The sequence below is a fragment of the Pteropus vampyrus genome, unplaced genomic scaffold (genome assembly GCF_000151845.1).
Source record: "Pteropus vampyrus isolate Shadow unplaced genomic scaffold, Pvam_2.0 Scaffold216, whole genome shotgun sequence".
NCBI classification, from domain to species: domain Eukaryota; kingdom Metazoa; phylum Chordata; class Mammalia; order Chiroptera; family Pteropodidae; genus Pteropus; species Pteropus vampyrus.
Window position 1 is genome coordinate 2,825,940 of NW_011888997.1, and position 72,089 is coordinate 2,898,028.

The 72,089-nt window shown below is 35.6% G+C and overlaps 1 protein-coding gene across 1 annotated transcript; it reads right to left on the minus strand.

Moving 5' to 3' along the window:
- Window positions 1-29,129: 29,129 nt before the first annotated feature.
- MGST1 (microsomal glutathione S-transferase 1) lies at window positions 29,130-45,086 on the minus strand. The gene is made up of 4 exons (XM_011372943.2): window positions 44,886-45,086; window positions 39,537-39,684; window positions 37,278-37,375; window positions 29,130-29,738 (listed from the first exon to the last, which is right to left on the minus strand). Exons 2-4 carry the CDS (start codon window positions 39,660-39,662, stop codon window positions 29,492-29,494), a joined length of 471 nt encoding a protein of 156 aa, XP_011371245.1. The 5' UTR covers window positions 39,663-39,684; window positions 44,886-45,086; the 3' UTR covers window positions 29,130-29,491.
- Between the last annotated feature and the right edge of the window lie 27,003 nt (window positions 45,087-72,089).

Genomic DNA, 72,089 nt, shown 5'->3' on the forward strand with positions numbered 1-72,089 from the left:
ATGTCACTCAGGCAGGAGCAGATGTAAAACTGGAGCACAGCTGAGAAATTATGCCCTTGAATAAAGATTTGGAAACCATTTTCATACATGTGGTAAAAGCAAGGATGTAGAGAAGTAACAGAACACAGATTTCAATCCTGGGCCTCAAACAAAGAAACAATGAACCAGAAGAAAAGATAAAAATAACAACTCAATGCCCAGGCATGAAAAGATGGTCAGGAGTTAGGTGTTATTAATGATAGCTTACAGATTTGGGAGGTTGTAGACCAGTAGATTTTGCAAAGAAGGTTGGAGACTTTTGTAAAGAAGGTTGAAAACTTTTGTAAAGTGGTACATAAAGGGCTTTACTCCTTTCCCATATACTTTGGATAGGAAATACTGTCTATTTCAAAAGTTCTCTCAGGAAGACTTAGGTCAATGTGAAGTTGATTCTATGACTGCTCTGTTGAACTTAAAGACTTTGGTATGTTTCTATAAGGAAACAATATATCCTTCACAAGGCAGGTGTAAAAAATATTTGATGATTGATTGAAATGAATGCAGCATCTATTTAATACCTACATTTCTTCTTGGTCCTGTAGAAGACAAGATGAATAAACAACGGTTCTTGCTTTCTACTGGTTCACAGTCTATTGCAGAAAGAAATATTCATAACCATAATGTAAAGTTAGATAGTCATTTTATTGAGTGTAAATAGAATTGTCCTCTGAATATGTTACGGTAAAGGAAATATGTTGGATGGATTCGGGAGGATCAGAATTAATGGGAAGTTAGAGAATCAGACTATAGCCCTGAGAGCCACAATGGCCAAGCAGGAGGCTAAGATACAGAACCACCACAGAAGAGTTATAGCAGGAAGGTTCTGGTGAGGCTGTGCCTGCTCAAGTGGAATGGCCATTTCTATTGTCTGGAGAAGGAACACATGATTAGTCTACCATGGAGCAGGTGCCCTTGAATAGAGGAGTGAAATGGAAAAGCCATAATTCCAATAATAGAATTAGGAAACCATTAGGAGAGAACAATGGATTGTGGGTAGCAAAATAATAAGTCCCCAGGCAATTACAATCCTAATGAATACGCAAACAAAATGCTATAAGAAGAAAGAAGATGGGTAAAATAATTCAAGGGATAAATAATCAGTTACAACATGGATTTTTGCACATAGGCTGTAGGCATAAGGGACAACGAATCTGAGAATTATTTTTTCTTTCATATTAAAGTGAAAATATTTGCTGTGATATACCTTATGCCCATTCCCATATACTGGAAAAGGAAATATCAAGATGATATTAGAATTGTTAAATATCATGTCTGAGCTGACATTGATATTCAGGAATATGGGCCAAGGTGGGGATTAAATTTATAAGGCTACATAAAATAACCAAATAAGTGGAGGGAATACATAAAACAGTGATTTTTAACATATTAGACATTAGACTGTGAAAGCCACTGATCCCTGAAAAGATGAAAAAATGAGGTAAACTATGCAATTACTCCAGATTACAGTAGAGAGCTTACAAGTTGTAATTCAAAGAAAGGAAATTTAGCAGAGCTCAATAGACTTCCTTAGTTGACGAAATAAATTGAGAGTCTAGGGACAACAAGGCAGCTAGAGACAGTAGAGTAGAGTGCTCCAGATCAGAGAGTGGTACAGAAAGGTAGCTCAAAAGATTTGCAGAGACTCCCTTAGAATATTCATCTGAGTACTGTTTAGCATATGCATGTGAGAAAAACCACCACCTGAGATCCAGGAAAAAACCATGCAGAGAGATTAGAAACATTATCTAGAGTTCATACATAGGAAAGGGGCCTTGTTCTCTCTACCCAGACTAGAAAACTTCATAATTCATGAAGCATTGGGTAGGATACTCGAAATAATTTTGTCTCAGGAATCACTCTAGGGTAAGCTCTGTTCCTATACCTATTAACAAATCTTAAAAGCAAGGACCAAAAGAATAAGGCTGTTTTTAAGTAACTTAATTAGAAAATCAAGCGACTGTGTGCCCATAAATCTAAGGATTGTGATATATTTGGATCAGACACTTGCAAGGCCAGAGGCAAAAATGCAAGTACATTATAAACAGACAGCCCAGACTTCCACGTCAGCTACCACTGTTGCACCTCAACTCACTACTGTGGATTCATGTGGGTTCCTTTATGACCTGACAATGCAGAAGGAAAAGTTTGGTCATGGTATATATGGCCCAGGTTAACAATAGGTCATTTTGGCATGCATGGTACCAGCTGAAAATGCACTATTTCTTAGAGGTAGCTTGAAAGACAGCAGTGCGTAGAAATCCTCATATTGGGCAGAGATTTGGTTGGTAAACCTGATGACCTGTATTGTGTAAAAAGATAGGTGGTCAAGATAAATACATATATGAATACATTTAAAGGTAGTAAAAAGTGGATTGGCTGGTTGGTCAGAGGCCTACAGAAGAAGGACTCAAATACTGTTAAGACAGAATGACCCAGCCAATTGATGTTAGCTCGCCTCAGCCAATGGCCACTCCAGTTTGAAGATGATAGATATGGGAGTGGAATAGTTAAGATGGTGGAATGATGATTATGCTGGTCCCAGCTTGGACACTCACTCATTAAGGTTGATCTAGTCCAACCAACCAGCCACAGAGATCTAGAGTGATTGTAAGAGATGAATATTAGGTCCAGATATGGGACCATGCCTTAAGGAGACCAAGATAGCTACTTAGTTTCAAGTTAATTCTACTGGACCTTTCTATCCTGGTAGGGACAGTTATTCATCTTGACCAAATGGACACTCATTCCAGGTATGGGTATGCTTTACTTACTATGCTGGAGCTTAAACAGTGTTCAATCCATCAGCATGATATTCTGTCTAACATTGTTCTGGACCAAGAAACCCACTTAACAGGAGAGGAAGCATAGCAATCAGTATATGACTATGGATGTGTCAGATTCAATACCATCTAGAAACTGTTGATTTGATAGAGTGATATAAGAGACTTTGAAGGTACAAGTGAAATAATAATTAGGAGATGATTTCATGCCTGGATAGGAGGGTATTCTTTACATTAAATATGTATCTTAAATGTGCAACCCTTATATTTTTCTGTGCCTTCAATAAGTAGAATCATGGATCTGGAAACAATGAACTAGAAAGAGAAGTGGCCCCACTTGGGATTCTCATTCTTAAAACTCTTAAAACTCTGGGCTTCATTGGTTTAGTGGTCTAGTTCCCAAAAGGGGAATGCTTTCACCAGGGAACAAAAGTCTCATTAAACTTTAAGCTAAGACTATTATTACCTGATCATATCAGAGTTCTCATGCAAAGAGAACAGCAGAGAAGGAATGGAGCAGCCCTAGTGTTAGAAGTAATAAATCAATAGGAAGTGATAAAGCTACTTTTAAACAGAGGAGGTATATGTTTGGTACTCAGGTGATCCATAGGTGTGTCCCTTGTTATTCCCTTGCCCAATTTTATTGATAAATGAACATAGGCAGCCACCATGGGTATAGCGATCAGAGATTCAGACTCCTCTGGATTAAAGCCTGCATCATCCTATCAGGCCAAGTAATATAGACCAAGAGAGATGGTAGCCAAGGGTGAGGGAAATGGGTAACAGAAGGTTGTCAAAATAGGAGACAATGAGTATCAGTTGAAGTCTTGAGACCAATGCAGAAATGGGATGGTAACATACCCCACTAACCTTTCTCAGTCAAGTTTCCAGCACCCCCTCCCCCCAAAATAGACCATTCAGTATCCTGAAGTAATTGTTCCCAGAAATTATCATGCAAAGCAAATGGAGCTGAGAAACCCAATAGGTAGAGTATAATGGTTACTGAGCACCTTCAGCTGCTGGAAGTCTCAGCTAATGTTTGAAGGTGCTCGGCTGAGTCCTTCTCTGGCAATTGCCTTCAGCAGAAGAGAGCAGTCTCACCCAAGGTCACCTCTCCTTTCCATGGACACCTCAAATCCAATCACTATTTGATAAATAAGAATAAAGATCCAGCTCTCAAGAGCCATCCCTGTTACAGAGCTCCCTTTATGATCTAATGAGGCTTCTTGCGATTGCATCACAATTCAACTCCTTCTGCCATTTTCTTCTTTCGCTCCATCACAGGTGTTCTGAGGGCACTACTCAATAAACGTCCTGCATGGAAACCTCCAACTCAAGATTTATTTCCCAAGAAAACTGATTTCAGATAGTTTTCTATTTAGATTTAAAAACAAGTAAAATATTAGATATAGTTTGGAAAAATTATTTATGAAAGTACGTTTAGTGTCTTCCAATGAGAAGTGGTGTAAATTTTCCTTAGATTATGAATGTAGTCAAGGTTGCAGAATCAAGATGTAATTGACTTCCTCAACCAAAAAAACCTGAATCTACAGTTAGGGTATTTTGCCCCAATGGTAGTGGGCATATTGATGAGGTGGTCTGAGCTACCAAAATGCTTCTGAGGGTGATTATTTATATGATGAATATTTTAAACCACTCATGAAAGAAATAAGGAAAACTATATTTTCCATGATAGTTAAAGACAAACTTTCATCATACATAAAGACAAACTTTAAAGAAAATCGTCAAAATAAAAATAAATTCTTAGCATAAACATTTCCTTCTAAATCACCCTTAATCCTTACACTAGAATCAAACAGCTTTCAGCATTAATACACTTTAGTTTTTCACCAAAATCCCTTCTGACAGCCTTCATCAGCTGCCAATATGTCTCCATCATTGACCCAAGTAGTCTGTTCACTCTGATTAGACTGTTGGAGCTAATTTAAACCATGGCTTTTGTTATGTCTATAGCAGCCTAATCAGCTAGGAAGATTCTCTGACACCCTGACATCCAATCCATCTCTCTGTCACTGAAGCAGAAAGACAAAGATTATGGCCATCAAACTATATCTTCAGGCAGAGATATAACTCTCCAAACTAGTACTTACTTAAAAGTATCATATTTTAAAATCACTGTAAGCATATTTAGATTTTTGATAGAAATTCTAGAAAGCTCAGAAGTATCTCAGTTGTCTTATCATGACTAGGTCCTATTTCCTTAACTAGAGGATAAGCTCTTTCAAGGGATAGCTCATCTTATTCCCAATATTCCCCACAGTATTTTACAGATAGCATGATTTTATACATATTTATATAACAAGGTAATTTATTGAGTAACTTTGTAACTTTGAGTATTATGTGTGTGTGATACAATCTAACCAGAAAATAATGAAGACATTCCTCTTCCATCAGCAAGGGTAGACAAGAATTGTGTTTCTTAGTTTCTGGATTCAGTCTTTCCGCCACTCCCTGCTGAAGAAAGAACACTTTTTTTTTCAGAGCCAGAGAAGAGAATATGCCAGACAGGCTTTTGTTGTGTTGAAGATAATATTATAGAGTTTTGTGTGTTAAGATGTAGGCTGGAGATATCTGAGAAGAGGCAGGGACAGAGGATTTTAAAGGGGAAATAGTCCAAACTCAAAACGCATGATTAGATCTCTAAGATTGGGAAACGGAATCTTTGAATTTGGGCTTCTGGAATTGGTGGTGACCTGACCCCAATCAAATGAGTGGCAGAAACTTGGGTAGAAACGGTGGCAATTTGGGAAGTGCTGGAATGCCTTGGGAAAGAGGCCCAGTTTGGGGAGTAAAGCCACCATCTCTACATAGGCCACATGAGCCTGGACATCAACAAGGATCCTTCTCCAATTTAGGACTTTTAGATTCTACACATCTATGCTCCAAAGGGTTGGAATGAAATCTTCAAATTAATCAGTAGACATTTTACCAATCCTTGAAATGGATCAAGCTTCATTTAAAATATGTATCATTTCTTGATTCTGATTACAGGAAAGCAATCTATACCTACCATAGTTGTTTTAAAATAATAATAGAAAAACTAACATTTGTTGAACATTCACTTTGGACTAGACACCACGTTAAGTTCTTTACATATATCATCTTATTTATTCCCCAAGCTTAGGAGTAAGGCATTATTATGATTATTCCCATTGAGACAACCAGGGCACAAGAAGGTTGTAGAATCTGTCTATATATATCTAGTTGGCAGCAAAGGTAGTATTTAAACATATGCTGTGTGCCTCTAGAGACCAGGATTTTATCTTCCTACTTCTCAACGGATGCAGAATCTTTCAGAAGTTTCTCTATGAGTATTAGGGTTTGCTCCTGGGTCTAGCACAAGTAATTGAGGAAATCGAACTTGATTCCCAGTATCATTTGATCAAAAAAAGTGATTTTTGATCAGAGAATAATGATTACAAGCCCAGCCTTCCTGTTGATATATTTGTTAATTCAACAAAAACCTAAGTGTTTTCAACTTCCTGCTTCAACTTCAGCTGCTTTTTTTTTTTTTCCTCTCTCTTTCTCTCATTTAAATCTTGCTCTAATCCCTGAGGTGGCATGCTGCAAAAACCATGAGCCTTAGAATTAGACCTGCCTTGTTCCATTTCTGCCTTTACCACTTACGAACTGTATGTCCTTCAGCATAGTATTAAAAATATTCAAATTTAGTTTTCAGTAAAATGAAAACAATAATCCTTACCACATAAGGTTGTTTTAATGATTCAACAACATGACACTCATAAAGTTCAGGGCCCACGGATGATACTCAGTAATTGTGAGTTTCTTTTGCCCTATTTTGATTGCTTTACTTTCCTGGTGAAGGAATGTATGTGCAATCATCCACCAAGTCTTAAAAGTCTCTCCCTACAGTAAGGAGCAAGGCAGGGTTGTTCAAGCTAGAAATTGAAATTTTCCTATTTCCTACATGTAGGATTGCTTTAATTGAGTAATTAAGAAAGGACCTCAATTACATTTAAATACTTGTCTTGATACTTTAACTACTTGCTTTAGTGATTTTGTATTTTAAAACCAATACCTTTGATGTTTTAGTATTTGTGTTTGGAGATGTTCCTTAGGTTGAGAATTTGATTCCTATCATAGGGATATTAGGGCCCATTACCTCAGATTCTATAGATTTGTTTAATAGTTTCAAAATACTTAGGGCCTTATTAACCTGCCATGAGTTAGAGGTACTAGTTTGCTTACATCACTGTTTAACATTCCCTGTTTGGGATATTGGTCAGACTTTTAAACTTCAGAAGCAATGTGTCTTCAATGAAAGAGCACTAAACCAGAAATCATGACATATAGATTATCACCTTTATGATTCTTCATCATCAAGACCTTGGACAAATAGCTTTCTGAGCACCTCCAGGAAGGCACCATTTCTCATTCATTTTTATATTCAGAGTCCAGCAGAGTATCTAGAATAAAGTAAAAACTACAAAAAAAGTTTGTTGAATTAAGAAATATTTTAGTCAATTAGACAACCAATCAATATTGGGATTATAGGCGAAAAACATTGGTGCATTTTCAGCTGGCTACCTTGTGGTCATGCATTTGATCTGGACATGTTGTAGCAAATGAGATGAGGAATGCTAATTCTTCAAATTTCTAACTTCGGTTTTCGACAATAAACTTTCAAATTTTTAACCAAATCTCTCCAGTCTTTGAGAATTCTCACTCAAAAGTTTCTTTTCACCTATATCTATCCAGTCTGTAACAGTTCTTTCTACATCTACACCTTCATCTCTTTGTTTATTTTCTTGTGAAAGAAATTTCTCCAAGTTTTTAATTCTATACAATAACACTTCATTCTAGTTCAATATTTAGTTATACATTTTTGTGGAGTTTTTTAGGCTGAGTTTGACCTTTACTCAGTTCAAACTTTTACAAACTATCTTCATTTATATTGTTAAAACCACAAGCTTATAGCAGAACATTTATAAACAATAGTTTTAAGCAGACATATGTAACAAATGTTTAAATAGGGGTGTAAATTGACTTCATAATCGGTGAAGCCTATGACTACAAAGCTCTTTCTTTTTCACATAGTCTCATTTTCTACCTTGTTCCCAGATTGAAAATTTAAATTCTCAAGTGAAAACAAATAGGCACAGTTGACCTTATGTTAAAGGCAACTATTTAATTATTATAAACAAACACATATGGAAAGGACTTCTAATCACATGTTCTTTTTGTTAAAATCTCTTCATATATAAAACAAATTTAAAAGTGGTTTCTAGAATATAGATACAAACATTTACAAAGGAAAATTTATAGAATCGTATCTGTGAGTTTTTGCCTACTGATGCTTGAAGCAAATCATTCCTGTCATTGAGAATTTTGGCTTCCTCTCACTTGTGTGGTTAGGTATATTTCACTCATGGCCAAGGTTATCTGGTGAGTAAATAGGAAGGTGTTCTCAAATCAGTATATTTTGCAATGCGCCATTTCTTAATATGGAAATTAATAAGCTGTGAAATAAACAATATAAATTCTAAATATTAGTGAGCAAAGTCACTACACTTGTATTCAAACTAGAAAAATGGCAAGAAATATGTGAAGAGTAAAATATCTAAAATCTTAATGATGTACATGCAAGGGAGCAGAACATGCCTTTCCAAAATAAATTGCTTTGATATATTGATTAATTTGAGCTGTAGGTACTTGGAAATTAGCAAATTCAGGAATAAGCTTTCTCTGAATTCCCCTCATCTGCTTAAAGACAGATCCTCCAAAAGGAATTCAACTGTCAAAAGTTTCCTCCCTTGAAGTTTCATTAACAAAGGAAGATTAACTTTTGTCACAAGAGAGAAGATTAGAAGTCAAGGCCACACCCAAATTTTGTCACAACTATTACACCTCCCATCTACTCTTGTAAGGGCCCTTTCATCTTTCCTAAAAATTAATACTCTGCAGTGAGTGGCCTACATCTCCCCTTTCCTTTGTCCATTAAGATGGTATTTAAAGTGTGAATTGTAAGCCATATTGGGTGTTACTCATTTTTCTCTGGATATTTTCTATGTGTATATAAGTTATACATGTTAATAAACTTCTTTCTCTTATTTACCTGTCTTTTATTATAAGGGTCTCAGCTAAGAACTCAAAAGTATAGGGGGGGAATTATTTTTCCTCCCCTATATGTAATTCAGAAAATGTATATATCAACTATGAAATACCAATTTCGCATTTAATGTTTGGTTCCTGATACAAATGTTTTAACTTACCATAAATGCTAAAACACTTAGTAATTATCAGAAAATATTTGGGGCACAAATATTACTTCTCTTGGTAGAATTAACAGCACATTTTCCCTTTCTTGAAACACTATTCCCAAGTTAACGAACACGTTCTTTTTTATTTTTTATTTGGATAAGAAAAGTTTAATAATATGTAGTTTTCAGAGTTTGAAATCTAGATAAGGAAGATAGAAGAAACATAACAGCGAACAATACAAGGTAAAATTACAAATACAACATTTGCATCATAATTTGCAATTTGCAAAGTCCTCATCATTCCATTTAATAAAGATAAATATTTAAATGTTGAATTGCATACTGTTGGCTTTATTGATGTAAAAGTTTGGAGAATAAAAAGATTAGTATGAGTAGCAATAGTTTGAAAAGTCTTTATTCACGGCAGGTTTTTAAGAGGTCCTTGAAAAATGACAAGAGAATACTTAGTAGTGGCCTAGAATGTTTGCAGCCTCTGAAATGCCTTAACACTGGCAGAAACATGATCTGAAATATTTATTTAGATTTACATTATATATTGTTGGAACATTTATTTCCACCACTCACATTGTCCCTTGGTTGTGTAATACAGCTTCTGTGAAATGAGAGACATAATATACACATGCAATTCTTGAGTATTAAACTTGGATCGGGATAGAATATCAGAATCAATTGGGGAACTTTTTAAAATACAGGTAACTCCTCAGACCTACTAAAACAAAATCTTCAAAAATGTGAAAATTTGTATTTTTTACAGGCCCCAGGTAATTCTGGTGGTTAGCTAGATTTGAGAATTACTAGATTTGAGTTTACCATATATTATTAAACTATTTGTCAAGAAGATTTCCTTATAACTGACAGCAATGTAGTGAATGTTAGACAGCAATTGTAGGGCTTGCTGAACATGGTAGCAGCATTCTCACAATTAAACTCACCCTGGGTCTCTCTTTGCAAGGCTCCATGCTTTCGGACTCTGGGCCTCTTTGCAGACCTTCATTAATGTCCAAGATGAAGGCAAATTCCAGAATTAATTCAACCAAAAAGATGGAGTTTAAAGTGTTTAAAATTATATTAATGAGGACCATTGGAAAAGTTATATTTGTTTCTAAGAAGAAATATATAAATATATAAATAATAGAGAAATAAATAAGCACTGTTTCTACTTCAATATAATAATTCTCAGTCTTAAAAAAAATCATTTTTTTTTTTAATAAAAGAATTACAAAATGGAATGACTTTGAAGGAATAATCTAAGCACTGTTAACTACTTCTACTCTAAACAAAATATTTGTATACTACTTGACTGAGCTTGCAACTCATTCAGAATTAATGTTGAAACTTGTGGTTATCTCACATTTTCTCTACCATTTCCCTCACACTCAGGCTACCAATTGTGACTTTCATAAATTTGAATCCTGGTGTTCTTTAATATATGAAATACTGGTATAATAGAATTTCAGATGTCTTAAAGGTTAGAGTGAAGAGTATTTGGTCAAAAAGAGGTTCCCAGAAGCACAACAAAAATTACACCACGTAGGAAATATCTTATACTGTTTATATTAAACAATATGGTCACAACTCTTACCTGGCAAATATCATAACACTTAGCTATTGATCTTATACTTTCCAGAAAACTTAAATTCACTCTGATTTTTAAAAAATGCTACACAGAATAAGCCTTAATATGATTTTTACAAGAAAGGAATAATATATTCATTTATTCATTTGGCAATTCCTAAGTCCTTTATGTGTCAGAAATTATATGTTGAAGATGCTAAGACTAAATAACACTAATAACTGGGTAGTCTAGAAGTGGAAACAAATGTAAACAAATATTGGCAACCTACTATAACAAGTGCTAGGAACACAAGATACAGTGGTTTACCAGAAGAAGGATGGTAATCAACATTTCCTTGGGAAATGTATAAAAAGAAGAGTAGGTGAGACATTTGAGATATACCTATAAGGATAAATAGAATTTACTTTAACGACGTGGGGAGGGGATAAAAGAGGATTCCAATGGAATGGGTATTTTACCACCATTCCTTTTCATCCAGATGCTGGTGCTGGGAGACTTCTCTCTCATCGAACTCTGCACAACCACTTACCTGCTGTTCCTAGGGTTCATAACATACCTGAGCCATGAAAAATTGGTATTCTGTTCACAATGCAGCTGCTAGGATGAGAGAAAAATCTTAGGCAATAGACTGATGTCTTTTCTGCTGAAAAAAATCCATAGACAGCATGCAAGCAGCTATGTATATAAAACTCTGCCTTGACAGCTACATGAGCAACAATCAACATGGCTCCTTAATACAAGTGACATGTAGTGGTCACTAAAATGGCAACAGAGCATCTACAAGCATCAGCTTAGCTTTTTCACAGCAGTGGTCCACAAAGGACAGTGATAGTGGCTCTCTCATTCGTTGATGCTCTCTCATTCGTTGACTTTACCTACCCTTCCATCCCCTTCTCCCCAAATGGCACTTATCAAGTAGCCATAGCACTCACTCCAGATTAAAGACCATTATTACCACCATCAAAGGTGGTGTGCTGAGGAGTTTGCTACTCTCTTTCCAGTTTATTATTATGGCATTTACTCTATGTTATACTTCCCTCAGAGGCCTTCTTGAATCTTAAGAGTCTTTTCTTCTCTCCATATAAAGCTGATTTTTCTAAATAAAAAAATATTGTCTTCAGAATTATTTGCTTTTGACAAGGGCTCCAAACACCTCTTCTGGAAATCAAAAATGAAATTTTTGTTTTTTTCTCCAAATGCTTGTTATCCACAATTCTAATTTTCTTCAAAACAATGGTCATCACCAATCACTTTCCAACTGAGCAGAGATTAGGACAAAATAATATTTCTAACTAATATCCCACTACATTTGTCAGTGGGAAAAAAAATGCTAAAATGAGAACTTAAGAAATATGAGTAGAGCACTTACAGTATCTGGTGCCTATACCCTTTCCTTTCTGTAGCTCTTTTCTTGGGCCAGCACTCTAGTATAATGGATATAGGTCCTCAAATATGTTTGCATGCTGCCTTATAAAATGAATTTCATATGCTTGCATTTTTAAATTATATAAATTTATATATAATAAAAAATAATATAATAAAAAATATTTATAACATTTTAATTGAATGCTAACAAAATCTAGTATGCCAAAGCTTCTAGGGTACAGCTAAAGCTGTACTTTTAGGAAAATTATAGCCTTAAATATTTATATTAGAATGCTGAAAAGATAAAAATTATTGCCTCAAGCATCCACCTAAAAAATAGAATATTTTTAAATAAGCCTAAAAAAATACAATATAAAGTCTAAAATAAATCCAAAGTAAATAGAAGAAACTAGAATAACAAATAGCAGAAACTAATAAAATGGAAACACACATAAATTGGAGAAGATCAACAAAAGATAAAGCTGGTCCTTTAAAAGACTGAATAAGAAAAATATACAAAATCTGTCTGGACTAATCAAGAAAAACCTTAGAAGACACAAGTAAATGGAGAATCCAAAAGAATCTATTATTTTAAAAGATTTAAGCAAGTTTACCGGGTTCAAAATGATATGTAAAACTGAACTGCATTTCTATACCTCAGCAGCAAACAGGGAAAAGAATTAGAAAAAGATAGTTTATGATAGAATAAAAAATATTAAGTAAGGAGCTATAAAACTAACCAAAGAGGCACGAAAATTGTCCAAAGAAATTAAAATGTGTGAAAGATCTCATAGTGCCCATAAACAAATTCAGAGATGACTGTGATCATGAGTTAGAAGATTCAATGTGTAAGGATGAGAAGTCTTTCAATAGCTTTTCTATTGACCTATAGATTTAATATAATTCTATTCAAAATTTTTATGAGAATGTGTGTTTGTGTGCATGTGTGTGTGGTTTTAAAACTTAATAAGTTAACACTAAAATATATACAGCAATGACATAAAAAAAGACAACATGACCTTGATGAAAAAGTTCGGAGGAAGAGGTACATGCTCATATATATAATATATGGCTATTATAATTACTGTGTTGCTGATCATGGAATAGACACATAGATCAACGGAATTGAATATAGAGAGGCCAGAAAAAGACACACGCATATCTGGACACTTCATATATGACAAAAGTTTATTTCATTTAAGTGGGAATGATCAACTTTTCAATAAATGGTGATAAAATTGGATTTGCAAATGCACACTATATTTTAAAAGGTAATTTCCCCAGTGAATATTGGACTATATGTAAAAAAATATTAGAAATAAATATAGAAGAATATTGTTATAAACTTGGAGCATTATCATAAATTTTATCCAGAAACACCAAAAGCCAAAAGTGAAATGATGTTTAAATTCAATTCCGTTAAAATGAAGAACTTCTGTTTGATCAAAAGAAACCTTAGAGTGAAAGACAAGCTGTAGATTGAGAGGAAATATTTGCTATATATAAAATTGTATCTATCTTTTTCATATTGATTCATAGAGGTACCAGTTTTCAGAAGATATGAAGTACTTCTCTGAATCAATTTTATATATAGCGAATGTTTCCTCTCAGTCTATAAATTCCTAAATCAATAAGAAAATGGCCAAGAGATATGAATGAGCACTTCTAAGAAAAAAAACTCCAAGGGCCAAAAAAGTTACATAGGCCAATAAATAAATTAAAACCACAATGAGATAACACTAACCATTCACAAATTTGAGAGATACTAAGAAGTCTAACACTTACTTGTGTTGATAAAAATATAGAGTAACAGGAACTCTTATATACTGCTAGTGGAAGTATTTCTTAATGCCATGTTTTTAGAAAATTGAAATTACCTACGAAATTGGAAATGTGTGCATTCTATGGTCCCATAATTTGTCTCCTAGGTATATACTCCAAAGCTCATATTGTATGTTAGCACAAGGACACATGTATCTGGCTGTTAACGGCTGCATTTATAATAACAAAAAGTGGAAGCAACCTAAATATGTATAAACTGGATAAATTGTGATCTATTAATATAGTAGATTACTAAGCAAAATTGACAGTAAAGGAACTATACCATTAGGTTGGGACTGGGTTTGAGTAGAGTGCTAACTAATACAATATTCTAGTGGTTTAAGTGCATTAGTAATGTTTAAGCATGGCAGAAAATTTTGGGGTCACCGATCTAAGGACAGAAAAAACATGAGGATGTGGGTAACAATAATACAACGAACTGGGAAGTAACCAGCATAATATCTGGAATCTTGTCTCCTTTCTTTCCTCAGGCCATATTCCTTAAACACCGGTGGATGTCAAAAGTTTACAAACTTTTTGATTATAAGCATCACCCTGTTATCTGCTGTTCCTCCAGGCCTTAGGTTTGATGAAACTATGCCCCAGATCTGTTGTTTTCTCTTGCACCTTGGTCACCACTGCTGCTGCCTTCACCACAATGGTGGCAGTTTCAGACTCACTGCTCTTGCGTGAGCAGCCTCTCACTACAGTTTCCTTGCCCTGACAGGGAAAATATTGTTATTTTTATGTACTTTCATAGTACTTATTAGCTTTTAAAAATGGATATTTTGTTTTTATTTTCTCATCTAAATATTTATTTTTATACCTAATTTTATTCTTTTATGTTTGCTTTTTTTTTTTTTTTTAATTTTGATGTATCCACAAGTTGTATAAGCTTCAGGCTCCATAAAACCTGCATCTCCCCCTGCCTCTATTATAGTTCCCAAGGAAGACACTGCAGATGTCAACCCTCACTAGAGTCAATGTTTTGGGAAGACACATTTAGGGCCTCTCCTCTGGAATCCTTGCCCCCAAAATGTGAACGTATAAAAATCAGCCTTAACCTGTGGAATTTCAATCTCTGACTCATAGAGCTATATATATTGCCCTTAACTCCCTTCTCACACCAGCATTTCTCTTACTTTCCCATTTGTGCAGCCCAATTCCACTCTTCACAATCACTTCTGCTTGGTAACATCTGACCCAGTGCTTCTGGCACTCGTCGCTCTGTTTTTCTTTCTGCAAGGGATCTAATGCCTCTCAGGCACTCCTGGGAGTGTTGATCACAAAAGCCCCAACACTGCTCATCAAACCTGGTTTTATACTTCAAACTCTAAAGAAACAGCTACTGAAACCCTTCTTCCACATCCCTCTTCATCTGGAATCCTGCCTTTCTGCTGGTTACTGCTATGAGAGACTTCCAGAGCAAGGAAGTTCAGAGAAATCAATTTCTCCACTGGCTATCCTGAGAAAGAAAGGGGAAATCCCTTCTACCAAAATTTAGAACTGGAATTTCAAGAGTTTGGAACAGAGAAAGTAATGTTCTTTGCAGCTTGACTTGATATGACCCATGGAATAATAAAAAAGAGAAAAATATTGCTTAGTTATTTCAATTCCATTGCTGTCTAGTTTAAATGGTTTTCTGTAAGTAAGCAAGAAACTTAACCACTACTCTCAACCTTTTGTTTTAGATAAAGTGTGCTCTTGCTTTACAAATAACTGACTTAATAAATGATTGTTGGGACACTAACTGTTGGTGCACTGAGTAAACAAACTATTCTTCAGTTTGTGAAGCTGAAACTCCCTTCTACAATTTCTGTAATTGGAACTGGTTGCTAGGTAAGTCATCACACAATCACCTCGCTGTCACTATGGGTAATTATTAAAATGAATCCAAGTACATGGTATTTTCCATTCCCGGGACACCTTTATTTCTCTTCTAAAGTACAAAGTGGCCTTTTATAAGATTCGATTAATTTCTACAAAAAGATTCAAAAGCTGTGAGAACTCACGTTCTCTCTCCACTGCTATTGCTGATGGGGATCACCCATTGTCTTCTGTTTAAAGTAGCCTTAATCTGAGATCCAGTACATTTGCTCCATGGAAGGTTCAGGCCTAGCCTAGAACAGGAGCACTGGAAAGACAGGGCACAACCTTCTGAACATTACATGAGTCTCCACTCAAGTCCACTAAAGCGGCTCTGCAATTCCTCATAGTCTTAGTTTTAATTTAGGGATGTAGTACTAAGCCTAATGGTAACATCTATGCCATTGCCTCTCAAAATGTGGTCTTTAGACCAGTGTGGTCTGCAGGCTGCTGCCAGTCAATGACAAAGCAGATATAAGAATTGAAAGCATACATTAAAAAACTTTTATAGTCAGCTGACATTGCTGCATACTGTCACATCCAAGCACATAATCAGAGAATTTATTTCATTAAACCCGGAATATCCAGTTTCAGTGTTATCAAACTCACATAGTGTGTTACATGTGATGTAAGCTGAAAATTGGTCATGTGCAGTAAGACCACATATTGATCTACAAAAGAACAGAAGTGCAAAAACTATTTTTTAAAAGCTAGTTCTTCATGAGACAGTTTTACAAGCTTTGGTCTTGGCTATTGAGAGTGGGCTGAGAGGCAGGGAAGTTTAATGAATGCAAGTTAGAAAGAACCCAGGGACCTCTATAGAGATAGTTCTGATTTCTGCACAGTCTCAGAGTCATTTTCAGCTTTGCCATGACCTTCTACTTGAAATCAGTGTATTAGGGCTAAGGTGTGTCAGGTTTCAGCTTGGATGACATTCCACTGTCAACTGCCACTTCAGAGACTGCAGAGACTTCCTTCTATTTAGCAGATCAGAAATAACTTGTACAGCACTGATGTCCTAAAGAAAAGCCACACAGGGACATCTAGTGGCAATGGAAAATCACCAACCTGCTCAAAGGAGTCCAAGAATTTCCAAACTGTGAGCTACTTGAGGATTTAGATTCATTTATTGAATGTTACCTCACACCCTAGCAAATTAGTCACTGCATTTGAAGGCAAACAGAGATTAGAGTGATTTGCAGCACCTGAAATGCAGCTGGACACCCTGGTCACTTGTTAGGCCATACCTATCAAGTCACTGAATGAAGCAAAGAGTGAAAGCAATAGATAAATTCTTCAGGCCAGTGTGCTAAGGAGTGAATACAGATAGGAGACCCGCATTTTATGGGCAATAACTTCAATACTCTCTTTCTAGTTGCCTGTAAAACAGACCTGACCCTAGAGAGATAGAAAAGACACAAAGCTCTGAAACAAACTGAATACATTAAAAACAGTCCTCCAAATTTGCTGATCTAAAAATTAACATCAGCAGAACTCTTAATGAGAGTTACTTGTGAGCCTCACAGCAAGAAGACAAAGCCAAATCAAAGCTAGCCACCCAGACTGATAAAACAAAGCCCCCAGAAGAGACAAGCTTTTCCTGGCCTTTGATGGTCAGAGTGAAGCTAAAATAGATAAAGTTGCTTTATATTTTCATTGACAAAAGCTGACTCTTTCACAGTCAGATGGATGTGCAAATAAATTAAATTAGGTCTAAATTAGCTGGTAAAATCATAGTGGATTTTATTATGAGAAGAATATTGAAAGTCTATTACGACTGATGTTTGCCTCTTCTATGTTTAGCAAGGTCAAATTTTACATACTACAATCTATGTACTCTAAAGTAGCCTTTAAAAAATTATCCAATTGATTTAATCTCAAAGTCCTCAATCAATCCACCTATCCCCACCCATCAAACGACAAGTAAGCTCTTAAACTTGTCCATTCATGCTCATTAAACCTCCTCTCGATTACAACTGTCCATTGCAGTTGAACCCATATTTCAGTTCAAACTATTTATTCGAACGATTTCTCTCTCCCAGTTTCGCCTCCTTTTCCAAATAAAATTTAGGCAAAAGATTATACTGGGGAGGTGGTCTCTACACATTGTGTTGTATTTCTGTCCTGGGTTCTGCTTCTCCGAGCTGTAACTTGTTTCTCCCGCTTTCTGAACTCAGACTATCCTATCTAAATCCACTCTAACAAGTCCACGCTGGTGAAATCCATGGTCTGTTCTCTCTGCATATTTAGTGTCCAGTATTATCTCCCATTTCCCAACCAATCTCTGATCCTTCTTGGGTCTCTACCTCTACCATCCGCCTCTACCCACAGCCTCTACTGTAGCCCTCACTATAGGAATCTCTGTGGTTAGTCCACAGTTCTCAGCTATCCCACTGAGAGCAGAGCATGTTAGAACTCCCACAGTCTACAACTGAGCCATGAGAGGCTTCGGGGTCTTATTGCTGGACCTCTCCCTTTCAAACCATGTGACATGAATATTACTACCCTTTTGGCCATCTCATCTGGCACTGGGGCACTCTATGAGATTCATTTTTCCCAGAGTTCACTATGAGAAGTGGGGTATATTTGTTTCCTAGGGCTGCTGTATCAAACTATCACAAACTAAGTGGCTTAAAACAACAAAAATGTATTCTCTCCAATTTGGTGGACCAGAAGTCTGAAATCCAGTTGTCAGTAGGGTTCCTTCTCTCTGGAGACTCTGTTTCATGCCTCTCTTCTACCTTCTGATGGCTGCCCACAACCCATGACCTTCTCTCTGTATATCTGTATCTGTTTCGCCTCTCTCTTATAAAGATTTGCCATTGAATTTAGGGCCAATCCTAATTCAGAATAATCTTATCTCTAGATCTTTAATTCAATTACATCAGCAAAGACCTTTTTTCCATATAAGGTTACATTTATAGATTCTGGGTGTTGTGATTTGTATCCATCTTTGAGGGAGGCACTATTAAACCAACTACATGGAGCATAGTCTACATTGAAGTCTCTATCTTTTCATAAAGGCCAGGAATGTGTCCCTCAAGGGACCCCAGTAGCACCCCAACCCTATATCCATTCTCTTTGAAACCCCTCTCTTTTGCACAAGAAGTGTTTCTTGTTTCTTTTCAGTGAGAAATTCACCCATGTCATATCTGTACTACATATCTTTTCTACTTCATGGCCTCTTGGTTCTAGAAGGTACCTATTCTCCTCTTCTGTGATATGATAAAGTCTCAGGGCATGCATTAAGGGCAAAAAAAGGACTGCATGGTTTAAGAAAGACATTATTATTTGTGAACATATTTCAAAAATATTATCTCCATTATATATGGACAGTCACACACAGAGTTTGTCATATTAAGATACTGGCCCCAAATGGCATCATCTTAACAAAAACTTTAAAGGAGAATCTAGATTTGGAAAATAATATAAAGTTTTACTATTATAAAAATACTAATCACAGATATTCACTAATATGCTTCAGCTTATATGTAATCTTCTACAGAGTACAAAATATTTTAAAAGCATTAGTTCAACAGGCAACATCTAATTCATTAGGTTTTGATAAGCCATAGCTTATGTTTTAACATTTCATTTTAGAGCATTTCAAACATAAATAAAAGTAAAGAGAATAGTGTAATAATTCTCCACATACCTTTCACTTAGCTTCAACAGTTCCCAACTCATGACCAATTTTGCTTCCTTTAGACTGACACCTTCTTGTCCCTCTCTATCCCATCTCTGAATTTTGTAGCTATATCAGACATCACATCTCCTGTAAACATTCCAAAGATGTGTCTACAAGTTATTCTTTTTTGTATATTCAATAACATTTTCACACTTGAAAATATTGAAACAATTCTTTAATATCAAATATTCAATCATGTTCACATTCCCCCAATTGCTTAATGTTTTTCCCTTTTTCTGAATTAGAATCCAAATAACATCCATATATTGACAGATAACAAATCTCTCAAATTTCTTTAATCTATAGGTTCTCCCTCTGTATCTGCCTCTTTTTCACTTTGTCTCTTTCTCTCTTCAAGTTTTTGTTAAAGAAATGGGTTGTTTGTCCTCTAAAGCTTTCCTCAGTCTGAATATTTCTTACAACGTCCTCACGATGATATTTGTGCTTTGCATTTCCTATAAATTTGTATTCAAAATTAGAGGCTTGTGAAGATTTATGTTGTCTTGTCTAGGCAACGTCATAGATCATGTTGTATACTACCTTAAGAAATAAAAAACTCCATTTATCTTCTTTCTGTGATGTTAGCAGCCATCAACAGTCATTACTTAGATCCATTAATTCATTAGGTACTAAAAAGATAAAGTATTACTTCAATTTTTAGCTGATGTTCTTCTACAAAAAGGTATTTCCCCCTCAACAGTGATTGGTTATGCTGAGGCAGTTTGCACAGGAGAGGCAAGATAAATACTTGGTTCTTTTTTAACAATTTTCAAAAAGAATAAGATCCCTAACATCCTTCAAAAAAAAACTATGTATGTGGCCTTCTAAATATATTATGTATATCATGTGTGTATATACACATACGTATGTGTACATATTTGTGTGTATACCTATGTATTTTATGAACTCATGGATTCAAACTCATTTGTCTTACAATTTATTGCAACTATTGTACTTACTGATACTCAAGTACATGAGAGTTATTCATTTTGGCCCCTGAGTCCTTTTGAGATAAAACTAGCATTCTTATTTTCTGATATGACAAGTTATATACCATGTTCTTACATTTTCTGCATCTGATCACTAGTTCTTTTTAGTGGACATAGACAGAAAATATGGTAATCTTTGTTTTGTTTTAAATAAGACACATCATAAGTTCAAACTAATACTTCCAATTCAAAGTTAGAAGGACAAGGTTTTCATTTAACCTGACTTCCTATCTGTATCTCTCCTGCCATGCCCCAAATACTAGTTTTCAATGACACCAACATAATTACTCATTTGCTGTATCCCATACTACATACACAATGGTCTCAGAATAATATTGACACTACTACCAATTATATCATTACTGAAAAGATGTTTTTACAATTCTTTTGTCCCCACCAGGGATATACAATCAAACTGTTATGTTTTAAAGTCACTTGGGATCATTCCTCTGTGGGAGGTTGTGTCATCAACAGGACTCACTTTGAGGTTTCTTTTTACTTTCAATTAGAAATTGCTCTTTGGGTTTTATTTTTTTATTATTATGTAAATATTTAAATTTCCAAAGCCACATCTTAAAATGAGATATTAAATAAATAGTTTCTATCCCTCTCTTTTACTCTATTCCCAGTTTCTTGTTACTGATTGGTAAAATATAAGCACAAATACATACACACACGCGTGTGTCTGTGTGTGTGTGTGTGTGTAGTCATATTTTGAAGATTATTCCATAGTAACATGGAGATTTATTTTATTTTCAATTACAGTTGACATTGAATATCATTTTATGTCAGTTTCAGGTGTGCAGCATAGTGGTTAGACATTTATATAATTTATGAAGTGATCCCCCACAATTAGTCTAGTGCCCATTTGGCACTGTACATGATTATTACAATATTATTGACTATATTGCCTATGCTGTACTTTACATCCCATGACTATTTTGTAGCTACCAATCTGTAATTCTTAATCCCTTCACTTTTTTCATCCAGACCCCTAAACCCCCTTGCATCTGGCAACCATCAGTTTGTTCTCCGTATCTATGAGTCAGTTTCTGTTTTCATTATTTATTTTGTTCTTTAGATTTCATATACAGGTGAGATCATATGATATTTGTCTTTCTCTGACTTATTTCACTTAGCATAATACCCTCTGAGTTTATCTATGTTGCCGCAAATGGTAATTTTTTTTTTATAGCCGAGTAATATTTCATTATACATAAGTACAACCACTTCTCTATCCAATCGTCTATTGATGGGCTCTTAGGTTGCTTCCATATCTTGGCTATTGTAAATAGTGCTTCAGTAAACATAGAGGTGCACATATCTTTTCAAATTAGTGTTTTGAATTTCTTTGGATAGAGATTTTTTTAAATTTCTTTTATATTGCTACATAATAATCCATTGTATAAATACATTATTATTTGTTCAACCATTTCCTACTGATAAAAATTTAAATTGCAGTATTTTGCTATTACATGTGGTGCTTCAATGAATAGCCTTGTTCACAAGTACTTTCATATTTTTGACTGGTGTAATTTGGCATAGATTCCTAAAAATGGGAATACGTGAAAGTTTTCTAGTTCATATTTTGAAACATTTTGAAATAAACTCAGAATTCTAAGCATAATGGTTATTCTTTTTGTTTTTGGTAAAGAGTTTAGGGTGATTTTTAAATTAGTGGATTTAAAATTTGTTTGTGGGGCAGAGCAATGGAAAATCATGATTTTCCTAGTGGAACAATACACTATTTCTCCATAAAATAGTAATAAATTTAAATCCATCAAAGAAATAGGAGCAATTTTAAGGCAATAACCATAACTATATTATATGCACGCAATATAAAATCACCACCATGAGCACAAATGTCCCAGGAAAAAACAAAGATGTTAAATTAGACCTCATCAGCTGTTTCTGAGTTTTTCATTCAGTTTCATTTGGCCATAGCTTATTCTGCTCTCTGTTAGTGTGAACTACTTGGCATTGGGTTTAATGTGATTAAATATTAATGGTTTTAACTACCATTTCTGAGAAGTGAGTGATTTAACAGTGTTACACTGGAAGTGTCATGATTTCTATATATCTACTCCAAGCAAAAAGAGACTTTTCCAGCCAAAAGGGCTTTCAGACTTCAATATTCATCATTGTAATATCAAGAGTACTGATCTCGGGGAAAAAATTCTGCTACAAGGGAGGGTACACACAGGCTCAATGCGCACTGATGAGAAGTTGTATTTTCGTATAAGTCAGTTAACAATATCTCAATTTTTTAACAGCTGTGCAAATACTTAAAAGACTACCAAATATTCCAGTATATACCAACCATATGGTACATAATAATTTAAAAATAAAATAGATAATTTGGGTCAAATACAAGAGGATCAGTGTTGAAATAAAATTGTTTTCTTGGTCACTTTGATTAAATTCTGGTAACAGTTATTTAGTGAGAAAGAACTAGAAAAATTTCTATATTCCTTTATATCCTTTTTTATTCAGTTGTACAGAACAAGGATTCACAAACTTTTCTGTAAAAGGCCAGATGTAAATATTTAGACTTTGTGAGCTAAGAAGCAAAATCAAGTTGTGAGCTAAGAGGCAAAATTAAATATGTTATGTAGGTACTTATATAACAAAAGAGAAAACTAACTTCCACATTTTTATTGATCAAATTCAAAGGCTAACAATAATAATGGAACACTATTTTGTTTTTGTGATTCAGATCTACTGATGAAAAGAATGGAATTTTATTCAAAAGATAGCATTGTATTTAATTGGAGTTCAAGGGTAGTGTTCCCAATCACCAAATTTATTGCAAATGATCATTAGTAAAAATCATTTTTAGCTTGTAGGCCAAACAAAAATAGGTGGCAGATTGTATTTGATCCATCAGCCATAGTGGACTGACCTCTGACATAGTTGATTTCTATTATAGTATGGGTTCAGTTAGTTCAACAAATCCTTTGCTTTCTTTACAAGCCCTAAATCAAAAAATCCCCACTAGAATGTAAACCCTACAAGGTAAGGGTCTTTATTTATCTATTCATGGATGTATACCAAGTTCCTGGAAGAGTATCTGACACATAGGAGGCCTTTGTAAATATTTTTTTTTTTTTATGAAGCAACGAATAAAACATTTTCTGCTATTTTATGATTAGATATTTGGACTGATTGGAACCTAACTTACTCTTAGAGTCAAGATTCTGGGAGCCCAGAATGAAAAAGACCAAGGTACACTATTTCACTTACTTCTGAGCATCTAGTTGTTTGGCCCATGCACAGTTATGACTACTAGTGTCTGGTGCACTTAAGTGAGAGCTTGTTCAATGTCTGAAGAAAATTTAATAGAAGGAAATCTTAAAATGGGGTAACTCAATGCATTTTTGCCCTGAACAATTAACAAATGACCATTTGGTTTTGGTGACATCACATTGGTGATTCAGAGAAAATTGATTTAAAGATTATTATCCTAAAACACTAGCTCCAAAATGCTCCTAAGCTCACAAATTTAACTTTGACCTTATTAATAGAGGTTATAAGCTTTCTACTATAACTATTCCCACATCTTGCTATTCATATTTTATCTCTGGAAAAAGAGAAGACCAAACCTGCCTCCAGAACAAATAAAATTTTTAGAGTCAGGAGATTTGAATATTTTTCTAATTCAATCTATTTAAATGTAAAGAAATGGAGAGAGCAAGAGTAGATGATTTGCCTGTGTGTCTCATGTTAGTGGCAAAGCTATCATCAGACCACTTTTTGGTTCTCAATTCCAAATATATTGCCATGAAAAATGAGTTATAAACAAAAAGTAAACTACATTCCATTAGTTATCAAGTTATAGATTTAGTAGCTCAAACAAGGATTTAGCACAGCCTTTATTTTCATGATTTATACAACACATATCAAGATAATATACAATTATTTCAACAAGTACTAACACAAAAATTTTATATTCAGGCCAATAATGTTGTCTGTTTTGTATTCAATATGCCAATAGTCAGAAATTGATTAATTTTGATGAAACACTTGGTTGGGAGCAGGGTGCAGATGATAATTTCAAGCGAACAGACTGGGCACAGTTTGGGAACCAACTTGATTATAGAGGCAATAAGGCTATTCAAATATTTGTTCCTTGTCCCATCTGTTTCCCTAAGGCAGCACATTGCAAATGAGAAGGAGAAGGCCAAGTTCACACACCCAGTATCACATTTTTTATTTACTTATAACTATTGCTATCATACTGAGTGTATAACATGTCACCACGAATCTGATAAAATTATGACACATTTGAATGAATGCTTTTTTAATTACATAATGTTGTAGAATTTATAAGATTCTTTACATGTGTCTGAATTAAACCTCATAATAACATCATAAAGTGTGCAGGTACTGTCGTTTGATTGCATGAAAAGTTTAAATTCTTCATCTCTCCATGCATGCGTGCTCTCGTGCCATGTCACTGCAGTTCTTCTCACTAATAAGATTAAGTCCATTTCCTAGCACTTTAATTCTGCAGTCATAAATATGACTTTCTTTGGCCAATAGCATCTTATGGGATGTGATACATGCAGAAGCTTCAAAGGGTGCTTATGCTTTTCCATTTCCTCTTACTGTGCCATGGCCACGATAACATGGGGTTATCACGATAGCAGGCTACAGTCAGCAAGCTTTTTCTGTATAAGACCACGTAGCAAATCTTTTTGGCTTTGAGACCACGTGCTCTCTATTGCAACTATTCAACTACTCAAGTCTGCCATCGTGACACAAAAATAACCATATAAGATGAGAAAACGAATGAGCACAACTGTGTTCCAAAAAAAAATTATTTATAAAAACAGCCCACAGTCTGGATTTGGCTGATGAGCCAAAGTTTTCTGACCCCTGTACTAGAGAATGAGACACATGGAATAGAGTTGAGTTGTCCCAGTAATACTAGTTGAGGTCATTTGGAATTAGCCAAGCCACAGCCAATTCCCAAATATGTGAGACAGCCAGACAGATTCACATCCAGCAAAACCACGTGGCCACCCTGTAGCTTAACACAGCAGACACACGAGCAAACCCAGGCAACGTCAGCTCGACCTTGCAGAATTATTTGTAAAACCACTGAGTCATGAGTGATTGTTACACAGTATTATTGTGGCAAAAGATTATTAATACAGTGGGTAAAGTATTAATTTTGCAATTTTAGAATTAAAGATGGGGCTTAAGGAGGTTAAATACCTTGATCATTATCTCGGGCAGCCAGAAAGTGTCAGAGCCAAGACTCAGAAATCCAGTGTTTTACTATACAAAACTGCTTTAATCTTTTACTTTCCTCTTTATTTTAGGTGGTTTTATTTATATAGAAATATAGAGATAGATATATAATTTAGGTTAAAAGATGAAGAATTTTAAGCAGCTACTTCTAACTCTCCACTCTTAGATTTTAACTATCACTTTGGCTTTAAGTTAGAATTATTTTCTTTAAATTGTTAATGCAGATTTCCTTGTAGTGTTTCATAGTCTATATTGTCCTGGTTCATATTTTCCAAAACTCCAGTAAAAGGAAATAACTTAAATGGCCTACTCTTGCACACAGCTCCTCTCTCTCCATTTTACTGCTCCCATTTTATGCAGGGCTGTCAGGGCTTTCTGAATTAAATGTGACTTAGGGCCTACGTTGCTGACTGAGGAGACTCATAGGTCCTATAGCTCATCCACAATCTTGTACTAGAGCTGTCAAGTATGAGAGATTGGTGCCAAATTCAACCCAACATAGCCCCTTCCCAGTAGTCTGCCTTCAACAACTCCTCCTTGTCAAATTCAACAGTTTACATAGGATATATAGTGAATAAAGTACTCTGAAAGATATGAATGTAGAGGTGCTTCTTCCGCTGATAGCAGGAACACCTATCAGCTTCCCACAGGGCTGACATTTCAGGATGGCAGGGGAGAGATGATCATAGGATTTTTGTGCTTCTGTTTCTAAATGGATTGTAGAGACTCCCAAGGCAAATTGCCTCACTTCTCATCATCTGCCTCCAAGAATTAGTGTGATGCAACTCAAAAAAACTTTTTTTTTTTTTTTTTGGTATTTATAAAGTAGAACCATCAGGTGAATGGTCTATGGATCCCATGTAGGATTGTCTAGGCTTGAGTTTCTCTCTGCATTCAAGTTCAACATTTTGGGCACCAGAAACTCCATACCTTCTCTTCATTGCCTGAAGATATGTCTAAGAAACATTTCATGTTATAGTGGGAGGGTAGCTATTAGCAATGCTTAGGTGGTTCTTTGGGTTCCCCTATAACTAGGAACCAAAGGTTGTACAATTACCTTGTAAGAATTAACCTCCTAGCTGACACAGTATAGACATGTCAAGACACTAGCATCCAGGTTAATAAGACCCAAGAGGTAGATTCTTTGTGTTTTAATATGATGTTTCAATCAGAAGAGAGATTAGATAGCCAAGGAAACAGAAAAAGAATACAAAGATAAGCATTGACTGTGTCTATCTAAACACCAACAATAGTGATGGACTCATATCATCGAATGTGGTCATGCCAGTCCCACTTGCAAGGCTGTTCCAAGTGTGAAGATGAATGTGGGGTACCAGCAGCAATGGAGTATAGGTATTTGAGTCTCATTCATGAGATCGCTTCTATCTTGAAATGCATCAGATTATCTCAGTCTTGTGCCAATTAACATTTGGCTCATCTAACTCTCCTTGGTCTAAACCCATGTTCACCAAGCATTTTTTTTTTTTTTTTTGCCACATAAGTCTATGTACAATGTTGAGAGTACTGGGTCATGGAGTAACTTTGGTTCCTTTGGAAGTGCTCCCTCTGAGAAAATCAACAGAACCTTTCTGGTCGCAATTTAGCTTCCAAGGCAGCTTGACCACTGGGGCAGAACAGACTGATCCTGAGGTTTAGATCACCAGTCAGTGGAACAGTTACAAGAATGAGTTTCAATGTTAATCTGGTTTATACTCTGTCTCATTTATATTTTAGTTCTTAAGAGTTGACCTCTCAGGGTCTAATCAAACCTATCCCCTGAAAAGATAGTTGAATGGATAACCATTATGATACTACTATTCTGAGAAACATTACCAGGAAAGTAGAAATTTTAAGAACACAATGAGAGAAGTGACAATTATTAAACAAATATCTCATGTGAAGCTAGGAAAATCTCAGCTATCTTAATCTTTATTATTGTTACATTATTCAAATAATTTACATGTGGAGAAGACAATTGTTTAGAAAGTATTTATCATGGGCTTCACATGCATAGATCATTTTACCTTCAAAAAACATCACAAAATGAGAAAAACTATAGATCAGACAGGGTAATTAAGTTGCTCTAATCCAGATAGCAGGGGTGGCAGTCGGGGAAGGGGGCACAGGAGAAAAATAGAGTTTATTTATGAAAGAATATCCAATCCTCTAATTTTGAACTTTTCGATTCTGACCTCATGGTCTTTACCATTAATTACACCGTAAAGATTTCCTGAATATGATATGCCAAGCTGCTTTTAACATTATGAAAAGAAGTGAAGAGAAATTTGTACAGAATTCTTGATAGTCAATTGAAACTAAAATATTACATAATGCCTTCTTTCTTGTGTGGTGAACCTAAATGAACAATTATGAGAACCACTAAAAGCATTATTTAAGAAATATGTATTTAAAATTGACTAATCAAGAGCTAGAAGGAAAAATTAATACTATAATTGGAAGGCAAGTACAAGAAAAGTATTGATATTTAAAAGTTCATTTTTTTGATAAAGGTTTAAGTGCACAATTCTACTTAAGTCAAAAATATCTAAATTTGGACTTATATGTGTTTATGAGTTTGTATATTTATATATATTTTATAAATTTATGTTTATATGTCTATATTTTTATGCAGAAACCAACTGAACATCATTAGATGCTAAATCTATGAGGTCAAAGTTTGTAGAACAGGATTTCTACAAAGTCTCAATTTATCACCTCACATATGATTATGAAGATAAAAACGGTACCTTTACAATGGATAAATATGGATGGTACTACCCTACTAAACTTATCAAATTTAACATCACCAATAATAGGACAAACTGACATCATATGCCTATTGATGTGTTGTAATGTGATACTACATCATCAAAAATGTTTAATCTTAATCTAAGAATGAGAAAATAATAGACAAAACAAAACCAGATTAATAGTAATTCTGTGAAACAACCAGCCTTTACTCCTCAAAAACATGTGAAGGTCATAAAGGTAAAAAATTGAAAAAGAAAAAAAATGGAAAAAAAAGTTAAAGTATTCTTTGATTTTACTGAAAACTAAATAGAAATGATAACAAAAGGCTTGTGTGGTCCTTGTTTGATTCTTGGATCAAAAATAAAGCAATTGTAAAAGACATTATTAAGAAAATTGGGGAAATTTAAATATAAATTATATATATTAAATAATATTTTTGTATTAATGTTAAATTTCTTGGGTGTGATAATGGTATTGTGGTTATTTAGAGACTATCTTGTTGATAGGAGACACATGTTGAAGTACTTTGGACTGAACTATATTGATATCTAAAACTTACCTTCAAATTTTTCAGAAAAAACATTGAGTGATAGAGCTAAAGCAAATATGGCAAAATGTTAACAACTGCTAACTCTAGGTGAAAGATATATAAAGGTTCACTGTAGAACTTTCCACTTTTCTATAGCTTTAAACCTTTTCAAAATACAAGTTGGGAAAAAGAAAACCAAATAAAACTATTCTTTAAATTCTTTATTTCATATGCTTATTTCAGCAATATCGAAATATAGGTTTCTCATACGTGCACTCCCTCTTTTTATAGATTTAAAATATAAAATGTTGAACGAATGTTACAAATTATAATCAAAATTTACAACAAAGTACTTTAAGAATAAGACAAAAGACTTAAGAATTATTTTTCATTTCTAGTGCAAGTATAACATAAAAATAAAGAATTCTGTTGATATTCATATTCAGACTAGGTATTCCCCATCTTAATTTCTCTGTTTCCTCCCACTTAAAATCTTAAAAGTATTCATTATAAATTGAAAGTACAGAATTCTTAGAACCTAATTAGATAATGAGTTGTATAATTCTCCTTACAGGTACAATCTGCTCTTCAGCAATCTGTAAGCCATCGACAAAGTAACTCCATATCCAACAAAAAAAGAAAAAGCACGATTTGGCTGGGGAAGAGGTAACAAATATGCAACTGTATGATAGATCCGTGCTCCAAGAAAGAGCCTGAAGTGCAGGATGGCTGTAGAGAGATCTGGATCACTCAAGGAATATAGGAGGCCGATACCAAAAAATGGCACGATATTTTCAAGGTCATTCAGGTGCGCCCTGTGGAAAAAGATGACTAGTAAAACACTAATTTTAAAATCAGAAATATATTCATTTTTCCTTCTCTTCTAAAACTAAATATAAGTGTTAATGGATCTTAAAAATTTAAAGACAGACTTATTTTACTTCTCTCAAATTGCCTTGCTTTCTTACCAACTTGACTTCTATTTAGAATGTCTTCTTATTTTTGTTTCTTTTTTATTTTTAGTGTACTTCAACATACAAGAGAGAAGGTATTTTGCACTTTCAAGAATATTAAAACTGCATCAATATAATAAATATGAAATACTTTTCTTCCAGAGTTCATAAAATAACAATTCAAGAGTCTTATAAAAACTCTTCCCTGCAAAGGAAGAAAATCCTTTTGGTTATGATCTTTCTTAGGACTCTGTCCTCATTTCTGCTAGTCTGCAAATTCACCCAAACCACGGGTTGCCAAGAATTAATTTACCAATCTAATATCAATAACTGGTGCTGGGAAAACTGGAAAACCACATGCAGAAAGAATGAAACTAGACTGCTATTTGCTACCATACACAAAAATTAACTCAAAATGGATCAAAGGCCTAGTTATAAGACCTAAAACAATAAAATATATAGAAAAAAAACAAGTACTAAACTTACGGACCTTGGTTTTAGAGAGGATTTTATGAATTTGACCTTAAAGGTAAGGGAAGTAAAAGCAAAAAAAAAGAATGAACTATAGCAAACTGAAAAGCTTCTGCATAGCAAATGAAACCATTAACAAAACAAAGAGGCAACCAACCAAACGGGAGAAGATATTTGCAAACATCTCCGATAAGGAGCCAATATCCAGAATATATAAAGAACTCATACAGCTCAACAACAACAACAACAACAACAACAACAACAACAACAACAAAATCCAATTGAAAAATGGGCAGAGGACCTGAACAGACATTTCTCCCAAGAAGACATACAGATGGCCAACAGATATATGAAAAGATGATCAACTTCACTAATTATTACAGAAATGCAAATCAAAACCACAATGAGATATTACCTTAAACTGTTAGAATGGCTATTATAAATAAGACAAGTAATAACAAGTGTTGGAAAAGTTGTGGAGAAAAAGGAGCCCTCATACACAGCTGGTGGGAATGGAAAATTGGCACAACCACTATGGAGAAGAGTATGAGGGTTCATCAAAAAATTAAGAATAGAATTACCATATGATCCAGAAAAATCTCTTCTGGGTATCTACCTGAAAAATTTGAAAAAATTTATTCATAAAGATATATATAACCCTATGTTCATTGCAGCAGTATTCGCTGTGGCCAGGACATGGAAACAACCGAAGTATCCTTCGATAGATGATTGGATAAAGAAGTTGTAGTACAACGGGATACTACTCAGCCATAAGAAAAGATGAAATACTGCCATTTGCAATACATGGACAGACCATGAGAATATCATGCGAAACAAAATAAGTCAGATGGAAAAAGTCAAGAACCATATGATTTCACTCATATGTGTGATATAAACTTGAAAGCAACAAATGAATAAAGAAGACAAACAAAAACTCATAGACACAAATAATAGAGGGAAAGGGGGGTGGTGGGATGTAGAAAATGGTAAAGCGGGTCAAATACATAGTTACAGACAGGTAACACTTTGCATTGCATTGTGTGTTCCCTACACTTTGGGTGGGGAACACACAATGCAATATATAGATGATGTATTATAGAATTGTACACTTGAAACCTATATAATTTTTTTAACCAATATTACTCCAATATATTTAATTAAAAAAAATAGAATCTCATGCTCTCAACATCCAAGTAACAGAAAACATAACTAGTCTTTCAAATTTGGGTAAGATTTTAGCCAGTCTATCCTCAAATTACAAAAGGAATTAGCTGAGTGAAGGAGTAAAGTAGAAAGTACACACAAAAATGATAGTCAATAGGAAGATGTTTCTTAAATTTTCTGTTTATGTCATAGCTAGAAGAAAACAAAAAGCATGGTTTAGCCACAAGTTTTCTTCCAATTCATGGCACCTTGGTTTCTCTGGCTAGGACTGTGAAGACAAGGCACGTCTATTATTGATTTGATGGGTTTTTTTAAGTGCTAAATTTCTAAATCTGATGTTCTTGCTTAAGCCTCCTGAATTAAAAATTGCTTTTGAATCTAGAGTGGAAATTGAGATTTTGATAGTGTTTACCAGCTACTGATACATATTTCAAGATGAAAAATACTTGATTTGTTACCCTTTTAGCAAAAAAAATATATATATATTATGACATACTGCATGCTTAATGAACACCACTATCACTACTATTTGTTGTTGTTATTGTTTGCAGTAGTTTATTCATATTTATTCATTTTCTACTAAAGAAGATCCTGTTGCACCAGTTACACCAAAGGTATTTGTTTTGGTCCTCCGAATTCTATTTTGTTATATTGAATGTATGTGACCTTGAATTCTTTCTAAAACAAGGTAAGATAAAATTAAATAAATACATATGTAAAATGTCTTCTAATTATCAGTGATTTCTGTCTGTCCAGAACATAAATAATTTACTTTAGGCCACTTATCTTGACATTTCAACACGTATTACTTTATGTGCTTAATTAATTGTTCCATATGTGTATGTATTAATTTTCTCAATATTGCATACCCGAAAGCATATGTTTCATTTCACTTGTAGCCCCATTCAATCCCTGCCACAGAATATGCTAATGGAAACAGCTTTACAATTACATGTTGAAGTAATTTAAAAAAAAATTTTTTTAACGGTCTAGGCTAAAAGTGAAAAGGGGATATACTGAAAACTCTCTCTGAAAAGTATCCAAAAGTGAGCTGTTGTTTGCAACATTTGATAGGACCAATAACGTCTCAAAAAACCTAATTGGAAACTGGACACTTTGTTTTTAGATTCTTTTCTCTCTTGCCACACTAAAAAGCCAGTGTCTGATCCAGGGGATGCTGTGCACACAGTTGCGGTACTTTCTCAAGGACACTAATTCCACAACTATGGTCAGTTATTTCATTAAAATGTATCTGTTGTTCACAACCCGACTAGAAGATCAGCTTAGATAATGGTATTTTCCTCTACAACTATAATTCCACAGGCATAGGGATGGAAGTAGGGAGCAGGAAGGAAGAATGGGAAAGAATTTTTAATCCCCCAACAAAATACTTTTTGTTAAGCTTTCACACGTGAAACTTACTTGGATCTCCCATCCAATCTTACTGATGCTATTGAGCATCTATTGTTATTACTTTCAAGTCCTGGGCAACTTTGTTAGTATAGGTTCATGGTTAGCATCATGTATGTGATTGTTTGTTCTAGGCAGGATGCATAAAAAGGACAAGATAAAGATTTAAATGCTTGATGTCTCTTTAGTAGTTTTTGTAGCTTCACGAAGCTTTATTAGCCTTTTCTTAATTTTTATTTTTTTTCATCATAACACCTGTAATTTTTCCTCTGATTTTCACATTGATTCTTCATCCTGAAACTATTTTAGATCCATATTCTTGGCACAACCCATTTTCAACATGGACCAATTTATCCTGTAGGAATACTGAATTAACAAATATAAAATTAAGTGAAGCAAAAGTTAAAATTTTATTCTATCTAGCATAGCTTTCCTGGGAAAAAACATATTCATGCTTGATAAATAACTTGGGGGTAAACTTTTTTTGCATAAGCAAAAAGTTTGAATTTGATTTTAGTACTGGAAGGGCAGAAAAGTACATTGAGCAAGAGAAGAGCATACAAAATGGTATAATGTTGGGCATTAATTGAGGTGAAGAAGGTACAGTGCAACGTCGCAGAGAGTGGATGCTGAAGGACACTGTCAGAGCACAAAGGTCTAACATACAACTTGAAATGTTTGTGTTGCTATACTGCAAACTCCTCTGCACCTCAATTTATTCAAGTCTATTTCTATCCACATTTTTTAGTTGATTTGTTAAGAAAATTGAGGAAAGGGCCAAGTCTACATCAGCCTAATAATATTCAGAAAATAGAAACATGCACAAATGCAGGAACCCAGATTGAGAGTTAATCTCGAGAATTTTTACCATAAAGGAATCTGCAGAAATCTTGGGAGAGGTTTTAAAATTTCATAGGGAATTGAAAAAGGGATAATGCAAATATGATCTAGATCCTAAAGGGACTGGAGACTCCAGCTGATACCTGAATCGCAGAAGTAAAACTCATTTCTTTCAGTCTCCATTTCACTCTCTATTCTTACTCACCAAACTGAGGAAGTATAGTCAAATATGCTCATGATGATTCCTGTTTTAATCCTGTATCACGAAATTAAATATCTGTACATTTAAGTATGGCTGGACAAACTTCATTATTTTGTTAAATCTATATAATTTTCTTTATTCCTTGAAATGTGCCTAGAATTTTACCAATTTGGATGACCATTAGGAAATACTAAATGAGAAGATGGTATATAACTTTCATGTTTCACATGCTAGAGAAAGGAAACTAATGGATTGGCAACACAACCACAATATAAAATTTTGCAGGAGGGTCAACCAAGATGGCAGCATAAGAGGCTTCTGAATTCCCTTCTTCCCACAAACACACTGAATGTACAGCTACGTATGAAAAAGTTACCTCTGAAATAAATCCAGAGACTAGAAGAGCAACTCCTACATACTGAGTGAATTAAAAAAATACCCACACCAAAATGGGTAGGAAAGACTGAGATACATCTTCACCATGAATCTCACCCCCTGGCACGATTCCATACAATCGGGAGGGAACTCTCAAATCCCAGCTTCTTCCTAAGGAGTAAAGGGTTTGGACCCACATTTAGCACTCCAGCTTCTAAGACTGCCACTTGAAGGATGGGCCCCTAAAGCATCTAGCTGTGAAAGCCAATGAAGCTTGTATCCATGAGACTCACGAGTCTATAATAAACAAAGGAGCAGTGTTAACAGCCACATAAGTACTCACTACAGCAATCACCCCAGGATTTAGTGCCAAAGGAGCTAGCAAAATTGCCCATCTCCTATCTTTCCTGAAAAAGTTCCATCTGCATACTTTGAAAGCAGCTGCTTGAGGGTCAGGTTTGTAATTTTGCACATTTTATGACCTGGCTGTAATCCTCCTCAGACTGGGGAAACTGGCATATACACATCCCTGCCATTTCCCTGTAGCCTACTCCAAGTCTTCTGTGTCTCCCTGAAAGGAGCTTGTACACTAGTCTGGGCCTCAGCTTTTTCACTGCCACTTGAAGGATGGGTCCCCCATGACCTGGGTCTGGTAGCCAACAGTGTTTTCATTTGAGTCCCACCGAACTATAGTGAACAAAGAAGTTCTTAACTGGCTATTCCATGGGGCTCAGCACAGAAGGAAGAGATAAAAATGCCCATTTTCCAGTATTTCCCTAAAAGAAATCCAGCTGCATACTTTAAAAGCTCCTACCTGAGGCTCCCAATTCAGCATTCATCTAAGGACTGGCTTTGATTCTTCCCAGAAATGGGAAAGCCCGCAGATAGATATCTCTCTTGCCTTTAGCCCACTCTAAGTCACCAGTATCTTCATGGAGGGAGCTTATGCACACAGCTGTGCCTCAGTTTTTATAGCTGCAGTACAAGTGATAGGTCCCTGGATCACCTGGCCCTGATAGCCAACGAGGCTTCCATTTAATAAATGATGTTGGGAAAATTGGATTTCCAAAGGTAAAAGAATGAAACTTGACCTTATCTTATACTATACATCAAAATCAGCTCAAAATGGATTAAAGACTTGCACGTAAGACTGGCAACGAAAAAATCCTAGAAGAAGACATAGGTCTTGGCAATGATTTTTCAGATTTGACACAAAAAGCAAAGGCAAAACAAACAATAAAGGACATGAACAGACTTTTTAAAAAGAAGACATACAAATGGCCAACAGGTACATAAAAAGGTGCTCAACATTGCTAATTATCAAGGAAATGCAAATCAAAACCACAATGAGTTATCACCTCACATGTTAGAATGATTATTATTAAAAAGACAAGAGATAAATGCTGGCAAGGATGTGGAGAAAAAGGAATTCTTATACACTTTTTGGGGAGTGGTACAGCCACTCTGGAAAACAGTATAGAGGTTCTTCAAGAAATTAAAAACTAGAACTATTTTTAATTGCTATGATCCAGCAATCCCACGTCTGGGTATATAACGAAGGGAAAAGAAAGCATTGTTGTGAAGAGATGTGTGTATTCATTCTCATGTTCACTTTAGCATTATTCATCCTAGCCAAGGTATGGAAAGAACTCGTGTCCAGCAATGGATGAATGGATAAAGAAAATGTGGATATACATACAGTGAAATATTATTCAGCCTTAAAAAAGGAAATCCTGTCATTGGCAACAACATGGGTAAACCTGAAGAGCAGTATGCTAAGTGAAATAAGCCAGTTATACAGGAAAATCTAAAGAAAAAAAAGTCAAACTTATAGAAATAGAAAAGTAGAAAAGTTGCCAGGGGCTGGGAAGAGGGGGAAGTAAAAGGAGTTTGGTAAAAGTATACAAATTTTCAGTTATAAGATAAATAAGGTCCGAGGATCTAATGTATAATTGATAACGCTGTATTGCATAATTGAAATTTGCTAAGAAAATAGAACTTAAATGTTCTCACAAAAAAAAAAAAAAAAAGGAGGGCATAAATATGTGAGGTGATGAATGCATTAATTAATTTGAGGGGAGGAATCCTTTCACAATGGATATGTATATCAACTCATGATGTTGTACTCTTTAAATGTCTTACAATTTATCTGTCGATTATACCTTACTGAAGCTGAAAAATTTTTTTTGCAATCTACCTGACTCTACAACAAGAATTAAGAAATATACCTCCAGAATAAAATTCAATGTGCTTTTAAAATAAGTATATTAATTGTATTGTTAGGAAGCTCTGTAGATGATATCTTGGCTCATTACTTTTCATTGTTCATTAAATTCTCAGTACATTAAACATAATATCTACAAAGGAGAGAGAGAGGGAGACAGAGAAGATAGAGAGACTTACCACATTCATATTTTGAATCTTATGCAAATATATCCAGCCTTTCACCTCTGGAGAAAGATGACAAAATTGCAAGAATCTACCATTTTCATTTTATTTCCTACTCGTCATTAGTTGCTATATATATATATATATATATGTGTGTGTGTGTGTGTGTGTGTGTGTGTGTGTATATATGTATATATATATACACATATATATGTGTGTATACACATATATATGTGTGTATATATGTGTGTATACACATATATATGTGTATATATATATATACACATATACACACACACACACACACACACACACACACACACACACACAAAGTCATTAACTCCAACAAGGTCCACCTGAAAGTATAGTAAAATTGGCAATATGTGCAATTGCAGTGATAGTTGGAGACTTCTAAATCCCTAATTTTCTGTAATTATGATATGGATCAGACAAGATGACTGACTTTTCCCCCTTCTTCTTCAATACCCCAATACTTGAATGTCTTAACCAAAATTCTTAGATCAAGTAAATAATTTCAAGAGTGAATTTACCTTCGTACACGTTCCACGTCGTCATCTGTCCGAAGATACTTCTTGGCATTTTCTCCTTTTCCCCCAAAGACTACAGTGTCTTCTGGGTTGGTAAAAACCTAGTTCAAATACAAAGGAAAAATCTTTCAAACACCAAATTACATCAGAGTGCTCTATCTAAATTATTTCCATTTTAACAGAAGAAATACAAGCATCCAGGATGGTCCTTATAGAAAGAAAACTTGGAGTAACAGATCAAACATAGTTTAAATCTGAATTTTTATTAACAGTGCAAAATGTTTTTTAAAAGAGAAGCATAAATAAGAACTTAAATAAAAACCAATGTATAAAAATAGTAAAAAGAAGCAAAATGGAAAAGAGGTCATAATTTTAAGTCATCATTGACTATCATTTTGGTGCACTGGCATTTTTTTCATAGTGATGTTAACGTACCTTCTCTCAAGGGTACGAACGTTTCCAACTGATTGGCTCATCTGAAAGTCATAAGTTTACTTGCTAAGAACATTAGATGCATAAAAGAGTGAGGGGCAGGAATTGTATTTTGTATTTTGTTAGAATATGTGGATCTCTTTTCTTTTTCTGAATTAACTAAAACTTTGGGTTGAATAATATAATGAAGTATAAGAAGTTGAATTACATTCCTATATGTACCAACTACACATTCTAGGGCTATGTTCATGTTTTCCTTTCTATAATTATTATGCTGTTTGAAATGATTTCCCCATCCCTTGGTACTTGAAACGTGCACTTAAAAAATATTTAAATATGTTCCACTATTTAATAATTTATACATTAATAAATAAAAACATGAACTACAAAATTAGCCATAATGTAAGCTCAGAAATTTCATAAATATTATAATATTTTTCTTAATATGATATGGGTATTTATTCCAGATAAAGATGTTGATGAGAACCAATGGGCAGGAATGTGATACAGACTTGAGGTCTAGTCTGCCTGTTTTATTCCTAAATAAATGCCTAGCACACACTAGATCTCCAATAAATATATTTTTAATAAATAAATAAATATATTACAGTGGAAAGTGCATGAGATTTGAGTTTAAGCAAATATGAATTTAAATATGTCTCACCCTTTACTGACGTGAAACCCTGGGTAAGTTGCTTTACTCCTCTGACTTTCAGTTCCTCGGCTATAAAATGGGCTAATTTATGATGATCTCACAGGATAAGAGTAACGATTATGAAAAATGATTCCATGATCTGATACATATAAAAACTATCATGGCTCCTGGTACATATCACTGGGAGTCCACAAATGTGAATTCCGTTCTCCTTTTCTGATAAGACAGGGTACATTTCATGGTGCCACTATTTCTGGAGGACAGTGTGGACCTGGTGGTAGGCAGCTACTTTATAGCCTGCAGTTTCTAACACCTTGCCCCAACGGAGATTTAAACAAGTGGGTGTGTGTCTCCATTAACATGAAAAAATCCTTGGGAAAGAAATTATACCTCAAGACAGTAGCTAGGAAATACCTTAAGGAAGACTGTGACCTCTAGATAAAAGCAAGGTTCTCAGGACAGGCACTAAGAGAGGAACAGGTGAATATCAGGAGGAAGTTGCTAAATAGGCACAGGGACCACTTTATCAAGGTAGCTTTTAATTTTATCAAGGTAGCTTTGCTCACTCAACTCCCCTGACCGTATGGTAAACCCTATTTAAATACAAGATATGTGCTCCAAAATCTCCCTACCACCTTCCGCATGTTGCCAGTTTATTATTATTATCATTATTTAATCATTCTTATAATACCGGGTAGCAATATTATCCACCTAAGAATTCAGAACTACACAAAATTTAAATGCTTTGTCCCATAAAGAGCTCTCCTATGGGAATAAGAACTATTATTGTGTCCCCAGAGACATATCCTTGAACTGTAATAGAGAAGAAAACACAACTTACATGTCTAGAAAATGACTATTTTCTAAACTCTAGTTGGCAAATTAACTTCAAAATCACAGAAACTTTCCTTGAAAACTTTGATACTCCAGAAATCTCATATGCTAAGCAGCATGACAAAAGGTAAAATCCACAACGAAAAAAACATTTACCAGTTTCTAGGGGAAAGCACCCGTTCCATAAATATATCAAAACCATCTATACCTAATGACTGCATACTACATTCGCCGCATTATACTATGTGCCACTGGACTTTACGAAAAAAGAGAAAAAATAAAGAAAATTGCTTTTCAGAATTTCAATTCTTAAAAGAAAATATATCCTCCAAATTTCTTACCTTTCTTGTCATTCTGTAGAATCCAGTTACAATGCTCATAAACATCATTTTTGAAAGCATAATCGTTGTATAGGAGGCAAAGGACATGAATACCTCATTTTCCATTAGCTGGGTGAGATCAACCATTTTTTCAATTTTGATCTGGAATCTTAAAAAGATTATAGACAAGATAAGAAAAAGCAGACATAAATATTCCAAATAACTTAAGGGTCACTTGGTGTGCTTATAATCCAGCATTAGTCATCCTATTCTTTAAAATATCTTGGGTTATTCAGAGAAGAAATAATCATTTTGTTTTCTAAAATTTCAAAATAAACAGAATTGTGTTTTATATCTAGTTCTATGTCATTAAGCTTGAGACATCAAAGAAGTAGAGAGAAAACAAAAATGAAGTGGGTATTACCAGAAAAATTAGGCAAAATGCTGTAAAGATAGACTAATATCATATTTTTACATCAAGATGAACTGCAAGTTGAACACAAAAGATCAGAATTCATGGACTGAATGCTTTAGAAACATCAAACCATGTACATAGTAGTACTATTAATGTTTCATTAGCAATGCCTAACTTCTAATACATGTCCCGCTTGAGAACCATTCTTACAGCTTTTTATCATTTCAGCAGAATTCAAGATCTCAGGCTCCAGGATATGAATTCTGGTCCCACCATTTGGTTATTCTGATTGAGAGATTTGGCCTCTCTGAGGCTAAAATTCTTCATTTATAAAATATGACTAGTAATAACTCCTAAATTATTAGGTTGTTGTTAGGATTAAATTGAGATAATGCTTGGAATATACTTAGCACAGCAACTGGCCCGTAAAAAAACCCTTGATAAAGTTTATTATGTCCTTATCATGATCATCACTATCACCATGACCATAGTCATCACTAACATCAATGCAAGTGAAGGAGAAGGATAATGGAAACAAAATAACAGGCTTGCAAATGCAAGGTAAAAAAGTGGCATTTATGGTACTTTCATAGAAGAAATAAGGGAAAGAGGATTAACTTTACATAACTCTTGAGGTTACTTCACATGCCATATCTACTTCCATTTGAAAACTGTCAAGAGTAAACTGAATGTAACCATCTTAGCCTAGAGTTGGACGTATAATTGGGACGGTGCTCAGGGGGAAAGCTAAGGCCACAGACACCGAAGTTAAAGTGGGTAAGAATTTCGGGTAAATCTTAAAATTTAAACTCTGCATTATCCAGTCATCACACTTTTTAACCTCTTCTTGTTCTATCATCAGCCCTATTTTCTGCTTCTTCTATACCTTCCACAGAAACACGCATCTTTTCTCATACCCAAATTTAAACACTATTTAACCTGCTAAGCATGGAGTGCTCTATTCCAGACAATGTTCACTCCTGCCTTTAAAACTCAGCCTCTGCATGCCATCTTATAAGACCGACATCTATCAAATTCTAATCATTTTATATATCTTCCAATAATCTATAAATCTACATATTTTTCTATTCTCTGTTACTGGTCATATAGTTGTCGATGTGCTGCTGTTGAATATGATATAAACCACATACATATACATATATATTTAATTTTATAAAAATTGACCACATATCCAACTATGCTATGTACTTTATGTGCATTGCCTTACATGATCTTCATAATATTATAATCCTCATGACTAGATCCATTTTACAGATGAAGAAAATGGGAAATAGAGATGTTAAGCAGCCAACCTGGGACACAAACTGACGTCTCTGAGCTCATATCTCATACACTAACCACATTGCCCTGTCTTTAAGAGACTGAAAACTGCTTAATTCTAATTCGACTAACATGGATTAAATACATACTCTGAGACTGACACTGCTGGTACCCTTTACAACTGTTGCCTTCTATCCTCTTCCAATTATGCTATGAGGTAGGTATTATTATTCCCATTCTGCAGATCAAAGCACCAAAGCTTCCGGCGTAACTCTTATTTTAAAGGGTAGGCCAAAAGTGTACTCCTTAGATTTAGGCAAACAGAAATGATGTAGCCTAATTTAAAAAACAAAATACACGATAACAAATTAATTCATCCCCACAGGGTGAATTAATTTCAAGACCCCACTACTGAGTCTAGAAAGCACAGTGCGTTAGTTAAGACTCTGTGCAAGATAACACTTTCAGTACCATTTCATGTATCTGCACTTGTCCTAGTACTGAGGGGGTGAAAGTCACGAACAAGCTGTTCTGTCCTTCGGAGCTCATGTAAAGTAATTAGCTTAATAAGGGATCCCTAAGTTCTATGCCTCTGGATAGAGATCTGAAGAAATAGCGAGGATGTTAATTTAAAAAATAAAAATTTAGGAAATGTTTATCGAGTTGGAAGTGTTGTTATTTAACAATAATTTTAAAACTGGAACAGTTTCTGTAGGTGTCTACTAATGTTTGCACAACGAAATTTATTTAGCAATGAAATAAAAGTCCGAAGAATGTTTTTCCCTTAGTGAAAATTGGTATGGAAAATGTAGAGGAAGAAAAACTTCCAGAAGTGTTGGTAGGAAAAGAACACAAAGATATCAGCAGTTAGAAAAGGGCAGTGAGAAGCTTTCCCTTTAAATGTGAACAATACATTGAAATTGCACCCCACCGAAAGAGAGTTTTTCAATCACCTAAAATGTGGCTTAACTCCTCAGGCATGTAGTTTTAGAAGATGGGCCAAAACGGCCTCTGATATCTCATGCTACAGGTCCATGAACTACCTCTCTGGAGCCAACATCTTCTATTCCCAGTACATGTGAGGGCCAGGTGAGGAGGAATAAAGGTAAGACATTTAGAAATAAGAGTCATTTATAGCAAAGAATAAGGCGATGCTGGCCTGGGCTTTTTTTTTTCAAAGCTGATTTGTCGATAAGTTGCTCTGAATCTGCATTATGGCTAGGCACTACTCAAAAAACAAAATTACTGAAAGCTTTCACAGGAATAGTCGCCAGGAGGGAAGAGAGCAGTATAGTAGTAATAATAATTAGGAGGGTAAAATTTGAGGTGATTTGCATATTCTAGGAGTGACTTGGAAATAACCTTAAAAAAAAAAAAGTAAGCAGAGCAAAATATGAAACTTGGTTATTAATTATAGAAAATAAATTATTACAATGTACAGTGTGTTGTTTCTTTTATTGTCCATCAGTGGTCGGCATAAGAGAATATCTCAATCTGTTTGGCCAGAGAGCAGGGCTCAGTCTCCTAATGTGGAGGCGACTACCTTTGAGAAGACAAAGAGCAGAGTGTTGAGCACACACAGATTCTGGAACTAGACAGAAGTCCTGCTGGATCTTGACTCTGTCACTTACTATCTGAGATTTAACTTCTCTGGTACTTATGTACCTGACTTGTAAAATGAGGTTAATAATACCTCCTACCTCACAGGAATCTTGTGAGCATTAAAAGAGTAAATGTAAAGTACTTAGAAAAGCACTAGGACTTGGTAAGTGTTCTACAAGTACCTGGCAAATAAATAATAAGCTCTTACTTTGGTGCTGTTCTAGGCACTGAGGATACAATTTTAGAGTTTTCGAAATACTTCTGAATTATCTCACTCGATTTGCTATACTCTATGATAGTCAAAGCAAATAATATTTGTCTCTTCCTTTAACACATAGGGAAACTGAGGCCCAGAGGGTAGAGTGAGTAATCTGACCCAAATTCACTGGAAGAACCAAAATTGAAACCCAGTTTTCTCAAGTGTTTAACTCGCAGGCTACCCAGCATCAAGGCTGGTGTTCTGGAGGCCCTTTTTCTGTCAAAAATCATTCTCATTCCTATCTTCCCCTCCCCTTCTCCACCCCTCTCTCGACTGAGGAATCTTCCTCTTGTTTTTACAGGCGTTTGGCCAAAAAGAGTAAAGTTCTCTTAATTATGGTGGCCTCTCTATGCCAAGATTGTGAAACACACAGAAAGCCTGGCACCCATCCCTAAGGCCATGACTCTGCAATTTTATATCTTCTGAAACCAAAAGAACACTACCCATGAGATAAGGAAAAAGGATAATACAGTGCCCTTGTAGTTGTTTATGAGTTTCTAGAATTTCCTGAATGGACTGAGGTGACTGCAGACTTGCCCTCCTATGCTTCGGAGCCCAGGTGCTCTGGGGGGCTGTGCGGTGAGGTGGTTACCAGGGGACTATGCTGACTTCCTTTTCCAGCCCCAGTGTTTCATAAACTCCACTCAAAAACAAACCCTTAGAAAAATTATACTTGTCTGCCACAGAGAGCAATATTCAAATTTGGACCAATCTGCCATTTTAAAAAATGATCAAAGATGGTCAACATATGCAATGCTCTTATTTGGGAAATAGCAGAGGACCACAAAGTCCAAACTACCCTAATTCCCAGAATGTAAATCCACAGGGCATGCAAAAGGTATGCCTTGCTTGATATTCACAGCAGGCTAGGGCCCTGAGAACTCTGGGCCTGACTGGATTAAAGGCTGTTAGCTGGGCGCCTGGGGAAGTTTCCATCTGGCTATACAACACAATGCTTGGCACTCCCTTGGAGAGAAAGCAGAGACAGGGAAGAGGATACACATGGTGCCCGGACTACCAAGAGGCCTTGGAAGTATTTCAAAGGAAACAGGAAAATGTAAGACTTGCAAGCACCCTTCTCTCCATTCACATCTCCACTCCTGCCAGAGAAATAATATCTGAGGGGACCACAGAAGGTCCCCTTCTCTTTTACTCCTTCCACGTGGCTTCCTACTCCAGATTGGGGATGGAGAACCTTCCAGGGAGTTCTATCCTTAGCTTTCCAGTCAACTGGCCATTAGATCACAGGGTCTAATCCATGTCCTCCTGCACTTTGTTATTGTTTTTGTTGTTATTATTTTAAACTTGCTAATATTTCTCCTGCGTATCAAAGTGAACCAAGAGGAACCCATCCCAGCAGGCAAAAGACAATTTGACCATGAAATAGAGCTGCTTCAGGATTTTACACCCTTAGGGTGAACAGAAGTTGCTTAAACTAAGGCGACTTCATATACTGCTACAAATGGCACGTACTTTTTATTCCCTAAAAGTTCAAGGGGGCCCTTTCAACGTAGGTGCTACTTTGGCTTGAGAATAAAAAGTGAGTAGATCATCACTCAAACATGGTAAGACTTAAGCTCTCAAGTTTCATTCCTGAAATTTGACAACGGCAAAACTTACCTACAAGGATACAGGCACACAACTCCCTTTTGGAAATGATCGACCGAAAAGCAAACATTTAGCAGATAAATGGAGCAAAAAAAGTTGCCAGCTGGCAGGGCCCTATCAAGCCTACGGCCCCCACCAACCATTCCCCTTCTGGCCAGGCACCCTCTCTGCACTCTCCCCCTCCATATCCACTCCAGGCACTTACCCTGGGTCTCAGCAGGAGAGAAGAAGCAAACCTGTCCCGGCAGGAGGCTCTCGGCGCTGCGGGGACTTTCACAGAGCGCGGGAATGGGCGGGACGAAGGCGCCACCCACACTGACTAATTTTCTGTTAATTTGCTCTCCAGCGTTTATGAAACAACTCCCAGCCTCCAAACACCTTCCCTAAATCGTCTGATTGTTTTGTCTCCGGGAGTAAATAACGCCTACCGGCTCCCGTATTTGAACCCCTCTATCTGGCGCCAATAGCAACAATTCTTCCCTAAATGCCATTTCTCCTATTAGGTGGGGCCGAGATGTTAGCTATTGTATAGGAGGAACTCTGCATGCATTTTAAGTACGGGAGTGGGAAAACAAGGAAAAAGCGGTTAACTTTTATTTAGCTGGAAACAATGTAAAAACATCTTAACGTTGAACTTTGAAAGTATTTAAAACTTTATAGAAAATTTAAATCTCTAGGGAAAAAAATGATTAGCAATCACTGATAAAATTATGTTCCATTAAACTTCATTTTCCATACATCCGTGGCAAGGCAAAGGCTGGCACTGACACAATATAAACATTTAGTAAAGATGACGGATAGCCTTCCAAAGCTGTGAGCCCAGATAACTTGTTTCCTTATCGTGTCCCCTAATGTTGAGTCCAAAATGGAATTGGGAGAAGTTATATTGGGTAAAGTTTATTACACAAGCAGGTTAGTATGGTTTTTATGGGGACAGTTAAGGAAATATTTTAGGTGGACATAGTTATTCTAATATCAATAGCTAGAGATATTTCCAAGCCTTCTAACCCACAACAATACTTATGGCTCTAGCTTCCATGACTTTATCTAGAAATGTTTAAGAATTTATGTTTTCAATCTACATTACTGTTCTCCTGGTAATACTTCTCACACATTGCCACCTGTTAGGTGCAGTATGCTTCTTTGTTTTTGTTGTCATTTTGGGGGTTTGGGAGTCCTAATTTTACCTCCTTTAGGCTTTAAGGGGTGCTTCCAGGACTAGCTGTCTTGGATTTACTACAAAAAAGGGAAGTAAGACTAGTTTGTGCTAGGAAGCAGAAATTAATTACAGGCCTGAGAACAATTTTTACATGAGCATACCAGTAAGAGTATTGGGAAATCTAGCATCAGAAAACAAATGCTTCATTTTCATGTCTGTATCTTTTGAAAACTAGTCACCTATTTTGTTAAAGTACACTGGAACCTGGCTACAACACTAACTGGAACTGGACAGAATTTGAGATAGTTCTATTCTGAATTCTTGCCATTGGAGTGTAGTACTACAAGCATTTAAAAGACTCTTTTCATTTTTTATGAGGCGATATGACCCAAATCTTATGGATTGCTTTACAGGAAAAGATATAGCTATTACTTAAATAATTTGACCTACAGAATTACAGTTGAGCAATTCTCACATTCTAATATGTTTTTGAAAAGAGCACTTGACTCATCTGATGCTCTAATTATAAAATGTATTCAAAATTAACTAATCAGTGAATAAATACTAAGTTCCTGCTATCAAAAAACCATGAACAATTATTGCCTGTGTGATATATATCTGTCTTTGATATAATATCAGCACTTGACTGTAATAAATTTAATTCAAAGGATATTTATGAAATGAATACAAGGCACTTGGCTTGATGCTAAAGTATGAAACTAAGATAAATAAATAAAATAAAATAATTTTACTCAAAGAGTTTACAATCTAGTAAACACAAAAGCCAAAGAAGTAAGAAGTTGCCATTAAACTTGAGAAAGAAAAGACTTCAATGTAGAAATCAGAATGAAAATTGGGGTAAGAACTAAGGCAATAACAGGAAAAAGGTTGTGAAAGAATTTATGCTTTCTATACATCTTTGTATTATGTTATTAAATGAGTGAGGAACAGAAAGAGTTATTAATTCAGCTTGTTTTAGTTTGGGTAAAGGGGAGGGTTCAAACTTTGAATTCTTCTTCTCGCCACTGTTTTAAGCCTGCAAGGAAATCTTTGGGACAAGTAATTTTCTAGTAAATATTAGAACAGTTTAAAGTTCATTGATTTGGGATAAGGAGAGCAAAGGTCATTCAGCAAAGAGTAACTGCCACAACAAAGAAAAGGGAGATCAAATCAGAAAGGTCTGGAAGAATAAAGCATTAGAAGTCTAGTAGCTCTTGCCTTTTAAAAACACACAGAGAAATATCAGAAAAGATTGCCATCCTCACTAGACTAGATTTCCTGTAAGTGGGAAGGAATCACTTCTTTTAGTTATCTCAGATTTTTGTTTGTCCTTAAATCCACAGACTAGGTGCCCCCAAAATCTGAAACAAAGGTGCATACCCTTCTTGGAGATTTCAGTAAACATACATTAGAATATGTATTAAGATTAAGGAAAGCAAAAAGTAAAACAAACATATGCAACATTCTAAACATACAATTATTATTTAGAATTATAACATACTTTTAAAAAGTATATTAAGATTGTTTATCTCTCCCAACAGCCCTACAAGGGAATTCTTATTTTTCCTATTTTATAGGTAGACATTCTGAGATCTAGAGCAGTTTGAAAGTTGTACTGATTTCTAAAATAAACTCTGAACCTAAATTTTTCAGTATGTAAAAGTAGCCACAATGAGACAGGACTAAAAACATGGGAAAACTTATGCAGCTAATCCAGAGAATATGGTACAGTCAAAAGGATAGACAAGTCAAAAGAATAGAATTGAGTCTAGAACCACACTTAATTGGTCAATTAATTTCCGACTCAGGTGCCAAAGCAATTTAATGGAGAAAGAAAAGTTTCTAATAAATGGAGATGAAACAACTGGATGGTCATATGCAAAAAAGTGAACTTCAATCTCTAGTTCACACCATACATACAAATTAAGTCAACATGGATCCTAGACCTAAAGGCTAACACCATAAAACTTCTAGAAGAAAGTATAAGAAAATATATTCATGACCTTGAAGTAGGCAAAAATTTCTTAAACCAGACACAAAAATCATTATCTGTAAGAGAAAAAAATCGACAAATTAGACTTCGTCAAAATTAAAATCTGCTCATCAAAAGGCATCATTAAGAAAATGAATAGGCAAGCCACAGTGGGAGAAAATATTCTCATTACATTTATCTGACAAAGAACTTATATGTAAAATATACCAAGAATAATTATAGCAATAATTAAGAGACAACAAAGACAATTAAAAATAGAAAAATATGCAAAAGATTTGAACAGACACTTCACAATAGAAGACATATGAATGGCTAAAAAGCATACGCAAAGGTGTTTAATGTCAGTATTCAGGGATATGCAAATCAAAACCACAATGAGCTACTTCTTCCAAAACCTTAGAATGGCAAGAATTAAAAGGACAGACACAATCAAATATTGATGAGGATGTGAAGTAAATGGGATTCTCACACGTGGCCTGTGAGAGTATAAAATGGAACACTGATACTGAAAAACTGTCACCTAATTTCTTATAAAGATAAATACAGACCTAGGCTATCATCCAAAAATTCCACTTCAGGGTATTACCCAAGAGAAATGAGGACATAGAGACACGAAAAGGATTGTTTAAGTATTTCTTCACAGTTTTAGTCATAATTGCCCCAAACTGAGAAAACGCAAATGTTCATCAGCAGAAAACTGGAAAAATAAATTATGGTATATTCCTATAAGAATACTAACTACATCATGATAAAAAAAATAATAATAATAAGCTGCTGATACACACAATAACATGACACAATCTCAATACTGTGTTAAATAAAAGAGACACAACAGACTATATACTGCATGATTTCATTCATATAAAGTTCAAAAATAGGTAAAATTATGATAATAAAACTTGAGAGTACTGTATACATTAATCAAAACATTGACTATACACTTAAAATCTGTATACTTCACTGTACATAAATTATACCTCAATAAGAAATTAATTTTTTAAAATTCATTAACTCTGTGAAAGGTAACAATGAGCTAAGCCTAAAATACATATTCACTTCTATTGATTCCATCTTAAATCAGATGGAAAGTGTTGAAGAAAAAATGTAGGTAAATGTATTATAGAGGAGTCTATGAAAACTTAGTGCATTTGTTTGTCCCTCTTCTAAAGAAATTAAAATTTTATTTGTTTCTCCCGGAAGATGGATATTGTTAAGTGCAATTATCTGCCAAAGGTTGAAAAGGACATCATCTCTTTTATTACAAGCAGTCGAGTAGCAACACCTAATCTTGCCAAAATTCTCTAGCAAATGTTTCGGGCAATATGGACACGTAATTCTTCATCTGTGGGATTAATGCTGACTTTTCCAGCATATACTACAACACTGATTCATGGACTCTTCTATAGGTCCAGGGAAGGCATCCTGGCACTCCAATCAAAAAATTTAGTTACAAACTTAGATTAATCAATCCTTCTTTCAGTGTAGGTGATATATTGGAGGCTTTTAAAACAATACATTCACAGAAGCAAACCTGAAAATATTTTAAGTTTGGAAAGCAAGCACCATGCACCATTTGTTAATATCGCCATAATTGCTTTTGTTTCTCTGACATCGTATAAGCTTACTAACAACAGTTACCAGAATGTACTAATAAAAGTTACCACCGTTTCTATCATGGATCTTCTTTTAGAAATATTAGAGCCTTCCATGTGCTGAGAGAAATCACTTGGTAAATCTTGTAGAAGCTATTTTTTTTCTGCCAAACCTCTTTAAAATTCTTCTTTTTCTCAGTTTTGATTTAGTAACTTTAGATCTCTGCATTATGTTGTGTTTTGCACGGAGCTATTGACTTCAGCTAAGGAACCGTGAACAATAATTATTTTGCATGACTAAGCTCTGCTACACCATTGTCAGACAGGCACTTTACAGTACCACCAGTTTCAAAATTTAGAACAGAGCTGTCAAACAAGCAAATGCCTACACCAAAGACTTCTATTTTCAAGCTACAGGCATGAGTTCTATGAAGTGCAATAATAGAGTGAATCTTTGTATTCTTGTGAAAGCTCCTGATTTGACAGTCCTGGGAATGAAAGCCTGTTTCTTCCTAGAACAGATATATCAGTGGTGGCAACAGTACAAATTTTTAAGCAAGGCTGAGGTATGGTATTAGTGCTGGAAAAGGGAGACTCAGGCACTGAGATTATTAAATGTTATTAAGGTGGATTGTATTTGTGGTAGCAGAGAACGACTTACCCCAAGCTGAGAACATCTGTTTTGGTTCATCTCAATTGAACATCTTTCCAACTATTCAAGAAAACTTGTATGAAGTTAATGATTTATACCAACTAAAAAATTTATCCTAGAGATAACACAAATCTAATACAAATGTTTTTCGACATTTTACAAAGCCCAAGAATGGAGCATGTCACAGCAAACGTTAATAGACAGGGTCATACATCGGAAACATAGGGCTAAACAATTTGTTTACAAAGCTGACCTTTTATCCCTTAGATTTTTATAGCACTTCCTTTTTTTATATAAATTAAGTGTTCCTCATTTAGAGATAATAATAGTTCCAATCTCATAGGTTTGCTGTGATGATTAAAAAATAAATAAATATACATGAAATTATTAAACAGGGGCTGGAACAATAACATAATAACAATTGTGTTATTGTTATCATCATCACCATCATCATCATCATCATCATCATCATCTACTTTCATCCTTACTTCTTCCCCATTTATTGAGTTCCCAGTTTCTCTTCATTACCTGGTTCAGGACTCTAAACTAAACTTTCCTGGCCTAGTTTTTCCAGGTTCCTTCTGGCTCCTCTATGCCAATAAGATCTTCTCATGCCAATAAGATTTCATCAACACATTTTTTCTATAATTTACAAAGCTAAGAAGCAACTTAGATTCATAGAGTTTTAGAACTTGTGGAGATCATCTAGTCTAGTAGTTTCCAAAACAAAGTACACAGAAATCTTAATTCATTCAATTGAGAAGAAAATATGTTAATATATATATTTTTATATATTTTAGTATAAAATTTACTTAAGAAATAAGCTTATTATTTAATGGATAGATTCACAATTGTATATATGTAACTTATAATAAATATATGTTAGAGGAAAAATGCTCAAAGATTTTTTTTCTCTTTACTGATAGGATAGTAAAATAAAAAAAAAAGTTGAGAGACCAGTGATCTTGCTTGCTCCTCTTACTTCACAGAGGAGGTAAGTGACCCCAAAGAACAGTACGACTTACCCAAGATCTCAACTGTAAGTAGAAGAATCTGGTTGTCAATGGGAGAGAGTTTGAGATGACCTTAGCTAAGTTAAATAACCCCACTGGGAAAACCAGGAGCTTGACCTAAAGCTGGCTGCATAGAAAGACCTACCGGGTCTCAGCCTCTTCATCTTTAAAGGGGGAAATTGAGTCCTAACAAATAAAATTATTATAACTATTAAACTAAAGGAGAACACATTTAAAGAGGGTAGAATAGTGTTTGGACCAGTGTAAGGGCTTAATTAATGTTACTTCACTTCCTTTCATGTCCCAGAGTAGAGGTATTTCCAATGAATAATAGAACCTTTTAAAAACTGGAATAAATAATACTGTATCATTTGGTGTTAAGATATATGTTACTAAGTAAAATTTTTAGATTTCAAACCATTTTAAAGGATACAAGCACAATAATAATAACAACCTCAAGTAACACAGTATCCTGGTAGCTGAAGGATGTCGGGGTAAGGGGCTCTTTGCTACTCTCACCTCAAATGAAACCATACAGGTCAACACCATCGTTAGTACCAGAATTCTCTATTGGAGTTTAGGAGCAGTGATCTATTTGGAAGGGGAAACCAGGGACTTGTCCTAAAGCTGGATGACTAGAAAGTACAGTGTTTACTCAATCCATTTCCTGTTTGCCCCAAGAATACTCTCCAGCGGTGCTTGCGGCTACAGTGTTTACCCGGAAATAACTCATGGATTACAGTCCTAACATTACCCTCAAAGTTTGCCACAAAATATCTCGCTTTTATTATTATGTTTGCATCGCTCTAGTATATCGATACTGTTTGAAAACAAATGACATCATTCTACTTATAGTATCCTATTTTAGTAGTTTGATTGATGAAACTGTCAAATCCTAGAAGGCATAGCATTCCTATGTGTGATGTTAAATGAACGTTGGCAGCGAGCGGCACTTTTTTTTCCTAAACTGGAAAGGGGTTTAATGTATCTTTATTTGGAGTAGTGTTTTTAACGGGTTTGTTCTAGTGCCCCACCCCACTCCAGCCATCACTGGTTGTTGTCACTGGTTGTCACATATGCTTGTATTCCTAGCCTTTCCATTCCTTAAAATTCTATGCAAACTATAGTAAATCTCCTTCATATTCACATGTGCTCTAAAGAGCCACTATACTATGCAAACTGTTCACTTTCAACTTAATAAGTCTCCTCATCCTTAAATCAAAACTAATTAGCTTTGTTTTTCAAATTGCTGACACTGGGGGTCTTCTCTATAACAAAACTATATATGTGATTAGTGATATAACGGCTGGTGCTGAGCTTGGGCAAATATTTATAGAGTAATCATATTGGATAGGGTTGAATAACCTCTTGGATTAAGTGTGAGCTTCTGCCAGGCGATGCTGCAAAATTGTGCTAATTTAATGGTACACTCCATTGTTCCGTCTGCTGATACAACCTCTACAGACACTGATACAAATATAATCAGGGATATTAGGGCACCGTATGGTTCCTTTATTGGCACTCTTGGCAGTAATATGCCAGAAGAATGGAAATACCACTTTGCAAATATAAATTATGTGATAGGTAAATTAAAGCTTATACAGGGAGAGGATTCAATGTATACACAGCTAGCACAGTGGTGAGACTAAAGAAGGTAGTCAGTGAATAAATAGTTGTCACATTATTAGTATATTAGATATCAGAGGAACAATTTTAGTTTTTTTTGCTTTCAGGAACAGTAAACAGATTTTAATTAGGCAAATCAGCTTTCGTGTTAAAGGAGGATTTCTTCTATATCAAAATGTATTGATATTAATCCAACTTCTCACAGAGACACAGCAAGTAAACCTGACAATATATAGTTCATTCTTAATATGTAGTCCTTAACCTATAGCCTGAAAAGAGACTTAGGCCTTGGGATGAAGGCAGTAGTTTTGAAAGGTCATGCAGTTAAGCAGTGGCCAAATGGAAACTAGAAATCCCATTTTCGCACATCCTGCCCAGTGCTTTCCCAACCAAGGTATAAAGATCTATTAAAACATTGACATACAGATGACTTTAGGAAACTGGGTCTTTTCCTTACACATACTCCTTACTCATATTGTTATATAATTTTTAATTTAATGAAGATTGTATATTTTATATGTATAGGCAAAAAGACCTTGAGCTTTTTATTTGCATTGATTAATTACAATTGTACCGTTTTAAAAATACTGTGGAGCTATCTTTCTTAGACACTCCAACCAGTTAGCTATATTTAGATGTGAGGAGGAGGCAGAGTAATTCTTAAAGAGTTCTATGTTTCTTACAACTGACTTGACTGACAGGTCTTAAGTGCTATTTCTTTCAAAGCAAATATGACTCATAGCCTTTAGGTAGAATGTGTGCACAGTCTAGAAATATTGATCTGTCCATATCCTAGAAACATTAAGACACAATAAAAAGAATTTTTAACTTAATTCTGAATAATGCAATAGCAAAAACATACGAACAGTACACAATCGGCAATGGTAATGTATCTGTAATATTTTATAATGTCAAGGATTTAATTTAAACTCAAGAAAACAGAAACTGTCTTTACAGCCCGAACTCACCACCGTCAGCTTAACTGTGACACTTCTTAGAACAGTAGGTACCTAAAGAAACTTAGCTAAAGACATAAATAAATATACATTATTTAAATCATTGAGTATAAGGTACCCACCTTGTAAGTAACTCTAGTCACCAGCTCAAAATTTAGAAATGAGAGCACCAGGAGGCAGTTGGTAAAACTTCTCTCTGGAGTTTGTCAATAACAGAATGAAGAAATATCCCCAATTACTCCACATCAACATTGGCCAGAGGTAAATGTAGGAAGAGGCAGGATACGAAAGGCAGCCTGGGACCTGGAGTTTCCAGTCGATAGACGCTCCTTCCCTGTTGCTCTCTGCACTACTTGAAAACCCCTTTTTCTACTTGCCCCTGGCTAGCCTTATTGCTACCAGAATTTCTGGTTCCCACAGAAGGCAGCAGAGAATAATCAATACGTCTGTGGGTTACAAAACACCGTTTTCTCAATTTTGGCTCCGATGGCTCTCCCAGCCCCGTGCAGGGGCCAGCAGCTAAATTCTTCCTTCCAGCAGTCATTCAGTGACAGGGTTGCAGACCACACTGCTGTCACTACCTTAAGAGTAGTATTTTCAATTAAAAAAATAGTTAAGCCTTTTACAAATAACTCTGTTTTTATTTAATAAATGTGTATAGTACTTTCCTAGGGCAATGGAGATATACTTCCAGACAATTACATTATTTGAGGGGGTAAATGTCAATAGATGAGAAAAATGGGCTTGGGGCAGAGAACTGGTGAGTGTGGGAACAAAACAAGTGACATGTAACCAAAGGACATTTTTTTTGTGCCTGTTGACCTTTCTTGTTTTTCAGTCTTGCCCTGCAAATCATTGTCACAGTCTCTCACCCACTCCTTTCTCAGTAACTCCTTGGGGTTTGCAATGATGCCCTTGGCTCTTGCCATGTAGATCAGAGTATTGCTTGGAAAATGTCCATTTAGTACACTTCTATAGGCTAAGACTTGCCACATACAGTGCAAACAATCCAGTCCTTAGACACAGGGAATTGAAGTGTTCATATTTAAGAAATTTTATCTCCATGTTAAATCAATTTGTTTGACATTATGACACTGTGGCTAAGCAAGTTTCTGCAAGGTTGAGTTCCTGTCCCCGAACCATCTTTATTATCTTATCCTTCACCTACTTTGTGCCCTGCATCTAGGTTCTTCACATCCACCATTGAATATCTGAATCTCTGGATCTTTGCCAGATCTCTCTACAGACATAGGGGTCTCTGTAGACTCTATAATAACTACCTGATCCATCTCTGCTTAAAATGACACATGAGATTCACTCTAACCTTGGTTCGTATGCTAACTGTTCTTTCCCCTTGGCGTCATCTCACAATTTCATTTTCCCTTTGTATAGCCACATCCTTTCTTCTCAAGGCTAGATTAATAATCTGGTTACAATCCTACTTTAGAAGCCCTGGGGTGACTATGGACTCTCAATTCTAATCTTCTTTGTTCTGGGTCAGTTCCAAACCCCAAGTATAACAGGTGCCGTATACGTAATAATAATAATAAAGCATTAATAATACTAGTAATTTATATTTGTTGAATACTTACAAAGTACTAGGCCCTGTATTTTCAAGAATTATTTTAATAGTCATAACCACTTTTTAATTTATACAGGGCTGATAGTCTGCTGATAAGTATATGGGTATATCTTTCCCAATTGTGAAAATATTGTAACATTTTCTCATGGGTTAGTAAAGAGCCACTGCTTCAGTCTTCTAAGTGCTCTCACCTGACTTCCCAGCTACCCAGGCTCTCTTGACATCACCTCCCCATGACTCAGCAATTAAAAGGTTGATGTCTAGGCACAATGCTCTGGCTAATGTTGATTCTGATTGGTTGCTGCTATTCCATTCTGGCTGTCAAATATTTTTAATATCAGCCCCTGACTATTAGTATTATCCCTAATCTACAGGTTAGACAAGTGAGGCTCAGAGAAATTGACTCAGAGAAATTTAGTAAGTGGTAAAGCAGAGATTCAAGCCCAAGTTTTTGTCACAGTTACAGATTCCTGGGCCCCACCCTCTGGCAATTTTGATCCAAAGCAGTATAGTTTCAGGCTAGAATCTGTAGTCTCAAAAAGGTGATGTTTATGCTATTCAAACTTTGCAAAAAATGCACTAGGGCAGTTTTTCCAGAGCATAATTTGAGACTGACTAGAAATATGAGGTATCTCCATGTCTTAAATGAACAAGTAAAGACTTTAACACAATTCTTGAATTGTAGGAAATGTTTTTTAATAGACTAGGATATGTGTTTCAGGTGGTAAATTACTTGCTAGTTGTCTTAGGTGGGGCGGTGCAATTCAAAAGAATCATTTTTTGATATCTTTGCAAACATCATTAGAGACAGCCAATAATTAGAATGAAGCAAAATTACAGTTTACAAATAGTTCAAATAAAAAGGACATAAAACGAGAACTAAAACAAAAATGATTCCATGAAACCTAGAAAGGGGGCACTGAGTTTACTAAGAAAAATGTTTTGGTTCTAAAAAAAACTAGCGAGTTACCCAAATACCACTCCAGAATATACTTTGCAGAAGCCTAACCTGCGAATAAAGAACTTAAAGGAAATGAAATATATATTGTTATCTGTGGTGGCCATTGGTGCTTCTCCTTTACGCATTGCCACCATTCTGTAGCCATGTTTTTTCTGGTAATGTTTGACAATATGGGTTGTCACATAAAGCCTTTTCAATAGCTTCTCTCTCGACATTCTCTTTCCCATTTCTGCTGTTAGCAAAGCTGATCATGAAATATAAAAATGTGCCCAGAAAAAGGCAAGTGTCACATATTAATTGCACACAGCAGGCTTATCATACAATTCTCTTTCTCAGGAAAGTGATTAGAAAGAAGAAGGAAGAAAAAAAGCAAAATGGGTGAGCAATTGTTTCCAGCCTAGTTTTATAATGAAAATTGATTCATTACATATTTCTGAGGATGGCAGAGTCATCTAAGTCAACAGAACTTCTAGATGCTCTTCCTAACATGTAAATCATCAATGAGCAAGAGAAACCTACAGTGGAGCTGAAATTTACTACCACAGGACATGGCCCAAGCTAGGTTGGTTCTCTTCCAAGTGACAAACCCTGCCAAACACTTAAACACCTGCTTCAGTTATCAGTACACATATGCCCTTAGACAACTGAGAAACCCACTCCTTGGATAAACTATCAAGTAAAATCAAGTGCCAAATATACCCTCAGCAGAGGCTGATAAAATAAAACAGTAAAATAAATTTAACCGAATACTTCCAAATGGCACACCTGACAATGAAAGAATGCACGGTAGTGGAAGCCATATAGAGAAAAACAATATTGTGCAATTTTTCTGTAATTCTAAAATGTCAAACCCACATCTAACCTCACTTTCATCATCTATAGATAAAGGGACTTCTCACCCTAGAGAAAAGAAAAATGAAATAAAATAAACCAATGGCAACAACAGCAAGAATAAAGCTTAGAATTACATGGTACGAGGAACTTGAAATAAGGAACACTGTCCTCCATTATTAATTTAGGCGAAAAATGAAGCTTTTCTTTTTTTACTTGTTATTTTTTTTCCCCTCCAGTACTTAATACCTGTATGAAAGTCCCTGACTTAAGAGGTAGGGCTTAGCTGATGAGGTGTGTCAACACAATTGGAAGCCCATTTCCAAATGAAAATTGCACTGTGCTGTGGGTACAATCCCTTTAGGTTGAAAAGAGAGCCTTTATAAAGCAGCAGGGGTGGTAGCCAGTGCTTTCTCTTTAAGAAGGGCCTGTAGGGTTACCACAGATGGGGGAGAGAGAGGCTGACCTAGAGCGATGGGCTAATGTGATAATTCTCCCCCAAATTAGTCATATTTCTCCAGGTTACCTTGGTAGATAGCGAGGAAAGGCAGATATAATCCGTCTCCTAATTGTAAACCAGCATCAGTCTAATTATATTCCCATATACTCCAGATACTCTAAAATCATAGGCTTTCTGTTTGCTAATTCCTCTTATTCATGGTTTTATGACTTGAGAAGAGGCTTCGGAGAGTACGAATTGAAAAACAGTGCAATGAGTTAGTTCCACATAGACATTAACCATGAAAAAGTAATGGAATGGGGCAGAAAAGGAAAGGGAAAAAAAGCCTCATTTTTAGTTTAGACTGATTTCAATCAAGGCTAAAGGAAGATTTAAGGCCTTGCCACATAAGTGTGGAAGTCAAGGTCATAGATGAAAGAGTGCAAAGCAGTGTTATATAGCCATCAGAGCCATTCTGTGATAAACTTCATTTCCTTTGTCTTAGAATGTGTTTTATCTTTATCCTAGTTGATATTTAAAACTATGTAATTGTGAATATTTTCGTGTCAACTTATCGACATTAGCTTTGGGAGGGTCTCATGCACTAAAGCTCAAGGGGTAAAGCTGAAAATTGTAACATGTCAGGAGCTGACAAATAAGAGAAAGGGTGAAGGTCGCAGTGGTAAACAAATTCTTTCAAGTTTTTCAAGATGTTATCTCCATGCTCTCTTCCCAAATCCTCGACACGTGTGGTATGTGTGGTTCTAGTCTGTGTTAGGAGAACGATAAAACAGGAAGATTATATAATGGTATGCTGGGAGAAGGCAATGTGTGTCCTCGTGTGTGCGCGCTCTCACACATGAGGGAGAGGATGAGGGGGAAAGCGGAGCGAGAGGGAGAGACACACAGAGAGGAAGACAGAGAGGTGGAGAGACAGAGAGACAGATATCAAGCTACATAATTCTTGATTGAAAAATGAACGCTTAAAATAAGCTTAAATGCTTTATTCTTCTGTGGCTTTCTGAAATAAGTAAATAATAAAAATTTTTTCAAGTTATTGCAAAGATCACACAACCTTTGTCTCTTAAGTTTTCCCAAGGCCACACACAACTAAAAAGGAGACAAGAGGACCAATATTATGGTGTGACTGTCATGACAGGCTAGGTATTATTTTAATCCCTAGTTGGGGAAATGTTCATTGCTGGTTCACCAGGTCAGTACTAGTTCATAAGATAGAGGAGGAATAGGAATTAAGGTTGAACAGGGCCAAGTGAGCAAATTCTCTGAATGGGAAAGTTTATGTCCTTCCTAGAAATAGGCATTTAAAGTGGAGACACATTACTGAAGGCAATATAAGTATAATATTTGATCCTCCACCGCTACAGGTCAAGGAATTTAACGGTCAGCTCCTCCAGATGATAACGAGGCCCACATTTATACCCAAAACAAACATAATCTGGCTCTCAGAACTTTGTAAGTAAGCTGAAAAGAGGGATAATGTTCCAGTCATCTTGTTCCACCCCACGGCCTGGAAGAGTTCCTTGTATAGAGTAAGTGCCCAAGCAGCATTGTTTGAATTAATAAAAGAGAAAAAATTTAATAGTTTTCCATAAAAATTGTGCTTTAAAGCAGACAGGTTGTTTGTGTTTAGGTTTTTTGTTTCTTAGTGCTTTCTTATCCAGGTCAGGAAACACTGAGAAATTGAATTTGAATTCAAAGGTTGCTTGGTAAATATGGAATCGGAGAAATGGAAATTGCATGGCCTCGAGAGATGATACTTTCATCAAGCTATGAAGCCTAGTGAGTCATTCCTCTCCACTGAAGGTTTCTGGTTGCCAACTTAATTATATATTTGTGTTCCCTCGTCTTTCTTTTGAATGCCACTCTTTCTCTGAAAACTCATTTTTACCCTATTTTTTCCCCTGGATTCCATAAAAATCTTATTGTTTATATTTATTATCACCACGTTCCCCATTTTTATTTAGTCATTATTTTTTTTTGTCAATCTCTGTGACATTCTCCCAACAAACTTGTTGATTTTTAACATCTAACTTAGTACCTTTCTTTCTTTACCTACCCTGCTTATATTTGCAAGGACTTCAATATCTAATTCAAGTAGATACAGAACAATCATAGGTAAGGCAATGGATTGAGTGCTGACTAAATATAAACAGTGATAAGATATGATTCTTGATTTCATCATCTAGTATCAAGGTCACGCTAATGAGCTTGTTAGGCTGCTTTAGAGAGCCACAGAGCAGAGTGGTCACATGCATTGGCTCTGGGACTAGACTGCTTGGATTTACACTCTGCCCTGACATTTCCTATGTGATTTTGAGCATCACATTTCCTCATCTATAAAATGAGATGGTTAATGACAGCTTCTACTTTGTGGGGTTATAGTGAGAATTAAATGAGTTAATATGATTAAAGTTCTTTATCATGTAATGCTTTCTCAACTGTTAAAAGCTTCATATTTACTTCTTTTTATCTACCCATAGGCATAGAGACACTTTGTATATTATCATCATATGGGTGACCTTCTTTGCCACCTCATTTTCTGACTCTGTTAGTCATGGAGATGTGGATGGGCAATAATACCTCCTTATGTTCATTCACTAAACAGATATTTATTGAGTACCTATGCTATGCCAGGCTCTTTTAACATTAGAGATGCAAAGATAAACAGGATAGGAATTAGGCGTCTTAACTCATGAAGCTCTTATAGAAGAGAGTAGGCTTATACAAATGAAATAAAAAAGAAACAAGACAATTGCAAGAAATTGTGATATAAGAGCTATGAAGAAAATGAAAGGGGTATTGTGATTGAAAATCACAGTAGGAAGATCATTTGCAAACACAAATTTGTGACACATCATGAACTGGGAGAGAATATTTCAGGCCAATGAGACTAGTGAAAAGGCCTAAGAAAGAAAACAACCAAGAAAGAAGCAAAAAGGACTTGATGTTTTGAGAAATAAAATGAAGTCTTTTGGCTGTTATAAAATGAAGTGGAAGATGTGGCAGGGGTTTATGAATGGGAGGACTTGGGGGCCATGATTAAAAGTTTGAATTTTACTCTAATCAAAATAGGAATCGAATGAAAGGTTCTAAACTTGGAAGAAATAAATGACAGGAGTGTTAAAAGGTTCTAAATTGAAAGGAGAACATTGTAGGGGGGGAAAAATGAAAGTTAGAGTCCCGTCAAGAAATCACTGCTATTGTCAAAGCCATGTAGATGATGAGAAGTGGGTAATTTAAGGTATATTTTAGAGGTAAGGCAGATAGTACACCTTCCAAGTAAATGGATGAGTACCGTAACACCAAGAAGCTGCTCTCTCAGTGAGCCAAAAGGTGAAGCAGATTTATGAAATTTTCATGGAGATAGGGGAGGGGTGGGCAGTTGGGACCATCTGTTTATTTAAATCATAAAGTAAATGACTTAAGAGAAAAAAAATGGATCCTGAATCTAAATTACTAACAAATGATTATGCATAATCTAAAAATATTTTTCCAGACAGAATTATAAGGTTGGTAATGTTTGTCTTTGACATCAAAATCTACACTTTAAAAAACATTACTAATAATTTTTGAGAGCTTACTATAAACTAAGTGCCCTTCATCCATTTTCTCATTTAATTCACACAACAGCACTATAGGCATTTACTATGATTATGCCCAATTTTAGAGATGCAGTGAAATTGAATCTCAGTGAAATAACTTCAAGGTGATGGAGCCAAGGAACACATAGGTAGAATAGAACACAGGTGACTGACACAGGAGCCTGGGTTCTTAACCACTAAATAGAACCACTATTTTACACCGTTGATGGCATGGTACTTCTAACACACTCTCTCTCCCTCCCCCTAATCTTTTACACACACACACACACGCACACACACGTGCACGCACACATACCTCTCTTTACAATAAAATCTACCCTCAGAGAGATCTATTACTCTCAGTCTCTCCAAACCCACTAATGACCTACTGATTTTTGATGAATTACATCTTTCATTTCAATAGTAGAACCACTCATTGTAAAAATCAAGCTTGAGCAAGGCAGTACAAGAGATACTTTCTAAGACAGAGCCACCTTACTGGTACCTCTGATAGCACATCACAGCCACCCTGTAGATAAATGTGGCCTTAGCCAGGAAAGGATAAATGATAGATGATTTAGAAGAAATAAATGACAGGAGTGTTAAAATGTTTTAGGGCAAGGAACATTCAGATAAATACTATTGGATGATTTATTTTCCAAAAAGTGTTATATTCACTGCTGAAACACACCTACACGTCTGCCAGAAATGTGGCTGTAAAAAATCTATGTGCATAAAAAATTTACACTGTAGCAAGCTAATCTCAACCTTATATTTACTAAAGCCACCATCTTAGCTTCAAGAACACATTTCCAACTTCCTCCTAGACTTCAACACCTGGATGTCCCACAGCTACCTCAAGCAGAACCTATTCAAAATTCAGCTCATCACTTTCTCTCTAAACGTTTAATATTTGAAATCTCTGTTAATGCATCACTTCAGCAGCTGCCAATGCTATAAACTTCCAAGTTTTCATAATTGCCTCCATTACCCTCACTCAGCTCTCCAATTCCAATCCAATGCAATAGGAAATATGGAAATTTCTTCTCCCTAATTATCTCACACATCTACCCCTCTTTACCATCGTCAATGTGACTGTAGTTCAGGTCTTTAAAATGTCTCGGCCCAGGTGTTCTAAAAAATCAGAGTTTAGACAAAGCGTAAATGCTAACATTTGAGAGAGAGAAAAAGTAAGGAGAAAGGAAAAGTGAGGCAGAGAAGAAGAAAAAGTAAATATAAGATGATACGTTACTGACTTTGCACTGCTTCTCTGAGAAATCTAGCCAATTCTTTAGTTCCACAAAGTACAGTGAAAGCACTGCTGGGAAGAACCTATGAAAGAGAAAGGGCAATCAGATTAGCTGCTGGTCCTGTCTGTCATCTCTCATTGGTCATAGTCTAACCCTTGTGGTTTTAACTTCTCCCCACTTCCATGTGGTTACTGGGTCCTTCTGGATATCCTCTGGAGAAGTCGGAGGCTTCAGGTATCAAATTAATAGCTTCATACCATGTACCAGAGGCTATGTTGATTTACTGTAGTAAAGAATCTATATATGGCACAGACACTGCAATTGAGACCCCAAGTTTATGGTAATCCCTCATAATCTATCAGGTTATTGCATAGGCCAGGCAGGTGAATTGAGCAGGGACATAATGGGAACCACTATCACTATATCCTTGCACAATCCTTCCAAGGAGTGGAGGCAGTTATACAGACTTCCACTTGACCTTTCCTATCATAACAGACCTTCCACAGATCAGAGAACCAATGAGAGGGTTCTGCTAACAGCTAAGCATATTTATCCCAATTATAACTTAAGACAATGAGAAAATAACCACAGGTTGGATCCATGGACCCACGGGACCCACCATGAAGCCAGCGATCCAATCATCACTTGCCTTCCATAAGCCCCTATTCTAACTAAGGGATTGTAGTAAAATTTTTCCTTAGATCACAAATCTAATATCTTTGAAAAAGTTTTGTATTCCCCTTTTGATGTTCGCTGGTAAATGGGCACATGACATTTTCTGAAGGTTCAGAAAAGTATTTACTGGATACACTTGTGGTGATGGTGGTGAGTTTTCCTTCAAAAGGATTCAGACTTCCTTTTGATCAATGTGATGCATGTCTGTGAACTAACTTAGATTTGAAAACTGAATAAGGGGCTTCAATTTTCTGTTATAAGATCTAAGTTCTACTTACCATCTCTTTTTTTATTTTTATTTTTATTAAATAAATTGAACAATGCCTCAGTTAGCTGTTCCTATATCTCACTCTCAGGAATAACATGACCTATTGGCCTTCGCCACAGATTCCTGCAGATAAACAAACCCTAATTGTCATAGTTGATTTGTTACCTTTACTTCCTATTCTGTAATTAAATCCATCTCATCTCTGATCTGATGATTAAGTGCTGTCACTGGTCCCTGACATTCTGGAATCTCGGCATTCTGACAGGTAACAGGGAGTTTAATTCCATGGTATATTTTACTGTCAACTCCATCCTGCAAAGAATAGACACCAATAAGTGTCTCTAAGATTTTAGCGTCCTCTTCTTCAGTGAATTCCTTATTGCCTTAATAACGAAAATATCTTCTTTTTTTACTTCACTGCCAAGGTATTCCCAGGAACCATAATCAAACAGTGAATCTTACCTAACAAAAGCATTCTAACTGTCCCACCTCCTTGAGCCTTCTCTCCCTTCACCTAATCTCTTCTAATCTACTGTGGTTCCCCCTTTCTTATATTTGAATGAAAGATATGTTGTTCCTTCTACCTGGAAATCCTTCCTCTTACCAGTCTGCCTACATATGATAGACTCCAATTCTTTGATCAAGGACCCTAACAAGTGATAGCTTCTCAATAAAACCTTCTAGGACACCCAGGCAGAAAAAGTCATTTCTTCTTCTGTGTTTCCCAATAACATTGCATCAAAAACCTAGACTTTAGATCCAAGTCAAAATGACATCTATTCAGAAAATGCAGCTGTGACGTAGTAGAAAGAGCACGGGACCCAAGTACTCTGGTTGGAATCTGTATTAATTTCCCAGGGCTACCACAACAAAGTGCCATCAACTAGGTGGCTTGAAAAACAGAAATTAATTGTCTCATAGTTCTGGAAATGAGAAGGCCAAGATCAAGATGTGAGCAAAGTTGGTTCCTTCCAAACACTGTGAAGAAGAATCTGTGCCATACCCCTCACCCTTGCTTCTGGTGGTTTGCTTGCTACCTTTGGAATTCTTTGGCTTGAGGAAGAATCACCCTTAACTCGCCTTTATCTTCACATGGCATTCTCCCTGTGTGTGTGTGTGTCTGTCTGTTCCACTCATGTTGGATTAGGCTCCCATCCTGCTTTTGTATCAATTTATCTCACAGGAACTAATTACAGCTGCAACAACCTCATTTCCCAATAAGATCACATTCTGAAGTACTGGGAGTTAAGATTGTAGCATATGAATTTGGGAGGTGGATGGGAAACATGTGTTTCAACCTATAATCCCAGTAATTTTGGGAACGTCTCATAAATTTTCTGGGCCTAATTCTTATCAGAAAAACAGGGATAATAGTATAGATATAAAGCCTAGGTTAACTGAAGATTAACAGTGATATTCTAAAGCTGCTAGATGGAATAACAGAGAAAGAGAAAGGATCAAAACAAAAGGAATTTTATGTATTAGATGAGAGTGTCTGCATCCGAACAACTATTTTAGAGAAGGTTGTGAGGTTAAAGGTTGTCCAGCAAATAGAATAGAGCAAGAGTACAAATATATGAAGAGAACAGAGTAATGAGATTCTCATTCATAAGGAGTTTTCATTAAAGGGTGAGTGGAGAGAGAGCAAAAGCTAGAGCCGGAAGGAAAATTAGAGCATGTTACATGATCTTTCCAGGCTTCCGTTTCCACACCGGAAAAAAATGTTTATCTCTTACAGGTATGAGAAGAGCTCCCTGAGTGTTAAAACAGCTATATCTGGAAACATGTTAGCAAAGGTAGATTAGCACCATTTGTTTGAATGTACATGCTGTTTTATTACATACTCATGTTTCTTTTTATTTTTCATACTTATCTTTCATTATACAAGTACCAAATTCAGATTTTCTACCTATATCCACAGATATTCCCCACTCAAATAATTTTCTTTAAAAATCTATAATACTTCTTTATAAAATTTTTTTTATGCAAGTAAGGGACAAAAATCACAAGGGTCAAATTGTTCTTAGAAATCACTGGCATTGAGAATACTTTGTATTCACTCATTGAAACCATTGGAAAAATGTACACTGCACTCCTCAAGAAAGGCATTTTGCATTATTCACAATGTTTAAACGAGGCTGTCAATCTCATTATAAAATAAATAAGGAGGATATAATGGTTTTGCATTGTTGTAGCTATTAATGCTTTTAGGAGAGAATTCCTAATCTTGATTTAAATATTTAGAAGTCCCTCAAACACATATATGTGTGCACATGCACACAACAGAGGGAATGAGAGAGAAAGAGACAGAGAACAGAGAGACAGAGAGACAGAGAGACAGAGAGAGATTCTTCAATCAGTTCTCCAGCAGATCACAACTCAACATCTCTCCTATACTTCCTTCTGCCTTGGATTTTCAAGTTTCTCGCTATCGACTCCATTAAGCATTCAATTTTGCTCTTTGTAACTGTTATTTATGGCCTTACATTATGCTAGTTGCATAATTTAAGTAAGAGTAATGAAATGAAAGGCCAAAAGTTGAGTACAATAAGAATCTCTAATAATCAAGGAAGTTGAAAACATATATGTATATAATTATAAAACAGAAGACACCATAGGGAGAAATAAATTATAGTGTGTACTGAGGTGAGAAAGAAATCCTACTGTGGATGGGGGTGAAGGAGGACCAGGAAAACATTCCTAGAGGAGCAGCATTAGAAAAGGAGCATTTTTAAGTAGCATTTTTGAAAAAGACACAGGGACAATAAAGGAATCAGGCTTGGCTAAAGTTAAAGCAGGGAAACAAAGTTATGTGTTTGAAACACACAAAAATGCTATTTTTGTAGATCGAAATCATATGTTGGGGCCAAACTGTAGAAGATCAAGAATGTCAAAATAAGAAGCCTGTGTTTATTTTCTTTACAAATTGGGAGACCTTTGAGAAGAGGGCTTAAATGTGCTATATTTTGAAGAATATTCACTTGATAATTATGAGCTCAGTCTAAAAATAGGAAGAAACTTTGGTCAACTCTTGCAAAACTGGTACCAACCAAGTCCCCAAAGCTCCACCAGACTTCACGCCATTCAACAAATATCTCCTCTGCCCTGCTTCCTATCCTCTGTACATTTCTATTTATTCAACATCCTTGATCAATCCCTTTGATCTCACCTGCTATCCCTGTCTAGTCACAGAATTCTTGACTCCTTTGTCAGATAGGCAAAGGCCAGCTCAGCAGGGAGACAGGGCAGTCAGCTTAAATTTGTAATAACCATTTGTGATGCTTGCTCCATTCTACTCTAATAGTTGTTTGCATGTCTCCCTCTTTCTATCTAACTATGCTCTTCTGAAAGGTTCTCATAATGATTGTATGCCTCGGGCCTAGGCAGGGCACCTGGCACATAGTAGGTGCTTGATAAGTATTAGCCCAGTGAGTAAAATTCCCATCATATCAATCCAGGAATAAAAAAAACAACGTGGTTGTTGTGTTAAGAACTTTCCCTGACCTACTCAACATTTAGAATAGCATGCAGGTAGGGAGCTTATGGCCCAGGATTTCTGGGAAACCAATGTAAGATAGTTTATAATTGTCTAAAATAAATTTTAAATTCCAATCCTTATGATAATGTTTCATAGAGCCATATTTAATGCATCTTTTAAAATTTGTTTAGGGTTTGTCACACACAATTCTAGTCAAATACAGGAGCTCTATACATACGAGCTTATTGATCAATTAGATAATCATTTAAGAAATACTAATTACCAGTCATGCAGAAACATTTTACAATATTAATTTAACATGTAATCATTGGACACCTACTATGTGTGACACTATACTAGGTGGCAAGGGAGTCTTGAATGGTCTGTGGAGTATGCCAGAATCCCAAAAGAAGTTTCTATTGCATCAGCCTATTCATACCACCAGCTAAATAAAACTTGAAAATTGACCTGATGAGGTGAGCTAAAAGTCTCTTTAGGCTCACAATTTTCCAAGGCTCATTATACAATTTCACGTTAGAGTTTTCAGCTCTTTCGATCAAAAAGTAATAGACCAAAAACAAACTAAGAATATAAGCAATATTTAGATCACTGTAGGAAGACTCATCCCCCACCCCCTCCCAAGAGAAATGACTGAACCAGAAAGTCAAATTAGTGATACAATCACTTTATACTGGAAAGCATTTACTGTACATTAGAACAATCTAATGTTAATCAACATTGTACATTAAACCTAGATCATGTTCACTAGCAAGGAAATCATTTTTAATGGAAAGAATTCAGTTTTAATGTTTTGTAATGGGCCATTTATTAGTATACAAGAGGGTCAGAAGAACTAATTAGAGATTATTTGAGCAAGTGTAAGTAATATGGTTTTCCCAGGTTGCCAATTGGGACTCCACGTCTCAGAGCAGAATATCTAGATGCAGATATAGTATCAGATTTTACATGCCTGTGGGATTATTTGAGCGCCCCAAAGCTCAATTTAAATGCCAGGTTGTGAAAATTTGCTTCTGTAAAGCAAGTTTAAGTCACATTTGTCCTTTTGATTTTTATGGGATCTGAGCAGCTAAAAGCCTGCTTGGTTTTTAAAAAATTAGCTCCATTGCATTTTTTTTTTTACTTTATGTACTTAAGTGTAAACATTAAAAATCAAAATCTTTTCTCTTTTTCACATGGTCCAGTATTCATGACAGTAATTATCTGAATTGCTTAACTCCTGCTATTTTCTTGTTTGCGTGTAAGGCACTGTACCAAAATTTCCTCATTGTGAGACTTTCCTAACAGTTTCTTTTTTCAGCAATTGTGAGAAAAGCTGTCTGAGGAGAGGGAGCAATTTTGGAATTTGATAGCAAGGCCCCCGAGGATATGAAAACTCACTGAAAATGCATTGTACAACTGCCTTAGGCATATAAGGTATACCCAAGCTATGAACATCTGGCTCGCAACTATTATTTACATAATGAACTCATTCTTTCCCACCCTCAGTATTTACCTCTGAATCCTCTGCTCTCTCCCTCAGGGAGTGCTCCAGCAATTCAGCTGAGCCATCCTAAGACAATCTAGGCCAGCTGGTAGCCAACATGGTCTTCACTTTCTTGCTTCACTTTTCAAGAAGATCAGGCACATGCTTTGCTCCTCACACTTATCTTTTATGACTTGTACTTTCATTGTTTCCACCTAAGGTTTTTTTTTCTCCCTGAATGTATAAATTTATCCTTTAGGCAACAACAAAACTCTCTTCATTTCTTCTTTTTTAAAAACAATTACCAATTACCTCTTTACTTTCTGTTTAATTTTCAATTGAAATTACAACCCGTATAAAAAAAAGTATAAAAATCAGGCTTGTGATAAACTTACACAAAAGAATGTGTTTACGTAAACTTAAAAAACAAAGAACTAGAGCCAAAATTCTCCCCCAGACTAATCTATAAAAACAATTAAATCTACAAATAAAATGTAACACCATAACAATCTGATTCTGAAGTTCAGATTGAATAGCAAACAGGACTATCCCAGACAATATTCCATAAGAAGAAGAAAGAGTGGGAAATTTGTCTTATCTAAAACCAACATTTTTATCAAGACTTTAATAAGACAATGTGGCATTTGCATGAGATTAGATTAACAGAATAATGGAAAAGACAGAGTCTTAAAATAATCTCACACAAATAATAAGGAGCAGGAATTAGAGATCAATGGGTAGTGGGGGGAGGAGGGAATAATAGTTATTCCATCAGTGGATCTGGGACAATTGGTTATCTATAAGGAAATTACTTAATTTGATTCTTAACCCACATCATATCCAAAAATCATTTACTAGTTACAGATTTAAGATAAATATGAATGATAAAACTATATTAATTATACAATAAAATACAGAATATCTTTGCAACCTCAGAGTGCAAAGGATTTCCTAAACAATAATAAAACCTGTACACCATGAAGTAACAAATAGGCATATCACTATATTAAAACTAAAATCTTGCATTCATCAAAAGACATAAGGATTTAAAAAGACAAATCACAGAGTGGGAGGGTTTTGCCATACATATTTTTAACAAAAGATTTATATGTAGAACCAATAAGAAAAAGATAACACAATAGAAAAAGGAGCAAAAATGTGAATGAGCATTTCACAGCAAAAGCAACACAAATAGCCCTAAGCATATGAAAAGATGCCTATCTTCATTGGTAATTAGAAAAATGCAAACTAAAACCACAGTGAGATATGAACAATTTTGTGAAAATTAAAATGATGATAAATAAAAAATGAAAATTCAATCAAAAACAAGATGAGACTGTCTAACACATTGATGGTGATTTAAATTTTTATGGCCACTTGGAAAAGAGTTTATCCTGACGATGCTGAGGAAAATTAAATATAAACACATCCTATGATTCAGCAGTTCCATTTCTAAACATATATGCTACAGTCTGAATGTTTGTATCCCCCAAAATTTATATTTAGAAACCTAACCTGCAAGGTTATGATATTAGGAAATGCAGTCTTTGGGAGATAGTTAGGTCTTGAGAGTGGAGTCCTCAGCGATTAGTGCCCTTATAAAAGCAGCCTAAAAATTTCCCTTGCCCCTTATGCACAGGAGAATACAGAAAAGGTGGCCATCTAGGAAACGGGTCCTCAGCAAACACTAAATTTGCTGGTGCCTTGATCTCGGACTTCCCAGCCTCCAGAACTATGGAGGCTGGGAAGCAGCCAGCAGAGAAATAAATGTTTGTTTATAAGCCACACAGTTTATGATATTTTTGTTGTAGTAGCCCAAACAGACTAAGACAGAAAATATCATAGAGAAACTCTAATCTATGGAGGAAGAAGACATGATAAGAATATTCTTAATAGTCCCAAACAGAAAATAATCTAAATGTCCACCAAAAGGACAGTGGATAAACCATGATGCATTCGCACAATAAAATAAGACATAAGATTCACTCTTAATGAATTACTGTTACATGCGTCAAACGAAGCCATTGACTCATGGACCATGTACCCTGCCCTGGAGTACTATTCATGCCCTCAGTGTTGAGACTGGATTGCTGGTAGTATATCCATATTCCAAAATGTGGGAAATGGAAAGGAGAAGATGCAAGGACAAACAATTTCCTCTAAGGAAATGACCGGGAAGTCATATACATCACTCCTAATCACACTACCTTGGCAAGAATTTAGTCATATAAGCATACAAGAGACAGCTGCAAGGAAGACTGGAATACATAATCTCTAGCTAGGCAGCCATGAGCTCTTTGAAACTCAGGCGAAAAGTTATATTTCTACAGAAAAGAAAGGGAGTAATATGATATTGCAGATAGAGATATAGCCCCCTCCTATAACGATATCTACTCAATTTTGCTTCCTTCAATCTTTCCCTGAAGGTAAACTCTATCTTGAATTTGCTGTTTATCATTCTATGTCTATACTATGAAAATTACGAAAATGGAACCAATTAGGGAGAAGAAAATTTATTTTTAATCTCCTTCATTGGCACTTCCTCCTCTTCTTCATAAATTTTAGTTGTCCCCAATTCTTTGTCCTTTTCTTATTCTATAGTCTCTCCCTGTGTAATATCATCTGCTCTAATGAATTAAAATATATAGTAAGCCATAACAGTAATTCAGTTTTCAGTCTTCCTTCATTGCCTAGACTTCCTTTTTGTCCCTTCTTTTTTTCCCTCTTCTTCCCTTCTCTGTGGTTCCCTCTCAAACCCCCCAGGCCCCACATTTACTAATGGACAACAGTTCAGCTCTTTGTACTCCCTACCTTCACATTTAACTCTGTACCTTGTTTTTCGAAAGTGGGTATATCTAGAAACTAAAGTAATTATAAATTTTGAAAATATATATATGGAGATTCATTTAAATTCTTGACAAAGGTCTTCTGTTCCTCCAGCCTGCATGTGTTGTTATTTGTGGAAGCTTTTCTTTGTGGTAGAGGGGGAATGGGGTTTTGAAAGGGAATGGTCATGTTTCCAGTTACAAATACAAGGGTATCTGTATGTGACATCCTCCTTGTATGTCTGAAAACTTCCTTTGTGTGTCTCCTCTAAGCATGAATTAGCACTGATTGGTATAAATACCTTTGTGTGTTTCAGCCACTTACACTCTTTGAATCTTGGGCTTGAACATAGTTGACAGAGTAGCACTAATTAATTAATGCTACTTTATTTGCATACCTGGAGCAGGGTTTCTTGAATATTAATGCAGATTTATGTAAAAATAACCAAATTAATACTGCTCTGACACTTCTTTAATGGGACCAGAGCCTAGTTTTAGATAGAACAAGTTACAGTAAACATTGCCTTTAGAAACTATTTTTCTTCGACCAGGGTTTATTTTGATCTGCCTCAAAGAGAGTTATTTTTTTAAAATTAGAAAACCTCTTTTTTTAAAAATATGCAACTTAAATGCTAAAGTAACAAAAAACTTAAAAAAAAATAAATCAGGGGATTCTGGGAAAACATGATGGAGTAAGAGATGTCCTCAGATCTCTCCCCTCGAAACAACAATAAGCTGAACATCTAAAACTGAACAAAAACACCCAAACTGCACATCAGCACATCTGAGCGTGGGATCTACACATAAGAGCTACCACAGGTCAGAAATCTGAGTGTCCAGCAGTGGACTGGGACAAATAAAGAAGTTGCCTCTCACAGCCACTGGAGCTCCTTGCAAGAGGAAGGGGAGGAGTGAAGGTGCAGTGACTTCCCTAATCAGCCCTGCTTGGAAGTGCCAGGACTTATCAGCTGGCAACAGGGCCCAGTCATCAGGGCAGAAAGCAGAGAAGTGGGACTGGACAGCA

Excerpts from the sequence above, each read along its gene's own strand:
- MGST1 (XM_011372943.2), bottom strand. The coding sequence starts at position 39,662 with ATGGTTGATCTCACCCAGCTAATGGAAAATGAGGTATTCATGTCCTTT. Across the intron at positions 37,376-39,536 it reads TCTACAGAATGACAAGAAAG|GTTTTTACCAACCCAGAAGA; the intron begins GTAAGAAATTTG and ends TATTTGAACTAG. Across the intron at positions 29,739-37,277 it reads GACGTGGAACGTGTACGAAG|GGCGCACCTGAATGACCTTG; the intron begins GTAAATTCACTC and ends CTTTTTCCACAG.